Source organism: Bubalus kerabau, chromosome 21, assembly GCF_029407905.1.
Source record: "Bubalus kerabau isolate K-KA32 ecotype Philippines breed swamp buffalo chromosome 21, PCC_UOA_SB_1v2, whole genome shotgun sequence".
In the NCBI taxonomy this organism is placed as follows: domain Eukaryota; kingdom Metazoa; phylum Chordata; class Mammalia; order Artiodactyla; family Bovidae; genus Bubalus; species Bubalus kerabau.
This window is the reverse complement of record NC_073644.1, coordinates 5,889,066-5,961,154: the sequence shown is the minus strand read 5'-3', so window position 1 is coordinate 5,961,154 and position 72,089 is coordinate 5,889,066.

The window sequence follows — 72,089 nt, the reverse complement described above, 5'->3', positions numbered from 1 at the left end:
CGCGATCAAGGGCTTTGTCACGGAGAGCAAGGCAGCTCTGTGGTGGTGCGTGTTCTGTATTTAGCCCGGTGCACACCTGTTAGCATGTTGACACCACTTTCAGAAGGCTTTTTTCCCAATGCACCCCTCCCTAGGGGGAAGCCTCTCCCTGACATCCGTGGCAGCTCCGTGGGGCTCATTCTGTGAAACAGCCTTCCGCACGAGGCTCTTTCTGACCCCACCTCCCCCAACTGTCTGCATTTCCCGTGTCCCAGTTGCAGCGGGACCACAGCGGCACGTGAAGGCCCCCATGCACCCCAGGGGGACAGGTGATCTGCAAGCCTGGACTTTCACTCTCTTTGCCTCCAGGAATTAAATCCAAGATGTGTGTGTGTTTCTTGCTCAGTCACGTCCGACTATTTGCGACCCCATGGACTGTAACCTGCCAGGCTTCAGGCAAGAATATTGGAGTGGGTAGTCCTGCCCTTCTCCAGGGGATCTTCCTGATTCAGGGATGGAACTCAGGTCTCTCACCTTGCAGGCAGATTCTTTACTGTCTGAGCCACCAGGGAGGCCCAAGAACACTGGAGTGGGCAGCCTATCCCTCCTCCAGGGGATCTTCCTGATGCAGGGATGGAACCCAGGTGTTCTGCCTTGCAGGCAGATTCTTGACCGTCTGAGCCACCAGGGCATCCAACATGATGATGAGCAATTCCAAACCCACACATACCTCAGGTCCCAGTGGCCTCTGCAGCCAGCTCTTTACCTCCTTAATTTCCTGGTTATCATGTGTCATTCCTCTAGAAAAGTCCAAGAGGTGAAAAGTGGAAGTCGATGTCAGAGCTCTGGATGGTAAGGAGCCCAGGAGCAGAAAAGACCCTGAGCACGGAGGTCAAGGTCCTCCACAGAGAAGGCGATGCTCAACATCCCTCCCGGCTCCCACCTCCCCTCCAGCACCCGAAACAGACGGCCAGGTCCCCGCCTAGGCCGCGTGCCCCACCGGGCACGAGCTTCCTTCCCATCTGCCCACCGAGCAGCCGGTACTGCTCCTGAGGACTTTGAGCACAGGCCACCATTAGCATCGGTCACGCACCGGGAGAGGGTGCTTCTGCTCCAGGGCTGATGGAGTTGCCTCTACCTGCCAGCTCCGTGTCTTCTCTTGTCCTCTCTTTCCATCATTCCAATCAGGCTTGGGTCTCACCAGCCACCGAAACCACTGTGAGGACCACCAAAGCCCAAGGAAGCCGCGAACCCAGCCCTGCCCGCCTCTGTCCTGACCAGCAGCCGCCCTGGCCGCACCCCCCTCACCCCTGGCCTTCTCCCCTCCGAGTCCGGCCCTCCACGCCACTTGCTCCCCCTCTTCTTGTGGGTCGTCCTCTGCAGAACCCCCAGCCAACTCCCCCGCACCTCCTGGAATTCCCACTGTTGAAATTCCTGGGTCCCCGAGCTTGGTCTCCTCACATGCACGCTACACCCTGGGCCACCAGTCCCCATCTCTCAGCTCGAGATGCCATCAAATGGCCTTCGCTCATGAGTCCAGCTTGACCCCTCTGCTTCTCTCACTGTACTTGGTTATGGCGGCCGGAGCAAACTCACCCCTCAAAGACAACGGTATTAGCTCTCAGAGCACGAAGTTTCAACTTTAAACCATCGACGTTCAGAGTCTGGAGTCAGAGGGGCTGTCTTTCACCTTTCCAAGGAAATGGTTGTGAAGGAGACACATTTATGCCCCTGAAGGGCATCTGCTCATTCTTCACCCAAATCCAAACACCAGCTATTTCCATCCTACAGCTGATCATTGGCATCAATAATCAGTTCTACCATTAAAAGGTTCTATCATAAATGGAAATTTCTCATCATAATTAATTAATCACTAGACTACATTTTGCACTGAACTGACCAATGAAATTTGTTTATTCATTTCTTTTATTCTTTCCTTTACTACTTACTTTCCTAGAGAAGATGAGGACGGGTCTTGTGTTAAAACTCCTGACCTTTACATGACCCTTGCCAACTATTCAAACACAAAAAGCCATAAGAAAACTATTATGGGTCAATTTAGCAGAAATCCAAAAATTCTCTCTCTCTTTTTTCTTAGCTACTGAAGAAATATCAGAAATGACATATATAAATTGGAAATCATTTCCCGCTTGCCAGCATACCTTAAATTGATGTGGCCAAGAATATTCCTTGTAATTGTTAAATTAATTTAGATATTCTTGATGTATTGTTCTTCACGGGAAAATCACTCATCATTCTTCCTTGGCTATTTGCCTTTTTTTTTTTTTCTAAGAACAGAGAAAGTTGTGTAGAACACACCACAAAAGTGTCTTCTGCACACAGGGCATTGGCTGAGGACCACTTTCAACACAACCTCACAGAAACTCAGAGGTGCTTTTATTACAACAGGCATGCCACTCCCAAAGCCCTACATCAAGACCTGCTCCTAGAATCTTCAAGTACAGGGGGGAGGTTGAATTTTCCTTAAAGGAAAATAAAGATAAATAATTATGCCTTTTGGGGAAGAGTCTTCCTCCAAAATCTCCGTAAAAAATCACAACATCCACATCTTCCCCAACGAGCAGGTACACAGAAATGAGACACAATATGAATTAAATGTCAAGGCAACCTACAAACATTTCAAAAACCTAATAAATCCTCTCCTGATTAGTTTTACCTGAGAGTGTAGAATCATACTGGGCTTGCCTGACACATTATAAGAAAACTAGAACCATTCGAAAGAAATCCAGCGCTCCAGATTGTCCTGCATGTAAAAATTCCATTCTAAGTGATGCGGTTTTCCTCGTGTTCTGCACCTCCATGAATGCTGAGTGACTCCAGGTGATCCATTGTCCTGCTCTGTGTCGTGAGGATTTAAAATAGAGAAGGTAAAATTCTATGCTCTTTTAAGCTTATCTAAGGAGTATCTATTGTTTGTTCAAATGGCATATGTGTTTACATTTGCAAGTAATTAGATTCAGACATTTTTATATTTCAAACAAAATGCTCCATGCAAACCATAAGTAAAAGTGGTTTCCTCCTTTGTATTCTAAAAGCACCTTTGCAGGACTGCTGATATCCTGGTGGTGCCTCATAATGGAGCATAGTTAGACCTCAAGTCCCCTGGGCCCACAGCAGCGGTTCACAAGTCATCCACGACGCCCACCATCTGGTCTCTGCCCGGCCAACAGTCAGGTGTTCAGATTCTCACCCCATATGTGCATACGAGACCCCTAGAATACAAGTGCTCCCCTTTATAAGAAACTTACTTCATTACATGGCAACAGCAGTGTCTCTCTCAGCCAACATCTCTGTGTCTGCTGGGTCATGTCCTCAGAGAACCAGACTTCACCCTGCTGGTCTAGCAGCCAGCAGGCCATGTTGGGGGGCCAGCCATGCCTGACTTCCAGATCCAGGGTCTCAGGATTAGGGCAGAACCCTGGATATTCATTGGAAGGACTAATGATGAAGTTTAAGCCCCAATACTTTGGCCACCTGATGCAAAGAGACAACTCACTGGAAAAGACCCTGATGCTAGGAAACACTGAAGGCAGGAGAATGGGATGACAGATGATGAGATGGTTGGATGGTATTACTGGTTCACTGGACATGAGTTTGAGCAACCACTGGGAGATAGTGAAGGACAGGGAAGCCTGGCATGCTACAGTCCATGGGGTCACAAAGATTCAGACATGACTGAGCAACTGAACAACATATATATATATATATATATATATATACACACACTCATGGTCCAAGAATTATAAATACCTTTTTATTGCCAGGTGTGCTGGTGTCCAGGTGTGCTAGTGTCCAGGTGTGCTGGGTGTCCAAGTGTGCTGGTGTCTAGTTGTGCTGGGTGTCCAGGTGTGCTGGGTGTCCAGGTGTCCAGGTGTGCTGGTGTCTAGTTGTGCTGGTGTCCAGGTGTCCAGGTGCTGGTGTCCAGGTGTGCTGGTGTTTAGGTGTCCAGGTGTGCTGCTGTCCAGGTGTCCTGGGTCCGGGTGTGCTGCAGATGGATGTCAGTGAACTCCACATTCAAAGCTCCAGGACAGGACACCTCCAGCTCCGCCTTCGCCAGGCCCTCCCCTCGCCCTTGCTTCTTTCGCAACATGGGGTGGGGGTGGGGGTAGCCGGGTGACAGGAGCTGCATTTTCTATTTCTTTCCTTAGATTTATATGATGTTTCCACTTCAAAGAGCTCCCCTCATGGGCCCACATATTAAACAACCTTTAAAAACAGCACAGACACCTCTGAACAAGAGGTGGAACCCTAAGACGACGAGAGAAAATGGTTGAAATCTGCCCACAATTTGGCCTGAGACCATGTGCCCACTTCAAAGAAAGCATCAGCAGATGCAGGAGAGGAACCTCGGAGGATGGTTATTTAGTTTCCTCGGGGAGGGGAAGGAGGTCAGTTCTGAAGTCAGGGCAGGGAGGAAGCTTGGATCACGGGAGCTGATGGGCATCGGAGAGTGGCTTACACGCCAGCTCGCCCCGGGTGCTGCGGAGCTGCCTGGCGCTGCCCGGGCCTGCCGCGCTTCTCTCTGCCCTGACTTTGGCGACAAGCACACACAGTGGTTCACTCAGCACGGCTCAGGGGAGGCCCAGACATGGCTCAGGAGCAGGAACAAGGAAGGAGCAGCTGTAAAGCCCAGACGGAGAAGGTGCAGGCCCTGCTTCAAGGCGCTGCCCACTGCCAGTCGGAGAACCTGGAGGACAGCACAGCAGCTCAGAGTCCCCCCACCATACATCCCTCCATGTGATGCAGAGAGGGCCTCAGAGCAAACTCCCATTCAAAACAAGGGATCTAGTCCTGAGAACCCGTCATGGCACATCTTGAGTCTTGAAAACAGACACACATTCGGTAAAGAATCCACCTGCACTGTGGGAGACCTGGGTTCAATCCCTGGCTTGGAAAGATCCCCTGGAGAAGGGAAAGGCTACCCACTCCAGTATTCTGGCCTGGAGAATCCCGTGGACTGTATAGTCCATGGGGTCGCAAAGTCGCACATGACTGATCAACTTTCACTTCTACTATGGGGGGGCATGAAGATGCCTTCCCTGAAAAAAAGCAAAACATAAACAACAAACAAGCACCGACAGCCAAAAAGCAGCAACAACAAACCGTCCCTGCTTCAGTCCCGGGAAGGCAGAGCCATCGAGGCAGACGGGCCTGACTTCTGCACAGGTGCTGGGGTGTGTGGAAGCCAGCCCATCCTTACTGCAGGCAGGAGACTGCAGGTCAAGGCATGGGGTACGTAGAGGCCGGTTCATCAGAAGCTCAGACCACGGGGAGGCCTATGAAACAAGGGGTTTGTAGGAGGCTTAGAGCTTGTCCACTGTGCCAGTGGCTCTTGATGCAGCTTGACCCAGGACAGAGCCTGTAGGCTGAGCTCACACTGACTGAGAAAGCGGAGGAAAGGTGGGGGGCGCCCCTCGGGGCCGAGGAGCCGGGGGCCTGGCTGCTGCCCCAGGACCACGATGGGCCCACAGGTCACACGGGCAGCTGCCTCCTGTCCCCACTCCGAATACTGTGCAACCCAGCATCAAAGGGAACACTGGGACCATCACTCTCGCTCCACTGAAGGGACCAGCTCCGATCCACTGCACCTCACAGGAGGGCCCAAGATGCGTGGGCCCGTTCCCACCTCCTGCAGGGGCACTATCTGTGCACAGGTGGAGGAACCCCCCCCCAGTTCCACACACATGCCCCCGGGCCCAGCACTGCCCCGAGTGGGGAGCACAGGCCAGGACACCACCTCCCTGGGAGCCCAGGCAGAGAACACAGTCGCCAAGACCTTGTCCAGTGTTTCAAATGTACTCATGCATTTCATGGTTACCTGTGGTGTTTGCTGAGTCAATCAAGTGATTGAAGATGCTGAGGCTTGAAGTTCACAGCATCAGGTAAACCTGAATTCCAGCAAAGAAATGAACCAACACTACTTAATAGTTTTGCTGAGTGTCCAGAGGTGGAGAGACGAGGCTCTGATCTGCTGACTGCGTCGCCCCTCTCTCCCCACGTCCACCACAGAGCACCACACCTGGTCCACAGCCTGGTTTAGAGCATCGGTCAGCCATGGACCTCTGCCTCCTCTCCCACAGCCTGGGTTCCCTTCAGATGCGCAGGGACAGCACCTCTGTTTTCTAGCTCTGTGCTCTTCTGCAGGGCATTTCACAGGGCTCATTCTCCTATCTGTAAAATGGGACTAGTGGTCGTAGCTTCATCACAAAATTATAAGGATTACGAGGACAATCCATGTCAAATGCTGACACTCACACTAAAACAGCAGCTGAAAGTCGCCTTATCCTGCTCTCTCTGCATTTTGTGTCCCACCAACACATCCTTGAAGGTAGACACTCACTCACACATTCCCCCGTTTTTGGCATCTTCCCTGCCTCTCCCAAGGAGGCCCTCAATAAATCATTGCACAGAATTGGCACTGAATTTTTAAAGACATCTAGATTATTGTTTTAAATAATATATCATCTTTTCCCAAGAGACTCAAACACTATCCTTCAAAGAGCTTCATGAGGTGTCCTAATAGTTTTTATACACTTCAGTGTAAAACATGAATTAATGATACAGGACAAACGGGGTTACTTCACATCATCTCTGCAGTTTCATGGCCAGTTTGAACAGCCCGGTTTAGTAAATAGTGAGAATAATAAAGAAAGCCCGGATTCCAGGCATGTGTCTCTAAAGATGATGCAACTGTTGGCTTTTCAAAGTTCATAATTGGAAGAAAATGGAAAAGTTCCTGAAATCAAGATGTTAAGATAAAGTCAATGGGGAAGAGTAAGAGATAGAGGCTTCTGTTACTTATAGAAACAAACAATGCCTAAAAAATAAAGTTAAGCTGGTAGTCAACAGTCCCTTCTCCCCAGAGACAGATACATGTATAATAAAGACCTCCAGAGCATCCACCAATATGGTTTGGTAAGGATGTTCTGAACAGGTCACTTTAAATTCTACCAGGAAAAGACTAAAGTGATTTAAAGTTTACATTCCTGTTGTAAATGGGTATTTCATTTTCTATGTAAGGTCATATGATTTTCCTAGATTTACAGCTGTATCAAAAGACAACAGTTCATATTTATGACTGAGATTTCTGGGGTGAAGTTTAAAATGTTAGGAATGCTGAAAATGCTCAAGGGTCGGGTTTATGCCCTTGAATATGGTTTTTACTCTTAGACCACGAGCTGCGGTCACACAAGCTGGATATAATTGATCTGGTAATTAGAGAATGCAATTTGAATTATCACAGACCTGTATTGATTATGAAGGACCTCTATCTGTAGCCCAGCAGAGGATAAAGAGGCTGCAGTCCAGCCCAGAGCTCTGCTGGAGTGGCTGAGGCCTTGTGAAGTCATGAAGAGGAGCTATGAAAAGCCCTGGGTTAATGAGAGTGAGGAAAAGCCTTAGGTCTTGAGCTGAGAGTTAGAATGGGAGTTGGAGTAAGGGCTGAAAAGGCATTTGTTACTAAAAATTAGGAAAAATAACTACACTCATTCTGTGTGAAAATACTTAGAATCTATTCTAAATATTCAGTGATATTTATGTTTTGCAGCTTTACATGATGACAAAAAGTTCTTTTTCATTGAAACTCCTATAGAATAAGCCATTTTGACATCTGGGGCTTGAAATGCCAACAACTCCTTTTCCAATTAGAAATAAATGTAGGAATTTGTGTAGGGTTTTCTAAAGAAGGCAACTAACCAATGACAAAAGTAAAAATCTAAGCATAACTGACTTGGCTACATCTTACTGAAGTAAACAGATGTCCTCATCTGGTTCAATGGAGCAAACATTTCCCACAAAGAACACAGGTTCTTTCTGGGCGCAGTGCCTCTCTCCTCTCCTGGGCCTTGTGCCCATCAAAGTTTGTAATCTGCAGAGTTGCATGCCCACTACCCCCCCCCCAAAATGACTAGCCATTTTGTCTAATAATAAGCAACCCAAAGGCAGAATCATATGAGTTTGAATACCAAAATAAGTAAGACCCGGACACAGAGGATAGAACTGTGGTTGCCAAGGGGGTGGGGCAGAGGAGGACTCACCAGGACGCTGGGGGAGGAAGTGAGTGTGAGGTTGGGGTTGGCAAGTGTCAGCCGTTACATATAGGATGGATACACAGCAAGAGCCTACTGTGCATCACACAGAGCTGCATTCTGTATCCTCTGATAAACCACAATGGAAAAGAAAATTTAAAAAAAAGAATGTATATATATATATATATGTATAACTGAACTACTTTGCTGTCCGGCAGAAATGAACTCAATGCTGTAAATCAACTATACTTCTTTCAAAAAAAAGTTAAATAAATAGATAAATTGAGACCAAGAAGTGGTGCACCTCAGAGGGCCTGACTTTCACGGGTATCTCTAGGAGCTGGTCCCTTGTCCAGTCTACGTGTCAGAAAAGAATGAATAATTACAGGACAGGCCTCGGTGGAAAATAAGATCCACTGTGCAAAGGTGAGAAATAGCCGCTCGCTTCCTTGGCTTCACCTCCTAGAGAGGTCGCAATCCGTTCCCTGGTCTGTCACGTTGGAAACTGCACCCACCGTTTCCTCCCACCAGAGGCTCCTGTTCTCGGTGTCCCAACAGCACCCCTGCCGGTCCCCACAAACCCCAGCACTGCCTCTAAGACGTCAGGCCACCTCAACTCTGGAAGGCTTCTCACAGCCAAGTCCCCACAGAACTGCCTGGTTACATGAGCAGTGCGAAACCTCATCCTCCAGTTTTATTTCCAGGTAAGGAATGAATTCTAAAGAAATTTTAACCAAGAAAAAAGCAAAATGCATCTTGAGTTGCCCAGTGACCATAAATTCATACCAAACATCATATTTGGTAATCTTTCCTGGAAATGACACACCACCACCTCCTTGGCAAGTAGGAGAAGTAAATGCAATCCAGAGAAGTTAGAAACTCTCAGTCACATTGACCCCTGGTGCTGGAATTTGGTGACTTTCTGTAACTGGAAGAGGTAGGTGTAAACTATTTGAAATACAATGATCATCTTGGAGCTCACCGTGCATTTACCCAGGTTTTGTCTGAGCAACCGCACTGGCCATCACTTCCTCTAGGTTTCTGTTGTATAAACAAACGCAGACGAATGATTAAGAGCCCAGGCTGTAAGTCACCAGACCCTGGCCTGTTCCTTCATTTGTTTTTCTTTAAAAACCGTCACCGGATCATTGACGAAAGATCGAATGGCCTACCCATCCCCTTCTGCCACTGGTTCACTCTCTGATTTGAGGAAAGTCGTTTTGTGAACCTCACTTTCCTCGGCTGTAGATCATACTCTAGTACAACCTCTAGTACAACCAGCTTAGGGAAGAACGCCGTGAGGTCACTCGTGAGAATCTGGCCGAGAGCCGGGCTCAGTGAGCACAACCTGTCGTCTGAGCTAGTCCCAGTGAGGACCTTTAAGGGGCAGATGCGGTCCCCACGCTGGCCAGAGTGTGGCTTCCAGCCCACCGCTGCAAGTACTTCGCAGCCACTCTGCTTCCTGAGCCTACGTTCTAGCCACTCTGAATAAATCCCTCACACATCTAGACTGAGCTATCACACAGCCTTTACAGTCAAGCCAAAGAATTAAGAGCAGAATTCTATGATACTACTCCTCTGCGGTCTTGAGGTCAGTATTAGAAACCCTTGCAAATCTATGTCCTGGCCAAACAGACAGACCACTGAAGAGCCGTTGCAGCGCCCAAGTCATTATACAAGAATCGGCACAGCTGGGGGAGGGGGCGGGCCGTGGGAAACCCAGAGACAGGAGCACACTTTCATCCCATACATCAACGTATCAGATTACTGAGGGGGAAAGAAGTAAAAAAAAAAAATAAAGTGTGGGGGAAATAATTTAATATATTCCCTCTTCTCCTGTCATGCATATAGAAAGAGGCCATCTGAGCTAAATCAATTGGGCAAAGTGTTTCTGAAACTGCTGACATAAAACTGGACGTTTTTGAAGGCCAAGGACTGCGTTTCCTTCAGTCTGTGTTAATCCATGCAGAGTTACACTCGCAATCATAAACTTGCTGGTGGGTAAAATAGCACAGATGTAATAAAGCATTTCATGGTCTGGTACGTGTAAAGCTGAGAAGGGCTGTACCTGCCACCAGCCCGTTACATTCCCATTCCTTCGCACCGCAACTCTTCTACAGGACCTCCTTCATAATGGAGTAACAGTTGTTACTGCTGATAATAATTTTATTATTATCAGTGTTTACCAAACCCTACAGGATTTGTAGGGTTTGGTAAACACAAATAAAATTTGGGTTTGGTAAACACAAATAAAAATTGGTAAAAACAATGCAGAAATTGTTCTAAGTACTTATCAAGGATGAACTCATTTCTTCTTCTCCGACTCTTATAAGATAGCTGCTCTTATCCCCACTTTCAATTCAGTTTAGTCTCTCAGTTGTGTCCAACTCTTTGCGACCCCATGGACTCCAGCACACCAGGCCTCCCTGTCCATCACCAACTCCCAGAGTTTACTCAAACTCATGCCCATTGAGTCGGTGATGCCATCCAACCATCTCATCCTCTGTGGTCCCCTTCTTCTCCCGCCTTCCATCTTTCCCAGCATCAGGGTCTTTTCAAATGAGTCAGTTTTTCACATCAGATGGCCAAAGAATTGGAGTTTCAGCTTCAACATCAGTCCTTCCAATGAACACCCAGGACTGATCTCCTTTAGGATGGACTGGCTGGATCTCCTTGATGTCCAAGGGATTCTCAAGAGTCTTCTCCAACACCATGGTTCAAAAGCATCACTTCTTTGGCACTCAGCTTTCTTTATAGTCTAACTCTCACATTCACACATGACTACTGGAAAAACCATAGCCTTGACTAGACGGACCTTTGTTGACAAAGTAATGTCTCTGCTTTTGAATATGCTATCTAGGTTGGTCATAACTTTCCTTCCAAGGAGCAAGTGTCTTTTAATTTCACAGCTTCCCCACCCCCCTCACCCAACACCTTACAGGTGAATAAATGGAAACCAAAGAGTTTCATGTGCCCAGGGATGCAGGCTCTGCCTGGCAGCACGGGCCTGACCCAGGATGCCAGGCCCTGCAGCCTGCACTCAGCCACCACGTGATGCTCCATAAAGCAGTCCACAAGAGGGTTACTGGAGCACCTTCAAAACTCACAGCTCTTGCTAACTCAGAGGCTCCTCAGTGTCCAACCTCAGGAGGCAGACTGACCCTAGTCTTCTGGTCACTTCTCCAGGCCAAGGAGCTCTGGTTCCATCCTGCAGTCCTGCCATTCACCACCTCTTGGCTCCCCACTGCCCACGCTCATCCGTGAACTGATACATGGAAGTATCGGGCTCCTTATGTAAAGACCTGCTTTTACACATTGTTTTTTAATGTGGGCTGGAATAGGGTGGAATCAAGATGAGTCAGAGGCAGATGGCATTTCACTGTGGCCTGTCATCTCGGTGAGATACGTGAGGGTCCACAGGAAAGGATGAAGGTACTGAAGGCATTGAGACTGAGGAAGAAACCAAAATGAAAGCAGATCTTGAGAAGGACTCTGAAGTGAAAATTCAGATTGAAAATGTAAATTGTCTACAGATGATGTGCTAATAGGGCTGAGAGGAAAGGACTGTGATCTCACAGGAGGATGTACGTGTGTGCTGAGCAGGACCAAGCAGACGGTTCACACATGCTGGACGCCGGCTTCCGGTGGGTGTGATGGGACCGTAGGAGGAGGAATGTTCCTACTCAGCGCCCCTCGGTTTGGGAAGTTGCTCTGTGGGACGGAAAGCTGGGGCACTGAAATGCACAGACCCCGGGCCCTGTCACAGCTCTTCACTCCACGTGCTTTCCAGCAAGAGACCTCGCCTTCCTGAGCAGACAACTGGCCAACTGGAAGGGACCATCCTGAGGTGCCTAGACTCAGAGCTGGTGCCTGGAATCCCTGGGTCACTGAAGGGATCAAGTTCACAGAGAAGCAAGGCAGGGGTCTGTACCAAGGTGTCTAGCAGAACAGCTACTGGAAGAGACCTACAGTTCAGACACACACGACCCCAAACCAAGCTAAACTCCTCTCCTCCACGTGCAGACCTACTGTGCATCTGTGTCTTCTCTCTCACACTGTGTATTGTGGATATGTCTGTATGTGTGTGTATCTACATATTTATGTAAAAGTATGGGGATTCCCTGTGATTCAGACACTAAAGAATCTGCCTGCAAGGCAGGAGGCCCAGTTTTGATCCCTGGGTCAGGAAGCTCCCCTGGAGAAGGGAATGGGAACCCACTCCAGTATTCTTGCCTGGGAAATCCCATGGACAGAGGAGCCTGGAGGATTACAGTCCATGGGGTCACAGAGTCAGACACTATTGAGCAACTGACACTGTATATATAAGTATATACATAGATAAATGTGTATGGACATGTATGTATGTATGCATTTTTGTGCATATATGTGTATGTCTAGATGTATATGTGTGTGGTCATGTATATATTGTATTGCATGTATCTGTGTGTGTATGTATACTCATGCAATTTTGTGTGTTTATATCTTTGTGTGTCTGTGTTATATGTGTGATACATGTATATGTCTAGCTGTATACATATGTATATATGTATTGCATGTATCTGTGTATATGTGTCCATACTCATGTACGTGTATGCATATGTCTGTGTATTATATATGTGATATGCGAGTGTATGTGTTTGCATACACATATATGTCTGTGCTGTTATGTACGTATGTGTGTATGTGAGGTGTGTGTACTGAGTGTGTATATGTGTGCATGTATGCACACCTGTGTGTATATATACGCGTATCCTGATGCTGGTCCCGTGAGATCGGCAGTTTTCATCACTTTGTGACCTTGAGGAGTCAGGTGACTATCCCTCAGTTTTTAGTTTTATATATATATATATAAACAAGACCGTTTGCACCCAAGCCTGTGTGACAGCAAAGCCCGTGTGTTCTAATTCCAGAGAACAGCTGGGACTAATGTGCATCCAAATGGGGTCTGATGGAGAGTGCAGACCAGGGACCCACAGTTCAAGATAACAATGAAAACAGGGAGCTTCAGGAAGCCTTGAGAGTCACCTCTGGGTAAGAACCCCCAAAATCCCGGAGAGACAGGGGATCACCCCAGATCTGGAATGAGGCTTGGTGTCTCCAGCATCCATACTTGTAGTGGTTCATGACTCATACATAACAGGCTCTCTTCACAGACTCAGCTCTTTCAAACTAATGCTTCCCTTCTTTTAACAAGTCTAAAAATAAGGTAATCCCTTAAGGGAAAAACAGTACCTCTGTATGTGTGTGCACACTCACAGGCAACATGTGTGGCCAATCAAGACAGTGATCTTAATATTTAAGATTATTACAGGCAAATAACAAAAAGGAGCTTCGCAGGTGACTGAGTGGTAAAGAATCTGCCTGCAATGCAGGAGACATGGTTTTGATTCCTGGGTTGGGAGGGTCCCCTGGAGAAGGAAATGGTACCCACTCCAGTATTCTTGCCTGGGAAATCTCATGGACAGAGGAGCCTGGCGGGCTACAAGCCATGGGGTCTCAAAAGAGTCAGACACAATTTAGCAACCAAGCAACAATTACAAAAAGATGAATATAAAACACAATAGAGAACAATGCTCACAGTTCTCACACATACATACAAAAGAAACATCTAGTCAACTTATGAATAAATTGAGCCTCATTGTCAGAGAAGGAAACTATTGAAAATGAAATACCACCTTTCGTTTAACAAGCTAGAGTATAATGACTTTCATTTCTTGGTCGTGTATTCCTGTGCACTTCAAAGTTTCTACAGTAACTATGTTACTTTTACTACCATCAGAAAAAAGTGCTATTACTTGAGAAAAGTGTTGAGAAGAGATAGCACTTTGAGTTCTACATGACAGACTTAATAACACTGCATAGATGGACAGAGCTTTCTCCTTGACACTCTGTGTCCAGGTGAGAAAAGAACAGGTGAGCCCCATTCCTGTAGTCAGCCCCCTTGGTGCATCTGACAATCTCTGATACTGCCAGAGCTCAAATTAAAAGATGATGTCTAGGTTTGTCATAAACCTAGACAGCCTATTAAAAAGCAGAGACATCACTTTGCTGACAAAGGTCTGTCTAGTCAAAGCTATGGTGTTCCAGTAGTCATGTATAGATGTGAGAGTTGGACCATAAAGAAAGCTGAATGCCAAAGAATTTGAACTGTGGTGTTGGAGAATACCCTTGAGAGTCCTTTGGACTGCAAGGAGATCCAATCAATCAATCCTACAGGAAGTCAGTCCTGAATATTATTCATTGGAAGGACTGATGCTGAAGCTGAAGCTCTAATACTTTGGCCACCTGATGTGAAAAGCCAACTCACTGGAAAAGACCCTGATGCTGGGAAAGACTGAAGGCAGGAGAAGAAGGGGGTAACAGAGGATGAGATGGTTGGATGGCATCACTGACTCAATGGACATGAGTTTGAGCAAACTCAGGGAGACAGTAAAAGACAGGGAAGCCTGGTGTGCTGCAGTACATGGGGTTGCAGAGTCGGACATGACAGAGTGACTCAACAAGAACAAGTCAAAATACCTTCTGCGTCTGAATACAAAGTTCTACCCGTGACATCAGTGTGCTTAGCCTAACAATTTCCCACCATCTTGTCCCAAGGGGCTTAAATTGCAATTTCTTAAAACAACCAAGATTGGAGCCATGGTTACAAAGTCCAAGAAGGATTCTGACTGGCTCTCGGGGGTGACTATTCCTGGCCCTGCGCCCTGAACAGAAAACAAGTCTCATAGAGGATTTCCTGCCTTCCCCTGGGATTGCCAGGCTCTTTTGAGTTGAATCCCAATGTTGTAGCTTTTTAGTTAAAAAATAATTTGACACAACAGAATGGATTCAGTGGCCTACTTATTTTCAAGTAAAAAAATAAGACAGACAGATGGAGACAGTGCTCCTTCAGCCTCTGGGCTCACCCGGAATTCTTTATCCACCCCACACCCTGAATAGCATAACCACACTGCTGCCTTCTTCAGATGTGACTTCCCTGAGCCCATGTGAGCCTCGTGTGTTCTTACAGAACTCAACCTTCTGGATGACCACGGTGTTTTAAAGCAGATCACTTGGCGAGTCTGTGGGATCCTTCTCATCTAAGGAAAATTATAATAGCTTGCATGTTTGCCATGTGTGTGCTCACTAGACCTGGCACAACCTTCTTCCCTGAAACATTCAGGGAAGGAAGTCTAAGGGGCTTTTCGTGTTATCAAAGCAGTGGCTACACCAGGATTAAACAATCCTTAATTCAAATCCTGCCGAAGTGTAGAACTGTGCACAGTACTGTATTCAGAGCTCTTAAATTAGGGCTTCATTAATTTGTGACCACTGGCTCACATCTCAAGATCAAGACGTATTGTTAAATACTTCTTCTGCCCAGAGTTTAAAAGTAGGAAAGGAAAGGGGAGAGGATGAGAGGAAAAGAGGAAACGAGAAAGGAGGAGAAGCTGAGTGCTCCCCAGCTGAGTGCTCCCCCGTGTCAAGCGCTGCTCTTCCCACCACGTGCCTTGACCACCTGCTCTGCGGTCCTCCCACATCTCTGGTCCTCCCTATCTCTGGTCCTCCTGAGTTCGATAAGATCTCCAGAGAGACTCCGACATACACAAAAGGAGCAGATCGTCTCTACTGAACTCAAGATCCTCTCCACAGAAACCTATGGACAAAGTTTCCAATTTATCAAGTGCGTTACTGGTAATTTTTTCCTAAGATAATCTCTGAATTGTGCCTTAGAATAAGCACATATAAGTATTATTATGGGAACAAAGTGTGTGAAGATTTTAGGGCTATTATTTCATATTAATACATGCCTCTCCAGAAACATACTTATCTATAATCTTACCCTTATAAGTGGCTTCCCTTGTGGCTCAGCTGGTAAAGAATCCGCCTGCAATGCAGGAGACCTGGGTTTGATCCCTGGGTTGGGAAGATCCCCTGGAGAAGGGAAAGGCTACACACTCCAGTATTCTGGCCTGGAGAACTCCATGGACTGTATAGTCCACGGGGTCGCAAAGAGTCGGACACGACTGAGCAACTTTCACTTTCACTTTACCCTTGTAAGTCACCTTGCCTTTACTAATATTAACAGTATTTTCACTTTGAGGCCATTATCTCGCTATATTAAGGCAATGTTTGTGTTGTTTTTTTTTTAAGAAAGTCCTTTTTTTCAATATTTAAATTGTTTGTAACTTAACTCAAAGGAACTTCAGGGGAATTAATGTTAGAATTCCCAGTGTTATGATGGGAATTACTGTCAGAATTCACTAAAATGAGCTATGCTCTGGAAAGGATTGGCTGTAAGCTTACTTAGAGGAAGTCAAACCTAAAGGAGATTTGAGCAGCTTTGTGTATTCCATGTTCATGGTTAGAATGTGGATTGTTGAAGCTTTTATGAGAGACAATACATACCCTGGCATTGTTAAAAATTATCTACCATACATTTAATGACACAAAAAGTACATGTAATCCTGACCATATCTGAATATTTTACATAAAGTACGTAAGTACATGTAATCTTGAACAAGCATGAATTTTTTTTAATTTTCCTATATTCTAATGGTATTCACTCCCTTAACTTAGTAAGTCAACCATAATCAAAGGTACCTGTCGTGGATGATTCAAATCTGTTGTACAGCTCGTGTGTCTCTTCCTCTTTGTTTTACCCATCACGTGAATGGCTCCAAATTCACAGTCTTGAGTCCTCAACCTCTCTACTTCTGATGCTACATTTATACTGACACGGACCTTGTCCACCCAAACCTGTCACAACTTAGGATTCTTAATTTCAAGAAGTTCAAAAATATGTTCCAAAGATCATTAAATATGTCTGCTGCTGCTGCTAAGTCTCTTCAGTCATGTCCAACTCTGTGCGACCCCATAGATGGCAGCCCAACAGGCTCCGCCAGCCCTGGGATCCTCCAGGCAAGAACACTGGAGTAGGGTGCCGTTTCCTTCTCCAATGCATGAAAGTGAAAAGTGAAAGTGAAGTCGCTCAGTGGTGTCCGACTCTTAGCGACCCCATGGACTGCAGCCTACCAGGCTCCTCCGTCCATGGGATTTCCCAGGCAAGAGTACTGGAGTGAGGTGCCACTGCCTTCTCCTAAATATGTCTAGTCCTGGATTAACCCTTTATAGCTGACCATCCTAGTTACTGGGACACCGGCAGCTCACCTCACCCTCTCTCTTGGTCGCCTGGTTCTTGTTTATCCATCTGCATTCTCGCCTGTCTTCTCTAGAGTGACCGCACTGCCTCCGTTTCCTTCTCCCATTATTTTGTGGTGTGTTCTCATTCACCCCCAGGTCTAAACCCGCCCCAGGGAGGCACTGGGCGGCATGAGTGAGGGCATCGACCACGCGTGGGAAAGCTCTTTACTCCTGCGGGTCAGGGACTGTCCTCCCCCACCTGGACACACCAGCTGCCCGGCCCGGAGAACCTCCCGGCATCACCACAGGCAGCACAGGCAGGAGCCACTCTGAATCTCGGCAACACGAGATAAGCCAAACAGACCAAACGACCCAGGAAGGGTCTGAAAAATTAGACTGCTGTTCGAACCTATAAAAGTAGGCTATGACCTATGTGCAAAGCTTAAATAGAGTGACTGCCTTTTAAAATAAAATATTTACAAGGTCCCACAGACTCCTAACATAATACTCAAAGTGTCGAGGATACTATTTTTTAAAATCACCGATAATAACAAGAATCAGAAAATCACGAGCTGAATGAGACAGGTCCATCAACTGATGTTAACACTAAGATGAATCAGGTGTTAGAATTATCTGTTGAGCACTTTCAAGCATCCATTACAAAAATGCCTCAGTAAACAATTACAATATATCTTGAAACAAATGAAAAAGCAGAGAAATATCAGCAAAGAAATAGAGGTCATAAAAAAGAACCAAATGGAAATAATAGAATTGAAAAATACGATAACAGAGATTTTTTAAATAGCAGAATGTCCAATAGCAGAATGGAGAAGAAAGAAGACAGAACTGGGGAACAGAAGGATAGATCAATAAACCTTACCCAGTCTGAACAACAGAGAGCAGACAGACTACAAAAAACATCAACCAAGGCTCAGACACCTGGGGTCAATAACAAAAGACCAAACCTTCATATCAGACCCTCTCAGAAGGTGAGGAGAAAAACCGTGGTGATAAAAGAGTGTTTGAGTAAATAATGGATGAAAACTTATCAGATTTGGTGAACACCTTAAACAGATTCAGGAAACTGAATAAAACCCAAATACAATAACCTCAAAGTCATATCATAAACTGCTGAAAACTAAGGACAGAAAAACTCTTGACGACATCCAGAGAAAAACAATACACTACCTTTAGAGAAATAAAAATGATGCGCTGCCTACAGAGGAACAAAAATGATACATTACCTTTAGGAGAACATGAATTCCAGGGACAACAGATTTCTCAGTAGAAACCACAGAGGCCAAGAGGAAGTGACACAATGGTTTTCAAGGGCTAAAGGAAGAGAACTGTCAACCAGTAAAGCTATGCTTCAGGGATGATGGAGAAATAAAAACACTCTTAGATGAACGGAAAAAAAGAAAAGAACTTCTGACTAGCATGAAGTGAAGTGAAATGGCTCAGTCGTGTCCGACTCTTTGTGACCCCATGGACTGTAGCCTACCAGGCTCCATCCATGGGATTTTCCAGGCAAGAGTACTGGAGTGGGTTGCCATTTCCTTCTCCAGGGGATCTTCCCAACCCAGGAATCGAACTTGGGTCTCCCACATTGCAGGCAGACGCTTTACTGTCTGAGCCACCAGGGATTTAAAGCATGCTTAAAGTGAGTCCTTCAAACTTAAAGAAAATGAAAAAAAGAAGAAATTTTGGACTCTAATTAGAAAAGAAGAAAGGGTAATGGAAAGAGCAGAAGTGTGAGAATATATAATGAATTATCCTCTTCCTTGTGAATTTTCTAAACAATATATGATGGCTGAAAGAAAAATGACATCCTCGAGCTGCATTTAGACGTGGAGCAAGTGAAGAGGACCACGCGGCAGCGAGGTGTCACGTGTCACCCAGAGGGGTGAACGCCAGTCACAGCAGGCCACATCCGGCTGGTTGGCAGGAGACGCGAATCGGACCCCTGGTCCAGGAAGACCGCACGGGCTGCGGGGCAGCTAAGCCCACATGCCACAGCTACTGAAGCCGTGTGCCCCAGAGCCCGTGCTCTGCTGCAAGAGACGCCCACACATCACTAGCAGAAAGGGGCCTCATCTCTCCGCAACTAGAGTGAAGTTCACGCAGCAGGGAAGGCCCGGCTCAGCCAAAAATAAATAAATAAATAAAGTAGATTGGAAACGAGGAAAATCAAACTATCCTTGTTTGCAGATGACGTAATTTTTCACCTTATTTCTACAGAATCCCAAAGAATCTGTAAGATCACTCCTGAAACTCAAAGGTGAGTTCAGCAAGTTTGCAGAAACAAGATTAACACACAAAAGCCAATCCCATTTGGAAACAGTAACCATGAGCTATGGAAATCAAATTATAAACACAGTATCATTTGCCATCTAAAGAAAATGAAATACTTACTTATATACTCAACAAAACATGTTCAGGATTCATATATTGAAAATTTTAAAACATGGGTGAAAGAAGCCGGAGAAGACCTCGTATGTTAGGAGCCTCAGCTCAGCCCTTCCTCTGCACTGTAAGCTCTTCCCGTAACAGAGTTACCACCATCATAGCCTTAGTATTATAATTTCTTGCTTCCGTGTCTGAATCTATCTGCCCCCACCTGCGGGTAGGGACTGGATTTTTCACTATTGTTTTTCCAGGGCCTGGCCCAGCATCTGGTACAGGGGCATTCACTAAACACCAGGTAGACAAGTCAAGTCAAGTAAAGAAGCAGTAAGTTGGTCCAGGAGAGAATGTCACGTGGGCAACTTGGGGATGTCGTTCTGGCTTTCAGAAAAGCATTCGGGGCTGGTAGTTCAGATTTAGGAGCCTTAGGAGTCAGATGCTTACTAAGACTCTAAATGCAAAGAAATATCTGGAGAATAGAGAAAGAAAGATGGGGTGGGAACCAGAATGGCCATCATCAAAAAAATCCACACACAGCAAATACTAGCGAGGGTGTGGAGAGAGGAGAAGCCTACTACACTGTTGGTGGGAATGTAAATTTTACAGCCAGTATGGGGAACAGTATGGAGGTTCCTTAAAAAAAACAAACTAGAGCTACCCTGATCTATCTGATCCTGCAACCCCACTCCTGGGCATATATCCAGAGAAAAACATGATCTGAAAGGATACATGCACCCCAGTGTTCATCGCAACACTGTTTACAAAAGCCAAGACTTGGAAGCAACCCAAATGTCCATCAACAGAGGGATGGACAAAGAAGATGTGGTACATGTATACCAGGGAATACTACTCAGCCTGTGGAAAGAATGGAACAATGCCATTTGCAGCATCATGGATGGACCCAGACAGTGTCATACTGAGTGAATTAAGTCAGACAGAAGGAGAAACACCTTATGACATCCCTCATATGTGGGATCTAAAAAGAAATGATACAAATGAAGTGTCTTACAAAACAGAAAGAGATCACAGATTTAGAGAATTAACTTCTGGTTGCCAGGGGGAGGGGATAGTTAGGGACTTTGGAAAGGTCATGTACACACTGCTAGATTTAAAATGGGGAACCAACAAGGACCCACTGTATAGCACAGGGAACTCTGCTCAGTGTTACATGCCAGCCTGCAGGGGAGTGGAGACTGGGGAGAACGGATACATGGATATGTATGGCTGAGTGCCTGCACCATTTGCTGAAACTACCACAACCTTGTTAACCAGCTATACCCCAATACAAAATAGAAAGGTTTTTTTTTTTTTTTAATTAAAAAAAAAAGAGAGAGGGAAGGAAGGAAGGAAAAGAGCATACGAAGTACAGAGGAAGGGAAAGGGTCTGAGGGGTGAGAAGAGACAGGAAGTAGGGAGAATCCGGGGTAAAACTCAGCAAACCAAGCCGACCGAGAGCAGCAGCCCTCAGAGGCCTGAAGGGCAAAGACTACAGGGCTGGTCTCGGCGACGTCGGGCGTGGGGCAGGGCTGAACGGCAGCAAGCTGAGTGTCTCAGTGGCTAAAGGCGGGAAACGGGGCAGCGATGTGGCACTAAGGGAGTCTTCAACAGGAGAAAAAAGTTTGAGAAAAGTCAAACGCTGAGAGGAAGGATGAGAAATCAAATGCAATAGAAAGCAAAGTGGAAGAAGGTGTTACTGTGGAGTAAGAGCCCCCAGGAGAGGTGGAGGCGGGGGGAAGACCAGGGCACAGAGCAGAGGGCAGGGAGCTCCCGGGAGAGGTCAGGGGGACCTCAGACGCCCAAGGCGAGCAGGCCAGGGTGACACGTCAGGTGTCAGACTTCTCTCTGTAATCTGTTATTGACTCCAAGAGCTGGTCCAGCAAAGGCGAGAACTTCAACAGACTGACAAGGTTTTAATGTTGCAAAGCAAGTGAAGGAACTGGGGAGGGAAAAATGAAGTTTCCAGGAGCCACTGACAGTTGACCTGCAGTGACCACGTGTAGCTCCCAGACCACCCTTGACCTTCCCTCGGGTAGAGGTCAGGGGTCCAGCAGGGAAGGCAGAGGACGGGAGGGAGCTCCAGAGGGTACTCCGTCCATCTCCTCTCCTGTGCCTGTACTTCTGGGCTCTTGGATGTCAGCCAAAGTCTACCAAGACCATGTTTTGCTGTATTTCTGAGGCTACACAATCACTGTTTCCTCCAGTGTTCCTATAGTCTAGGAACAAAGCTTATTCATTGTCCTAGCAGCAGAAAAGATTCCAAAATTCATCTTCTCCATAATTCAGACCCAAGTCAGCAGGCTGGCAGGCTCAGGTAATTTGGCCAACTCGCTGGCCACGAGGACTCACGATGTCATCCATCATCATTACGAGCCGCATTCACCATGTTTCTTCCTTTGGCATAAAGTGTGAAATGCAAAGGATTGTTCGGACAGAGAGAGATGAACCAATGAGATCCTGGGACCCAAAGAGGTGCTTTGTTAGAAATGAAAACGGAAATATGATTCCAGGGGAAAAAGGACTTGGTGGCAACATGGTCACACACTCCTTTCAAAACATGAAAAATAAATTCACCCTCAAGAAAAAGAAGAAAAATGGATCTGACAGATTCATTCTCTCCTATCTGGAGGCTCCTCCTCTGAGCCTGTATATCAGGAATCAGTCTGAATGAGCAAAGCTGGGTCACCAAGACGAGGCCTAGCTTCCACTGTCACCCAGCCCCATCCTCTCCTCACTGGTCTCTGCTTTTTAACCCAAATATGATTAAGTGGCTTGTCCCAGAAATGGAAAAAAAAAAGCTTCCATTCCAGCCCAAACGCAAACAGATCACACACTTGCATCACTACCATCGCAACATCCACTTCTAATTTGAATGTTCAGAACTCTGATTGTATTTCTAACCCAGAAGGGAATAAAAAACATTCTTCAGTGGCTTATTAATCACAAATTCTTCCCTATAGTCTGTGAATGTACAGCAGAAAAATGCGTGTTGGACAGAACAGAATTACAAAACGTGGTCGGAGATTCCGAGGTTTATCAGTCCCACTCCCTGGTGCTACAGACAGGCTGCCTACAGACCAGGAAACAAAGGTCCCTGAGGTAGCTTTTCAGACCCGGACAGTTTTGACCACATTAGAACACCCATCAGCTGTAACAGCGAGATGCAGGCCTCTCGGCTGAACTGGCACACAGCAGGCTTTGCTTCTCTCAGCGGTATTTCCTGCACACCTAAACCCAGATGAGGCTGCACCACACCCAGGACACAGTGCATACCCAATAAGCATTTGTCCAATTGCTTCCTAAAGTCAATGCAAATGAGAACCCACTCTGATCTCCTGGAAAGTCCCAACCATAAATGATTCTCGAACATAAGGGGAATCTTGACAACTTCCTGCTGAGGATGACAGTTTGTCAATGTATTATAGAATCATCATGCCCATTTCCGAATCAAATCTCAGAATACTAACAATGGACTCTTTCTGAGTTACGCACTAATTTACATCAATATTCATCTTTTTACTGTATGGTTACTGAATCACTTTAATGGGTAAATTTTAAATTGCTTGAATTCAGAACTGTGTCAGAAAATCCAGAATAACTCTCAGGCAAGATCTGAGGATCTCATCACAAATCAAATGTAAACGACTTGAACACTGTGATGTTCGTTTTGAGAAGTTCTCATCTGCAAATGGACCTGATTTGATAAATTGCTCAGAATGTGAAATTATGAAACTCCTCATACATGGGCCAGTTTGGTGAGAGATCAGTAATGTAAAGTTATGATGGTAAGCCTAGTAAAGACTACAATGAATACCATCTTTCTCTTACAGGTGAGGGGAAATAAGCTTATTACCAACATAGTAACATTGCTTCATCTCTTCTTAATAGCTTGTACTCTGTGGATCCAGTGTTGAGTGTTTATGTTGCCATCGATCTAACTGAAAAAAGACAGGGAGGTTTTTCTGATGGACATCTCTGCCACCTTCTTAACTACTAAAATCAAATGTCATGTTCAGCTATTAATACTGAGACGAAACAGACAATGGCCAGATAACACCTTAATTTTAGACAGATTCCCAAGTCAAGACCATATAAAGGTGATATTAAAAGGTTCGTGAAAAAAAAAAAAAAAAGGTTCGTGATGTCTAAAGACATAAGGAAATCACAACATTCTCCTTACCGTGGAAGTACACAAATCAGGCACGTATTACGTTGTTAAACTAGCTGCACAGAAAGGGTATACATCAAAATTAAAAAAAGAAAAAACAGTTACCATTGTGTGAAAGAGAAAAAAAAAATGACTAATTGGGAAGAGGAATGAGTCTACTTTCTAAGAGAAATCAAGCAGGAAGCATTTAAAAGGATTTAGTTTCATCGTGCTTTGCTCGTTAATAACATGGTTTCTCATGAAGTAGGATGATAAACCCAGAGGCAAAGTGAAATTATTCAAACTTCCTAGGTTCGGTGGTCTCTGGCTACATTTTGAATGTGATGTGCAACATGAAAACACTTTTATTTTTTTCTCTTTCCAAATCTCTGAGCCTCCTGGCACATGAAGTAAAAACACGCAACACCCACTCCTGAGTGCAAAGAAAACCGTCCTCACCACACTAAGCATGGATCTAAATCTTAACTTTTAAAAGGAGATTTTGGCAACCAAGCAGTGAGTGGCAAGATCAGCACCCGTTACACTTAAGGAAGGCCGAGAGGAACTCTGACGGGGGCCCCGCGGATGAGTGTATACAGCAGTCCATGGCTGCAGCAGCCTCCTCCTTTCCTGTTCCGAGGCCGCTGTGTTTTTTTATCTGGGCTAAACTGACATGACATACTTGAGCAGTGACATATGTTTTCAATCTTTATTAACAACGTATTAGCCTAAAAGTTTCTCTTCCTCCTTTCTGCCCCCACTTCCCCTTCGTTAAAAATTTAACTAAAGAAAGAGACATGTTAATTTCAGCTCTGCCTCCGCCGGGTCACCCTGGGGTCAGCAGATCAGAAGCATCAGCGGAAAAAGGAAGACAGCGTGCTCCGACTGCGGGCAGGGTGACCCAGTCATCAATCAGGACGCTGCGCATCTGAACAATGACAGCCATGTGTCAGGAAGCGGGAGGTGGGGCCTCATTAACACACGGCTCACCTGCCCCGAGCTACGCCTGGCTTGTAACAGTTACCATTGCTCACCTCCAAGGTGTTGCTTGTCTCTGCTCCATGAAATAACAGGTCCTTTATTTCCAGCTTGGTCTCCCCTCTGAGTTCACACGGCCAAGTCTCCTGGAGACAAGAGGAGGAAGAGAGGGCTGGGATGGGGCCAGACCTGGGAGGGAAATGGTGCTGTCAGAAGCCGAAAGAAGGCACCTGGGTTCACCAACCATGAGAGGTCAGCGGATGGGATCACTGAGAACTGAGCCATCCACACGCCAGCCAGGGATGCGAGAGTGTGATCAAGGGTCCCAGACACCCTCCTCCTCCGACTCCGTTATCCTCAATGAAGGCATCTCCTGGACAGGAATGGTCTAAGATCTCAAATTCATTTTCCACTTTGTTTCTTGTAAATACAGGTAACTTGAAAATAAAGTAACCACAAAGCTCTCATTTTCTGAGCATCGGAATATACCGCTGGGAATCTCTTCTATATATTGCACCTTTCCTTCCTGCGTCTGCCTCTAACATACAACATTTAATTAATTTAGCCTAAAGAAACCTTGAAATGCTGCCCACAAAGAGAATTCTCCTAGAGAATATTTTGTTGTGAAATGATATTTAATTGTGTTCCCCAAAGGAGGCCGTCACATATTTGTTGCGAGGCAGCCTTCCTGGACTGTACAAACCCAGGTTCTGGGTGGAGTGTGGTTTCTTTGAAGGGCCACAGATTCTGCTAAGAAGTTTTAATGGGAAGCCCAATTTAAACCTGGGCCACCATCCAGAATGGTTCGTAAGTTACAAAAACTTTGTTATTCTGCCACTGTGGGGGAATTAAACACACAAAGACACACAGAGCTGGCCTTTCTTAACTCTGGGACAATAATAACGTACCTTTTATCCCTAGGTTGGAAAAGTAACCAAAGACTGTTAAACTCATAGGGGGCTCATGGGCCGTAAGACCAAGCCTGGGAGGATGTGGTGACCTCTCTGAGGCCCTGCAGACCGGAGGCAACACCAACCGGGGCTCAAGGGCCCGCCTCAGTCACGGAGGAACCTGAGACCTCCCGGGAGGAGCAGGAGGTGTAACAGAACAAGCCGATAGCCGGTGCCACACGCACTCTGGGGCCTCGAGCGGGGGTCACTTACACGCGGGAGGCCAGAGAGGCCTTGGGGACCAGGAGTGAGAGGAGCCCAGACATGATGTGGAGGGCACGTTTCTCCTGGGGCAGCTGGGGGCCTTTAACTTGACGGCAACAGGAGAAGCAGCCGATGGGCCACGCATGCGGAGCCATGCCACACGGCCCTTACGGGGTCGAAGCTTGCAGCCAGGCTCCACCTCCGCCAGGCTCCACCTCCGCCTGGGGTCCATGCCGCTGATGGAAGGGTCACGTGGCTGCACGCGTGCGGCTGGGGCACTGGCGCCCGCCAGCCTCCGAAGGGCCTGGCCCAGCGCAGCACTTCCGTGAGGGAACACACGTCCTCAGTGACGGCAGGGCCAGCGTCTGTGTTAAACACAGATGTTCGGTCCCTTGTCTGCATCTGCAAAATCCCCAAAGATTGCAAAAACCACAAATATTTTCGTAGCTCCTTCCACAACAAAATCTGATCTACCCTTAACTGACATGAGACTCCTCTATGCTGCTGCTGCTGCTGCTAAGTTGCTTCAGTCGTGTCCGAGACTCCTCTATAGTTCCTGTTTAACCCTCAGAGCGTGAGCATGCCTGGTTTGGCAGCATCTAGACTCATGTGTTTGACTCTGAAGCAGCCTCCGACTCCGACGTGCTGTTCGGGACATAACGTGCACTGTTCCGCCCTGCACAACCTCAGATTCAGAATTCCAAACTCATCCGGCTGGGTGACCCCAGATCAGGCGTCATGAGGCCTCAAATAGGAGGAGGGTTTTGTGAGTCTCCATCCTGACACCTGCTGACATTCCTGAGGCTGACAAAACAATTACAAAATAGTGCACAGTTCACTTTGTTGTTTCTGGGAACCCCCATGTTGAAATTGCCCATCAATTATAGTTTTCTCTTCTTTTCTGGATAACAAGCGAAGGTCATGGTTAATAACAGTTCTGCCAGGAACGCTGTGTTCATATCAACTCAGAGGGATAAAAGCTCCCTGGGCCCAGGACGCAGCTCTGAGAGATGCAGCCACGGGTGGCTTGCTTTCCTGGAAGCTGCAGATCCACTTGCAGACCCTTTGGGGTCGGCACCCTCAGAGGAAAGGCCAGAAATCGGTGCACACCCAGGTCCCCAAACCCTCATGCCCCCTCTCTGATTTGCCAAAGTCATGCCACAGCTGCTCTAAGGAGGGAAATAAAATATAGGCCTACCCAGTTCTAACTCCCAAGAGCTTAATCTGTACCACACAGATTAAAATATTGATTTTCCAGGAGGCCACCGGAAGATAAAAGGTGGGTTTTGATGCAAGAGTCTTACATGTAACAGAAACCAAATTTCACTTCTGGTGATGCTTGTCTCATTTACCGGGACAGCACTTGTCCCTGACACTTGCCCGATCTCCTTTTGTTTCACAGAAATGACTTCTGAAGCTTCATATTTTTCAATCCACCACCTGGCTGGCTAAGATATTTTTCCCAATCACAGGGCAAATGATCTTTTCTAAAACAAAATCCAGATTCATTATGCAGCTCTTTAGGTTTCCTTTATTTATTATAGATTTCAAAAAGGCACATACAGGACACATCTGATTTTTTAAAAATAAATCTCCCCTTCTCTCTGTCTCTCTCTGTCTGTCTCTCCCTGTCTGTCTGTCTCTCCCTCTATCAGTCTGTCTCTCTCTCTGTCTCTCCCTCTCTCTGACTCTCTCCCTCTCTCTGCCTGTTTGTCTCTCCCTCTCTCTGTCTGTCTCTCCCTCTCTCTGCCTCTCTGTCTCTCTCACTGTCCTCCTCCTCTCCCCTTGTCTATCCCCCCGCCACCCTCCCTAACTGTCCAGCCTCTACAAACCCAGGGCTGTGAAAGAAACACCCGTCTATTGCTCTGTCAAATGTGCCTGCCTAGGATAGCGATTGGGTTTATAGAAGAGACAAACATTTCAGGCATGCCATTCTGGGGTAATGAAGCATGGCAACAAAATATACCTGTGCAACATTTGATAAAGATGAGCTGACACGCCAGTCCAAATAGGTTCCTTTGTGTGTCTGCACGTGTCTACCATCATGGCCCTCACCTGAACACACGAAGGCAGAGGCAGCAGCGGCAGCTGGCAGGGCCCAGGAGGGGAGCTGCTCGCGCAGCGAGACAGCGTGCGCCTCTGGCCTTGCCTTCACTCCCACTGCCCCTAATTTATGGTAGGTGTCCTCCCTTTCTATGAAAAAAAGAGTGGCTCGATTTTTCTTTCTTTCTCCTGCTATCTAGTTCCTGTCACAGGGCATGGGAGAAAGACAATGAGCCAGGTCCCTCGGTGTTTAGCATGGGGTCTTAAGTTAGAATGCTTCTTAGTAGGATTTTTATGGCTTTTATTGTGGTTTGATTGATGCAAAGCAAAATTAAATCCTACAGTTACACACGGGTACATCAAGCCAGGAGCAGGCCCACTGTACTTCCTGCTTTGGTTTACAGAGAGCATCTTTTGTTGCTTAATCTTCACTTAGAGAAGGTGGGATGGCAGCGGGCTGGGGGAGAGAGACTGTAGACCAGCTGAGAAGAGATCTGGAAGATGTAGGAGATCCAGTGACCCACACGGGAGCTCGGCAGTCATTCCGATCACTCATCCACATTGGGGTTTTCGAGTTTCCGTCCACTTCCTGGCTTGGGGACAGCCACGGCCAGCCCAGGCGAGCCTCTGCAGGTGCCTGGCGCAGGGTGACACCCAGACAGCAGGGAGGGTGCCTTCCTGCCCCTGCCGCTCTCTCTGAGCCTCACTTCAAAAGGCCTGAATGGTGTGTGGCCTTGATGCTATTTATAGAGAAGCACATTCTATTTATAAGGCAACGCAGTGAAACCGAAAGGGGCATAATAGCCACTCTGTATTATAAAGCCCTTCTGCTGAGCGCGCTGGACAAAGTGCCGTGGGAGATCTGATTTCCTTCTTCTCCTGGTGGCAGTCATAGTGTCTGGCGCTCCGCACAATGACAACAATGAACACTTTGTGGTGTGACGACCTCTCCAGGAACCAGACACACACAGGTTCTACTTTTGTTCACTCATTTCATTACCAATCTGTCATCACACCCGCACCCAGACCTAGAAACCCCAGCTAACCCTTACATTCACATGGGTTGGACCTTCACTTTGCCTACATCAGATGAAGATGTAGAACTGTAATTTCCATGCAAAGTCATCTTGGGGAAGGATCCTTCTTTATCCCCCTCAGAGCCTGTACAATAACAATACAAATCTTGACTAGAGAAAATACGGAGCAAGCATGTGGAGCTTTCCTGGTGGCTCAGACAGTAAAGAACCGCCTGCAACGCAGGAGACCTGGTTCAGTCCCTCAGCTGGGAAGATCCCCTGGAGGAGGGCATGGCAACCTGCTCCAGGATTCTTGACTGGAGAATCCCATGGACAGAAGAGCCTGGGGGCAAGAGTCCACGGGGTAGCAGACCTGTTCTCTAGTTGTGATAGGCGGCTATTCTCTAGCTGTGACAGACGGGGCTGTTCTCTGACTGTCACACGTACCCAGCTGAGCAACTTAGCATGGGCATGAGCATGTGGGGTTTGATATGGGAAGGCCGATTCGAGCATCTCCCTGGCCTCTCCTTAACTTGGGGAAATCTTAACTGATGCTTCCTCTTCTGTAATATCAGAAAAGAAAGGGACCTCCCTGGTGGTCCAGTGGTTGAGAATTCTCCTGTGCAGGGGACACAGATTCGACCCTTGGTCCAGGAAGCTCCCACATGTCTCGGAGCCACAGAGCCTGTGTGCCACAGCTAGTGAGCCTGTGCCCTAGAGCCCGGGAGCCACATCTGCTGAGACCATGCGCAAGTACTGATGCCCTCCCCTCTAGATCCCACACTCCACAATAAGAGAAGCACCGCCACTAGAAGCCTGAGCACCGCAACTGGAGAAAAGCCCACACGCGGCAGTGAAGACCCTGCACAGTCAAAAAGTAACTAATTAGTAATAAGGAAAAGCATGTTGGTGTTATTTACTCACTATGTTGACTCTTTTGAGACCCCATGGACTGTAGCCCACCAGGCTCCTCTGTCCATGGGATTCCCCAGGCAAGAACACTGGAGTGGGTTGCCATTTTCTCCTCCAGGGGATCTTCCCAGCTCAGGGATCAAACCCACGTCTCCTGCGTTGGCAGGCGGATTCTGAGCCATCAGGGAAGCCCAAAGAAAAGCATACAGGTTTTTAAAAATATTAGAATAGGAAGATGCCGGGCCAACTATAAGAGGATTTGGAGAAAATCCAACAGACAATGTATATAAAGCACTCTGTAAACGGAAAAACGCTATACTAAGGTTCATTTCTTTTATAAAAAATTTAAGTAGTTTACCTGCTGCTGCTGCTGCTAAGTCGCTTCAGTGTCCGACTCTGTGCGACCCCATAGACAGCAGCCCACCAGGCTCCCCTGTCCCTGGGATTCTCCAGGCAAGAACACTGGAGTGGGTTGCCATTTCCTTCTCCGATGCATGAAAGTGAAAAGTGAAAGTGAAGTTGCTCAGTCGTAGAAAAGCAAATTCTAGAAGTAATCACCAGAGAAGGGAATGGCAACCCACTCCAGTACTCTTGCCTGGAGAATCCCATGGACGGAGGAGCCTGGTGGGCTGCAGTTCATGGGGTCGCTAAGAGTCGGACACGACTGAGTGACTTCACTTTCACTTTTCGCTTTCATGCATTGGAAAAGGAAATGGCAACCCACCCCAGTGTTCTTGCCTGGAGAGTCCCAGGGACAGGGGAGCCTGATGGGCTGCCGTCTATGGGGTCTCACAGAGTCAGACACGACTAAAGCGATTTAGCAGCAGCAGCAGAAGTAATCACAGAATAAAGTTGTGTTAAATCTCAAAAACTTAGTGATAAAAAAGTGGAAGAAAAAAAACAATCAACTCCCAAATTGCATTGCTTCTGGCCTTACAGAATCTGAGTTTTATAAAATCCCCAGTTACTTAAGGCTTCTGTATTGTCCAAGCCATTTCATTGACATCATTCTTTTAAACTGCAAAGGAATGGTGAAAGTATCCCCTGAGATTTGCAGCAGGGAGAGCTGTCTAATAGAAGTCATTTGGTGAGTTGACTATTGTTTGTTGGTAATGAGAGCCATGCTCCTGAGAGGAGATGTATTTGGGGGGAAACTTCATAAACTTATCACAAAATCAGCCCATTTCTTTTTTTAATTGGAATATAGTTGATTTACAATGTTGTGTTAATTTCTGAGCAAAGTGACTCAGTCATACATATACATGCATTCTTTTTTATATTCTTCCATTATGGTTTATAACAGGATATTGAGTATAATTCCCTGTGCAATACATCAGGATCTTATTGTTTATCCATTCTACATATACTAGTTTGCATCTGCTAATCCCGAATTCCCAATCCATCTCTCCCCGCCCCACCTCCCTTGGCAAACACAAGTCTGTTCTCTATGTCTGTGAGTCTGTTTCTATTTTGTAGCCATAGGTAAGTTCATTTGTGTCATGTTTTAGATTCCACATATAAATGGTATCATATGGTATTTGTCTTTCCGTCTGATTTACTTCATTTAATATTATAATCTGTAAGTTCAATGCATGTTGCCACAAATGTCATTATTCCATTTTTATGGCTGAGTGATATTCCACTGGGTATGCATACCATATCTTCTTTTTTATCCTTTCATCTGCTGATGGACATTTCGGTTGTTTCCATGTCTTGGCTAGTGTGAATAGTGCTGTTATGAGGACAGGGGCGCATGATTCTTATTCGAGTTCTATCTGGAAATTCAGCCCACTTTCTTAAACACACAAAAGTAGTGGAGCAAACAAAATTTCTAAGATAAATTAAAAGGTTCCATTGTTTCCTTTTGTATCTTGTTCTAAGTCAGATTTATTGAGATATATTTCACAATTATCAAGCTTGATAAACACATGCACTCATGTACCCATCACCAGAATCAAGATATAGAACATTTCCAATGCCCTTCATCCCTCTTGTAGCCAGTCATGTCCCCGACATCATGGACAACTCCTGTCCCAGTCCGTAGTCACCACTGACCCCTTTCCTGTCTCCATGCTTCTGCCTTTTCCAAACATTCAGATAAAATGGAATCAGAGCATGTACCCTTTAAGTTTGGCTTCTTCCACTCTGAATAACCCACACATGAGAGTCCTCCATATGCACTGTGAATCAGTAGTTCAATTTTTTTTTTTTTTTTTTGCTTTTGGGTAGTATTGCTTGAGTGTCCCATGGCCTATTTATTTACAAGGTGATGGATATTTAGATTGTCTCTGCTGCTAAGTCGCTTCAGTCGTGTCCAACTCTGTGTGACCCCATAGGCTGCAGCCCATCAGGCTCCACCGTTCCTGGGATTCTCCAGGCAAGAGTACTGGAGTGGGTTGCCATTTCCTTCTCCAGTGCATGAAAGTGAAAAGTGAAAGTGAAGTCGTGTCCGACTCTTGAGGACCCCACGGACTGCAGCCTACCAGGCTCCTCCATCCATGGGACTTTCCAGGCAAGAGCACTGGAGTGGGTTGCCATTGAATAAAGTAGCACACCTTTGCCTAAATCCTGCACACCTGCAGTTCCGGAGTACGCTGTCCTCTCAGAGTCAACACAGGCAGGCTTTTCTATGAAAGTATGTTTTCGTTTCTCTTAGTTAAAAACCTGGAAATGAGTTAGATGGTGGGTAATACATAGTGGATATCTCCTTTCAGAAGAACCTGGTCAATTGTTTTCCAAAGTAGCTGCACCACGTTGCAGCCCCGCTGGTAACTTCCGAGACCTGGAGTTGCTCTGTATCCTCGCCAGCGCTGGATGTGGTTTGCAGCCTTTGTAGTGGGCGTGCACAACTCGCTCATCACGGTTCTGATTTGTGTTTCTCTGGTGACTGAAGATGCTGAACATCTTTTCACGTGCTAATTTGCCATCTGTATATCTTGTTTGACTCAGGCTCTTTCCAATCTTCTGCCCAGGCTTTTTACTGGGATGTTTCTCATTATTGAGCCTCATCTAGATCCCAGCACTTTATCAGATATGTGTGTTGAGCAAATTCTCTTCTAGTATGTGGCTTGTGTTAACAGTGTCTTCTGAAGAGCAGACGTTTTCAATTTTGATAAGGTTCACTTTACCAAGGTTGATATTATGAGTTACGGTTGTTGGGAGGTTCTTAGTATGTAAATTAATTAGAAAGATTCATTCACCAATTAGAGGATCCTAATTGATCACAAGAACACCTCAGTGTAACGTTTTCCCTTCTTTTTAACAAACTTGTGAAATTCAAAGACCCACATGAGGAACATGGCCTGGTGGAATGCCAATGGCATAACTGGTGATGAGACTAATCCTAACCTGATTATTATTCCAAGTGTTTGGAATTTGGTGAAACAGTAAAGTGACCATAGATGACTTAGTTTTTCTGCTTTTTCAGTTCCTGAATTAATGAAGTTTGAAAAGGAAGAAACTGGATATAAAGAATTTTTTAAAACTCTAAATGACTAATAAGCATATTTAATGAACAAATTAATATTTTAACTATTATTTAACAATTGATTAATTAATTAATAATTAAGATCCCTTGGACTGCAAGGAGATCCAACCAGTCAATCCTAAAGGAAATCAGTCCTGAATATTCATTAGAAGGACTGATGCTGAAGCTGAAACTCTGATACTTTGGCCACCTGATGTGAAGAATGGACTCATTGGAAAAGACTCTGATGCTGGGAAAGATTGAAGGCAGGAGGAGAAGGGAACGACAGAGGATGAGATGGCTGAATGGCATCACCGACTCAATGGACATGAGTTTGAGTAAACTCCGGAAGTTGCTGATGGACAGGGAGCCCTGCCATGCTGCAGTCCATGGGGTTGCAAAGATTCAGACATGACTGAACGACTGAACTGAACTGAACCGAATGAGCAATTAAGTTATGTGCATATACAACTCAATGCATAGAATAAGTACTTCTTTTTGCTTGTTTAATCGCTCTTTTCTTTTCACTTTGGAGGGCGCAGATTATAAGATTCTTCTTAATGTGTGGAAGTCATTTCTGAAACACAGGCAGATCACCATCTCAGGGTGAGATGTTTTCTTTGGAGTCTTCTATTTACTGGGCTTCCCCTGCCTTCACTGCCTTGACCACTGCCTTCATTACTGGAATTTTCTAGAAACTGTTGGCTGAAAGCTTTTGGTCCTTTGGCATCAGATCTCTGCCTCCATTCCTGCAGTTGCTCCTGCAATGCTGCTCTTCGTGTTTCCTTTCCGTATCTTTATGTTTCTCATGACACCTGTAAGTAGACGCTTTCCTCTGACGACTCAGAAAGTAAATGGAGCTTTTCTTTTACTCCATTAGCAATTCTGCTTTTTCAGCACCTGCACGAATCCTAGCTCAGCTCCGGTTCCTGCAGCCACAGCGGCCGCTGGGCCCCAGGCCTCTGGCTATTTTCTGGAGCTTCCCCTGTTCGCCGTCTCACCAAGGACTGGGCCACGTGCTTTGCTGTGTGTTCTCCAGGCCTGGTCATAATGGCATCTCTGGTCTCTCCTCTGCCCTGGGACTCGAGATCTTCTCTGCTCTTTGCATTCCAGTAGGATGCCACAGAAAAGCAACCCCAAGACACTCCTGGTGTCTCTGGCCTGGAGCCCCTATGTCCTTTCATCCCAACACTGAAGGCTGTTCAGCAAGAGACCCCCCAACCCGTTTCCTTGAACAGGTGTGCCCTTCTCAGTGGACACCTGTGGTTCCAGAGAAAAGCCCGCTAGACTCCCTGATTCACTGTAGGTGGCATGAAACTAGCTCCTCAGGGATTCAGGGCTTGGGCACAGGAAAGGGCTGCCCCAAGGCCAATAGGCACACGTGAGGGCCAGCCCGGGCCAGCCGTGTGGCTGTGGAGGATTCGTCAGATGGACTCAGTCATCTCACGCTCAGTGAGACGTGGCCCCAGCTCCCACCGTGGAAGGGGGTCGGGGAGGACTGGGATTGTTCAGAATGATTGACCAAGATGGTTTTGCAATCTCTCTACCAAGGGCCATTAATCTGAAAATGGTTCTGAGTCTATTTGATTTCCATAGGAAGAAAAGACTCTTTTTGAAATGGATAGTGACAGCCAAGTTCAGAGATAACAGACTGGCAATGACAAGGCTGTACTTCTTAGAGCAAACTACAGAAAACCTTCCCCAGTTGGGTGTGGAAAGGCTTGCTCAGGTGGTGTATACTGCCATCATGCGAGGGGCTGTTGTCCCCGCCCCCAACTGGCTCCCTTGCCTTCTGAATCCGTGCTCCTGGAGAGGCTGATGCAACAGGGCAGAGGGCATGGGGTCTGGAGGCCAGGGAGACGGGGGTCAGCACACAGGGCAGACAGGTGCCCCTGCCACAGCATTCTCCCACCACACCCTCCATGTGCAAAGGAAAGAAAGCATCGTGTGAAAAAGAAGGATGCAGCACAAAGTGAGGAAGAATGGTGAAAGATGATAACACACTGACCCTAAGGAGAAGTGCGTGCGTCTGTGTGTGTGTGCGTGCACACGTATATGTGTATTTTAGAACCAATGCTTGGACTATCACTGGAAGGACAGTGGGACAAGGTCATGAGAAAATATTCCTTTGAATCTCACTTCAGCAAGCCAAGGAATTAGGACTGATTTATGAATGTATTCCCACAATTTACTTGAAAATTTGTAACGTCTGTGCAGCCTGGCTGGGAAAGAAAGGGGCGGCTACTGTGAAGGAATGCTTCTGTTCCACTTTATTGTAAAATTATCCCATGCTACCTGCTCTAATCCCCTGAAAACAAATTAAATCCTCACTAAGCTGACTTTAAATCAATAGTTTCATTTAAGAATAGTGTGACTTAATAAAAATAAAAAACTAACTGGTCCAGCCAATTTAAGAGGGAAATAAATCATTGCCCGAGGAAAAATAGCAGATTTGACTTGTATATGGGCCCTAGCTCTGTTAAGTGGGGGTTAGCCTGTGTAGAAATTAACTCTGGCCTCAGATGAAATGCATGGACCCCATTTAGAAGCCTGCTTTACCATGGGCACCCCAAGAGCCAGGATGTCCACCACCCCTGAAAGGAGAAGGAGCATAGTGATCTGTATCCTGAAAAAAACTAATCACTAAAAAATACAAGACAACCCTCCTTGGAATCCCGGTTCAGAAACCCTAGGCTGACAGTCCAGGGACCCCATGTGTGGACTAAGAAATACATTTCTGATTATAGCAGAGACGGAAAGGTTGCTGGTAAAGGTGTGTTGATTAAGGTGCCACTTGCCTCAAGCAGCCAGGACAGATGTAGAGTTAGATGTGGACAATTAACATCAGCAATTATAACAGATGCACAATCTACGTGCAAATCTTTTTTAAAAATCTAAGAGCTGAGTCGATTTCTTTTGGCAATATACAAGCAGTGTGTTGCCATTTTATGAAAAACGAAAGTCATCCAGAGATAAAGACTGGAAATTTACTCAAGAGGTCTTTGCAAGTGGTTGCAGAGAAAACTCTGCAATACCATAATTCTGAACTAGTACTTTATCCACATAATGGACAACTGGTTTACTAATCATATAAATGAGAAAAATGCCTAGGACGTGATGCCTGCCCACTTAATTTATTATTATGTACGGGGGACACGTAAGCATTAAAGTGAGTGCCCGCAGAGCAGGACACATCGATATTATCAGTGCTGCCATTATCAGCCGAACATTTTAAAATTTTCATAATTATAAAACGTCAATGCCAGTTACTTACTGATGTTCGTTGCCAGTAGGGCGCTTTTATTTATCATGTTTACACTGACAAATAAGAAAGTGTAGTCTTTCTAATGTAAGATTTAAACCCCAAACGCCAGGTGAGACCACTTGTTCTTCCCTGTGGTCCCTCTCCTGGGGACTAAGTTTAATTTAATTTGTTGACCAGAAAAACACTTGGCCAAATACCTAGAGAAATCAATGTTTTAAGGCAGCATAATCTAGGGAAAAACGGCGCTTGGGCTCAGATTCAGGCTTAGCTTGTACTCCTGTATCTATAATCCTGGGTCATCTATCTAGTTACTTGACATCCTGGCCTCAGTTCTGCCATCCATAAAATGGGGGTGATGATACCTGCATAGTTTATAGTTCAGAGGCCCTCACTAGGCAGTAATACTTAAAGGTAAGCAATGATCGGACCTCTTCTCTGTCCAGAGATGAGTACAGTGATTCATTCCAACCCAGAAGACGCCGGCTTCACTATGACGCTTAAGTACAAGTATCCAACGTGTGGAATAACCCCATAATCATCCACGGGAAGAGGGCTTTAGGACGGAAAGGCAATAACGAAAGAGCTGGTGACCCAGGGTTAGTTACGGGCTCCTGGCAGCTCTGCCCGTTCTAATCCAAGTCCACAGTTCAGAATGCAGGACGCCAGCCTGAGAGGTCTGGGAGGGGTTCCTCCAAGCTTGTTCAAACCTGAACACCAGACGAGATGAATTAGCAGCTGTTTCACAGCATCGGGATGAAACCCTCCGCGAGCGAGTGACCTGACAGCCACAAACGAACAACATATTTGTTTCTATTTGTCGTGAATTAGGACTGTTTTCCTTTTCGGGAAGGTCAATCCTTTGTTTTCAATACCCACTCAAGTGAAAACTTTCACTATTATGAAGCAATTCCACAGCAGGCTCTCCTGGAAAAGCGCTTTAAAATCATTTCGTGAATGACTCCTCTCGATTACCACAGAGGTAGGTGGGCGTTTTACAAATGGACAGATGGAGACTGAGGGAAGCCCCCCCGGAGAGCAGGCAAGCGACACGCACGGCCCAAAGAAGGGGTCTTTCTCCGTTTCTGCGGTTCCTGAACATGCAGCCTCTGGCCGCACGGCTCTGCAGGGCACACCACGAGCACCCGCGAGCCAGGGCAGGCCCGAAGCAGCGCCACCGCGGGAGCGTCACCTGGCCCTCAGCTACATTTCTGTTAGGCCTCCCCTGGTGGGGTGAATGGGGGCTCCAGGACAGCCCAATCTCATGGTCCCCATTGTCCTTTAAGAAGCTCTCGCCTGTCCTGAGCCTACAACGGTGGCCAAGTCACTCAGAAGACGCCTGCGTGCTAAGCTGCTTCAGTCATGTCCCGACTCTTTGTGACCTCATGGACTGTAGCCTGCCAGGCTCCTCTGTCCATGGGATTTCCCAGGCAAGAATACTGAAGTGGGTTGCTATACCCTTCTCTAGGGGATCTTCCCAGCCCAGGGATTGAACCTGTGTCTCTTACATCCCCTGCATTGGCAGGCAGGTTCTTTACCACTAGCACCACCTGGGAAGCCCCAGAAGATGCACAGTGAGACAGAAAGTCACCCAATTTTCCTGCTAGTCGAGCTGAGCCAACACCTGTGTCTGCACCAGATCTGGAGGACCACGGCCTCACATCCTAAGAGGAGCTTCGTGAGTTCTAGGCCCTCAGCAAGAATGTCTGAACCCCAGCTCAGCCACCTCCAAGGCAGAGATCCCTAGAGAGGGTCCGCGGTCTCCCCTTTCCACCCGGGAATCCGGGGACGCAGGTCCTGAAGGACTCAGGCCTCTTGGAAGCTGGCCCCAGGCTTCCCCAAACTTCCCAGCGACGGGGATTCTGGGGCTGCTTGTGGACACCCCGATCCTCAGGTGGCTGCCCTTGGAGATCCTGCTCATCCTTCTGGGATGGAGCGCAGGCCTTGGGGGGGCTCACACACACCCAGGCCATGCTTTTCATCAGAAATGGTGGGGCAATAATAGCCAATAGGCCTGACTGGAGGCCGGTGTTACAAACTGGGCAGGAAGCGGGCACGTGTCAGGCCTCTGGCAGCAAGGGGGCAAGAGCAGGGAGGGACTTCACAGAAGGGCTTGAGGATTCAGGAGCTCGTAATTCCATTCTCTCCTTTGTACTTTCCCTACTCGAGTCCCTCTGCGCTTCTGTGTCTGTTGCCTCAGGAGAAGAATTCCACAAAGGAAGAAGGAAAGAATTTGTGAGTCTCTTCTGGCTCGTGTGCTCCAAAAATGTAGCCCCCCAAGAGGAAGAAATAAGCAAGCCAAGACCAGAGATGATGTGGAAAAGAGGTGGGCGTCTCTCCCCCATTGCTCACGACAACACCTTTAGACTAGATGAAAAGTTGTCAGCCTGTGGGGAAAGAAAGGAAAGGTGGACGAGGAAAGCTGATTTCAGGTGGGTTCTGGGAGGCTGGAGAACCTGGAGGACATTTGTAATATCCGGAGTTTCAGGATGCCTGGGTAGGTCGTCAGGAAGAGCAGTCTGGGTTGGTGGTCCCCAGAGCGACACAGAGATTCCCGACTTCTAGTTCATGGCAGAAGCAGCAAAGGAAGATGCCAGTGCCCAAAAGAGCTGAGGAAGTCACAGCAGGGATACGGGGAGGCGGAGAGCATCAAGGTGAGCCCCGGATGGGACCACGGCCAGCACAGCTGCTCCTGGACGGGCAGGTGGCTCCACACAGAGATCAGGGAGGACCACAGGCTTTCCTCCAGGTCTGGGTGATGCTGGGGAGTCTGGGGGGTGGTATTCAAGGGGCCAGGTTACTCTTACTAAGTTTCTGCCTCTCTCAGAGAAAGGGCGCCTGACTTGGAAACTTAATCAGTTACTAAAAACTAAAGGCTATTCTATTTCTTGCCCAAGAGATTGGGAACCCAGAGTTGTCCCCCGTACAAATCACAGTCAACAGCATCAAAGCTGCTGGAGGCAACCCGCCTCCCCAGTGAGTTTCCCCTTTTTGTTTCTTGGCAGAACAACCCACAGATCCAAGTGTTCCTTGGCTGACGAGGCCGACGCTCTCAGACCGGAGCGCCCTGTTCCACACACTTGACCCTACAGACCCACGTCCACTCACCAGCCTTCTGGGTACACTGTGGTCTGGTGACTAGAACAGGAGGTGCAGACGCGGAGGGCAGGGGTCACACCTGCGTCCAAGCAGCAGCTCCCCCTCAGAGTCCTGATTTAATCCTCTTCAGCGTTCATTTTTCCCTTCACAAATGGTTTTATTAACAGTTGCCTCTAGGACTTCACTGCAGAATTAAACATTGTCACGGAGAGCTCTCTGGGGCAGGAGGGCTTCCCAAAGGTCTCCTGTCTAAGCCAAGAATTCTTGGAGCCAGAAAAGGCAGCACGTTCTCTCTTCTAAGCTCCCCCCGCCATCCCATTCCAGCTGAGAAAAAGCACCTTCCTCGGCTGTGCCTCTTGGGTGATGGATGGTGAGGCCACCTCCAAGGTAGAGATTGAGAGTTCTAAGCAAGCCTGATCTCTTAATCCACACGCTGACAACCTCCCGCTTCCCCTTTGGAAATGGTGCCTGAGAAATCCCAAGAGCACTGGGGAGACGGCAGAGATGATGGAAATTTCCAGTAGAACAAGGACTGAAAACCAGCTTGGAGCTGCTAGTCCTCAGTTCAGTTCAGTTCAGTTCAGTTGCTCAGTTGTGCCCGACTCATTGCAACCCCATGAACCACAGCACGCCAGGCCTCCCTGTCCATCACCAACTTCCGGAGTCCACCCAAACCCATATCCATCAAGTTGGTGATGCCATTCAACCATCTCATCCTCTGTCGTCCCCTTCTCCTCCTGCCCTCAATCTTTCCCGGCATCAGGGTCTTTTCAAATGAGTCAGCTCTTCACATCAGGTAGCCAAAGTATTGGAGTTTCACCCTCAGCATCAGTCCTTCCAATGAACACCCAGGACTGATCTCCTTTAGAATGGACTGGTTGGATCTCCTTGCAGTCCAAGGGACTCTCAAGAGTCTTCTCCAACACCACAGTTCAAAAGCATCAATTCTTCAGCACTCAGCTTTCTTTATAGTCCAACTCTCACATCCATACATGACTACTGGAAAAACCATAGCCTTGACTAGACAGATCTTTGTTGGTAAAGTAATGTCTCTGCTTTTTAATATGCTATCTAGGTTGGTCATACCTTTTGTTCCAAGGAGTAAGCATCTTTTAATTTCATGGATGCAATCACCATCTGCAGTGATTTTGGAGCCCAGAAAAACAAAGTCAGCCACTGTTTCCACTGTTTCTCCATCTATTTGCCATGAAGTGATGGGACCAGATGCCATGATCTTAGTTTTCTGAATGTTGAGCTTTAAGCCAACATTTAAGCACTGGTCCTCACCAGTGCTTTATTCAGAACATTATTTGGGTAGATTCACAAAGCCAGACCTGCGGGTGGACTCCATTGGCTGTTGTAGTTTTCTTTTCGTGCTCATTGTTGTCCTTCGGGTCACTGCTGCCTGTCCATTTTCTCTTACGCTACTCATGGTCCAGGCTGAGCTGGCAGGAAGAGAAGACTCCTCTCCCTCTGGTCACCCCAACAGTCAGCTGTCATTCCGGTCTTCTTGCCAGTTTCATGTATCTCCTCTGCCTCTGCTCCCAGTGCCGACTGACTGATCGTCTCAAACCTGGATCCAGTAACAGCTCAACTGCCCTCCCCAACCCACTCTGTGATCTGCTCTGCTTTCAGCTCCTAGGTCGCTCTCCTCTCTTCGCTTCCTGATCTCATCATACGTGATTGCCTGCTCTATGTAAATAAGGATTTTAGCACAAGAGACCTCCTAGGTCTCTTTATAAATGCTCTGCTCCAACCAGGCTGGTCCACGTGCTGTCTCTCTCCCGCAGGTCACAGAGCAGACACGGAGAAAGCTAACAAGAGTCTCGAGTGGCTCTCCAGGACAGCCCGTGGCTTGAGGCAAGTGGTGGCTCCTCCATGCACCTGAAGATCATCAAGATTGGATACTGTCTAAGACCCCCCCATCCATTCCAAAGCTGAAGGTCTCCCTGCCACGACTCAGCTCGTGAAAATTCCCATCTGGATGTTCTCCTGCCTCAGTTTCCTCATCTGCAAAATGGGCATCATAATAATACCACCTTGAAATTGACAAGACTTAAAAAAATATTCATAGAAAGCATTTAGTATAGTGTCTGGGTCATAGTAAGATCTCAGCAAAGGATAGCTTTATCATTGCTGTTATTATTATTATCTCAATGGCACCCCACTCCAGTACTCTCGCCTGGAAAAGTCCATGGACGGAGGAGCCTGGTAGGCTGCAATTCATGGGATCGCTAAGAGTCGGACACGACTGAGCGACTTCACTTTCACTTTTCACTTTCATGCATTGGAGAAGGAAATGGCAACCCACCACAGTGTTCTTGCCTGGAGAATCCCAGGGACGGGGGAGCCTGGTGGGCTGCCGTCTATCGTGTCGCACAGAGTCAGACACGACTGACGCGACTTAGCAGCAGCAGCATTATTACTTCCTTCAAACACCAGCCCACCTCCACCACTTGCGGGAAGCCTCCCTATATCTATGGTGATCTCTCCTTCTCAGGACCAGCAATATCAGCTGCCTCTTCATTTCCCTTGAGACACAACCATGGACCCTCCTAGAGTACTTCACAGACACACTGATGTCACCAGCTGGTGATCCAACTGGATCCTGGGACCACCCCAGGCTGGGCTCCTTGGTCAGCACCCAAGCACCTTCCACGATGCTCTGTCTGTGGCTGCACGGTTGGAGTTAGAAATACTGGAACCCTCAGGGAAATGTCAAGAGTGCGGATGTGTCCAGCAATGAGCTCTCAGGTGAGCTGTGAGCTGGAAACCAAGAAGTTGACTTCAGAGAAGGTGAAGTGGTCACTGACGCATCTGCTTCGTGGGGGACATTCTGTGAGCAGAGGATCCACTGGGCAGCTTAATCCACTTATGGGGTGAATCACGCCTGGAGACTTGGCGAAACTTCAGGTTTGGGGGCCTCCTTTAAATTCTTCACACTATTCGTATTTTACCTTCTCTAGTGACGTCTGTTGAAGGCAATGGCACTCCACTCCAGTACTCTTGCCTGGAAAATCCCATGGATGGAGGAGCCTGGTAGGCTGCAGTCCATGGGATCGCGAAGAGTCGGACACGACTGAGCGACTTCACTTTCACTTTTCACTTTCATGCATTGGAGAAGGAAATGGCAACCCACTCCAGTGTTCTTGCCTGGAGAATCCCAGGGACGGGGGAGCCTGGTGGGCTGCCGTCTATGGGGTCGCACAGAGTCGGACACGACTGAAGCGACCTAGCAGCTGCAGCAGCAGCAGCAGTGACGTCTGTATCATTTGTCAATAGCAACCCACATCAACACGTCATGTACTTGAAAGAAAAAAGGAGGGAGAGAGAGACCAGTGTGCAAGGGTGGTGGCTGTTCCTTGAGTTTAAAGTGACTCAAACAGGCAGTGTTCAATGTGTCCTCGTGGAAATATCAATCTTAAAAGAATTACATTAGTCTCAGAAGACACCATGCCGGGAAGTTCCACAGCACCACAGCCAGTCAGCTGGGCTGGTTCTACTTATCTGGGAAGATCAAATGCACAGCAATCCATGAATCATCCACCCAGACCTTCCACTGAGCAGAGTCTCATGTGCAGATTGACAAGCCTGAAGCTCAGCGCTCTTTGTCCATAAAAGCTGAGTAAGAACAGGCAACATCTGCCTCTCTTGACCTCAATCCTGCTTTAGCAGAAACAGCTTAAAGAGAAACGCCCAACACTAACATTTCTCAGAAGTAGTCAGAAGTAAGTCTTTTCTAAAAGCTGCTGCAAAAAGGGAAGGAGCCATCTGCCTCCTGGGATGTCTGTGGGGTAAACACCCTTCAGACAAGGCACATCGGAGCCTGAAGGTAAGCGCAAGTTATCCCAGAGAAGGACCCCTTTCTTGAGGGTCTTCATTTTGGTGTATTTTCTGGCAGTTCTTTATAGATGACGGTGTCTTTATAGTGATCCTAAGAAAGTTGGAAGCCTTAGTTCTTTAAAATGGAACAAAATCACCCTCCCAGCAATGACGTACTGTCACAAGAGATGGTCCATTTACCCACTGTATGCACGCATGCTCCGTCACTCAGTCATGTCCCAACTCTTTGAGACTCCATGGACTGCAGCCTCCCAGGCTCCTCTGTCCATGGGATTCTCCAGGCAAGAATACTGGAGTGGGTTGTCATGCCCTCCTCCAGGGGATCTTCCCGACCTAAGGATCGAAACTGTGTCTCCTGAATCTCCTGCATTGCAGGTGGATTCTTTACCACTGAAACACCTGCAAAACCCTCCTTAGCCATTGCGCTTGAGATAAAAAGAGGACTCCGCTTTGCCACAATGGCAATGGATTTCCTGAAGCCCTGCCAGGAAAAGCAGTATAAAGTTTTGATGCCGCTTTCTGGGTGAAAAGCCTTTGGCCATAGAATGGAAGTAATTGTATGTTAAAACAACTCATATGTAATCTCCTTACCCAGTAGTGCGAACCAAGGGCCTTTCAGAAGAGCCAGCATAGATATTCTGAAGACAGAATGTTCTCAGTGGTCCTGCAAGATTAAGTCTTTGACAGTAAGATCAATGGCTCACCAAGGAGCCCCTCAGTCAGGATTCCTCGAGCTTGGCACAGCTGACATTTCGCGCTGGATGATTCCTCATGGGAGGGCTGTCTTGTGCGTTGTAGGTTTGTCCGCATCGCAGGCACCTGCCCACCGATAGCGTAGCGCCTCCCAGCGGTGGCAATCCAAAGTGTCCACGTGGCCACCCTGTGCCTAATGAGTCGTGTCTGACTCTTTGCAACCCCATGGACTGCAGCCCGCCAGGCTCCTCTGTCCATGGGATTCTCCAGGCAAGAAGACTGGAGTGGGTTGCCATGCCCTCCTCCAGGGGATCTTCCTGGCCCAGGGATCAAACTCACGTGTCCTGTATCGGCAGGCAGATGCTTTACCCGCTGAGCCATCAGGGACGCCTAAAGTGTCCACAGCACTTGCCGAATGTCCTCCAAGGGGGCAAAGTGGGCCACCTGTTGGGAACCACTCCCTAAATTAACAGGAAGCTCTCCTTCCTTCGAGACGACAGATTTCAGCCAACGCCTGTCACCTGACTAAATGAACCAGCGCTTTTTACCACTATTACCCTTTGGCTTCGGGTAAGGGAAATGGAAAAACTATCCGCTTCTATTTTTCCAAGAGAGTTTCCGAATAAACCCAGTGATCCCGAGGGCTCCTCACATTTCATGAGTGGGACGAGGACCTATGGCTCTCGACCCCGCCTTGTGAATAACTGCTTCATCCTCCCCGGGGAGCAGATCCTCTGGCTTTTGAAGGACACCCAGACAGGTTGCTTAATGATCATTGGGACATTGTGGCCCAGATTTTTTAAATGAAACACACATAAATATCCTGAACCTGGAAGTTGTTTCTCTCTAGTCCTGATGGCCTCTCTCATCATAAAATAATTTACAGGAATTCTGCAAGGATAGTGGAGCTGGGGTTGTTTTTCCTCACATCACTTTACAGAGATACTTATCAAAAGCCCAAACAAGGCGCCGTAAATCGCTGGCTTCCTGCTCCGCGCACAGCGTGCTGAGTCCCATGTGGTCCATCAGAGGGTCACTTGGTGAGAGGCCAGGCCGCCAGGCCTCCTTCCTCATTGCTTTTTTAATTTCCTCTCTTCCTTCTTTTATTCTCTGAGATGCTCCATCTTTAAATAAAAGCCCATGCATGACTTTACCAGGAATTTCATTTTAAATAAAATGTTCTTGAATTTAAAGAGGAAAATTGAGGGGGTATGAGGAGAAGCCGCAAAGCGTTTTCTTGAGACTTTGCCTGGATTTGCAGCTCGGGCGTTGGCCGGGTTCCCACTCCGTGAGTCTGCATCATCGGTGACTTTCAGACACCTCGTCAACGGCATCGACATCAAACAGAAGGGGGCGGTGTCACCGTCTGTCCTCCCAAGGCCCTGCTAGTTCCAGGATGTGCGCTGTCTCTGCCTTCCCTGGACTCTCCTTTCCTGAGGGCTGGCGTCCAGGAGGACCACTCCCCTGCGGAGCCGGCTCTGCGTCCCTGAGGTATCCCCCTGCCTCTGCAGAAGCTCCCTGCCCACCCCCAACCCCTCCCCCACCCGCCACTCCTGCTGCTTCATGTCCATTGTCTTCCCGTCTGGGGGCCCAGACCCCTGAACACAGCTCCACACCGTGAACTCCTGAAACCCCACCGATAGGAACCGAAGCCTTCTGCCTGACTGTTAACCAGATCTAAATTTCTTCTCCTTTTCTAGATTTATGAAAAATCAGGCATCTCATGTCTTGCTATGAAAGCAACCTGAAACCGAGATGCTTTCCTTTCTTTAGACAAACGTTGTTTTCAGCCGCTAAGTCGTGTCCAGCTCTCTGCGATCCCATGGACTGCAGCATGCCAAGCTGCCCTGTCCTTCACTGTCTCCCAGAATTGTTCAAATTCATGTCCATTGAATCAGTGATGCCCTCCGACCATCTCATCCTCTGTCTCCCCTCTGTCCTCTTGCCCTGAATCTTTTCCAGCATCAGTCTTATCCAGTGAGTCAGTTCTTCACATCAGGTGGCCAAAGTACTGGAGCTTCTACTTCAGCACCAGTCCTTCCAATGAATATTCAGGATTTCCTTTAGGGCTGACCAGTTTGATCTCCTTGCAGTCCAAGAGACTCTCAAGAGTCTTCTCCAGCACAACGATTTGGAAGCATCAGTTCTTCATTAGCCTTCTTTATGGTCCAGCTCTCACATCTGTGCATGACTACTAGAAAACAAACATTACTGGGCCAGAAATTCTTGGTCCTCTCCCTTCTGTGATCTGTGATGCTCAGACCTGGTGGGTGGCTGGATCTCTGAATGATTGCTGTGAAAATTCTGAGAGACAACATTTTAACACAAAAAATAATCCCGCATGTGTGCTTGGGTTCTGTTCTCAGCAGAGTGCAGTTTCCTTGAGGACAAGCTCTTGCATGAAGCTCTTTATCCTTTTTTACTGTATGATTGGAGCACTATCTCTATATTTTTCCCCTTAAATTGGGACGCAGGTGATAACTGGTTCCACTCCTAGTCTGGATCAGGTTCACAATGTACAACAGTCCCTATGGGATTGTCCTTCAGTCCAGGGCTTTAGCAGTGTCTGCAGGACGGCCTCGCACACGAGCAGAGGACAGTTTGTCTCCGGTTCATGGCTACGAGGTGATGTGACTGCGGTGAGGAAGGAATTTAAGTCCAAAACGAATACAGACGTGCCCCACCTGTTAGGTAAAACACCACCAATGGTGTACGGAATCTGGCAGAGAGAGTATACTGAGGCCAGCTTGAAGTAAAACCCAAGAAAGTAATCAGAAAGCGACTGGGAAAGTCAAAGAATGGACAGATGGGCCATAAAGCTGGGTGAAAGGAGAGAAACCCAAGGGCCCCTCATCAAAATCCGACTTGTCTAACCTCACCTGTTACCAGGGACAAACTCAGTGCCACAGAATCTTCGTATCGCACTCAGCTCATCTCATCCCTGGGATGAAGCAAGTCGGAGTTCTATGTCTCCAAGTTGCTCAGTTACTCGCAGGAAGGAAAACAAGAGACGGGGGTAGGGGTCGAGTGTCTGCTTTAGTGAAGGGTGATGTGAGCGGGGAGATGACAAAAGGAAACGCTGAACACGAAACCCGCTACGATCGTCAACACAGAAATAGAGTCCATGGCGATCAACCATCCTCCAACAGCGAAAGACTTCTTGATTTACAAGGTGATCATTTCCTCAGACCTTGCCTCTCTTGTACTGAAGGCTCTGCAGAGGTAGATCCAGATTCTTCCAAGCAGATGAAATCCCTGGGGATATGAACTTTTCACAGGATATAGGAAAACACGGTCTAACTTCCAAGAAACATTTTAAACAACTTCATTAGTATCTGCTGTTATTATTAAATTCTCTTTGGAAAAACAAAAAGCAGGAGGAATTAAGGAAGTTGAAAGACAAGGAAGAAGTAATGAAGAGAAGGAGGGCAGAAGGAAACAAGGGAGAAGGGAAGGGAGGGAGGAGACAGAGGCAGGGAGGAAGACAGGTGGGAAATCGCCTCCGTGCTGCGTGCGGGGACGGCGTTGAGCTGGTCTGGACGCCCTGGCAAAGGAAGAGGTCACGGAATAGTGTGCTCTATTCTTAAAAAAATTAGACACTTAGACTCCCAGAAAAAATAGAGCAGACCTCATATTGACTGCCCCTCCTGCTAAGGACACCTGAAATCCCTGCTCATTATTGCTAAACCAAGCACAAGGGGACCCTAAATGTTAGAAGAAAGCAGGCCAGAGGGACCTGGGAGCCCAGAGAAACACACAGTGGCAGCATCTTTAAAACCCGTGTGTATGTCTGTCTCGTAGTTACTAAGCTGCAGACGAGACGAGAGAGCCAGGGACCCCGAAATGCCCATCATCTCAGATGACAAAGGGGCCGAAAGGCCTGCTCTCACCAGACCAAGGGGAGTTTAAGCATGCCTCCCTCACTCGTGCCAGGAACAGGACACTTTTTTAATATTTATTTATTTTTAATTTGTTTGACTGCCTCGGGTCTTGGTTGCAGCATGTGGGATCTAGTTCCCTGACCAGACACCGAACCCTAGCCCTCTGCACTGGAAGTGTGAAGGCTTAGCCACTGGACCACCGGGGAAGTCCCAGACAAAAGGGCAGCTTGGTAAAAATGAACGCTTCTGGCAAAACTCATTCTACTCCAGCCAAACACCACAGAAAATAGCTGTGTCCACCTGCCCCTGCCAGCTTATGGGGAGTCCAGACCCCATCCTTGCTGGGTTATCACAGGGCACCCCAGCCTCCCCTGCAGTGTCCTCAAAGCTCCCATGGTGGGAGTGGGATTCAGCCACCCTTCCCCACCAGAGGGTACCAGATTGCAGAGAGTGTACCAGAGTGTACCAGAGTGCAGAGAGTGTAACAGGGCATACCACAGTACAGAGAGTGTACCAGGGCGTATCAGAGTACAGAGAGTGTACCAGGGTGTACCAGAGTGCAGAAAGTGTACCAGAGTATACCAGAGTGCAGAGAGTGTACCAGGGTGTAACAGAGTGCAGAAAGAATACCAGGGTGTAGCAGAGTGCAGAGAGTGTACCAGAGTGCAGAGTGTACCAGGGCATACCAGAGTGCAGAGAGTGTACCAGGGTGTACCAGAGATGAACAGCAGCAACAAGGTCACCAAGTGAAGGCCATGCAGAGAGTGGTGACCAGTCACCCTGCCACTCCCAGCCAGGTGGCACCAGCAAGGGACCTCACCTGGCTCCTGTGAGATCCCTGCTTAGCTTGATGACATCTGCAAAGACCCTCCTTCAAGATGAAGGTCACGTTCATAGGGACCAGTGGTTAGGACTTGAATGTGACTTTTGAGGGGCCACCTCTATCCACTGCACAAGTCTCCCCAGCTTCTCCATACAGCCCTTTCCTCCTCACTGAGGCCTTGCCCTAAAAGTCCCCAGCTCTGTCCATGGCCAGCTCTTTGGGCATCCCCCTGTAATGTCTCCCCATCTCCCAGTCTCCCCATGGCCAGCTCTTTCTCCTCTTTGGGTTCTCAGCTTACACACCATCTCCTTCCCACTCTGAGTAAGTCAGCCCCTCTGATGTGTTCTGTCTCAGCCCCTTGTTAGATTCTGTCATGGAACTTACTATATCGTTAAGTTCATAATTCTTTTGCTGCTCACTTAAGTTTCTCTGTCTTGAGCAGCTCTGACCAGGAGAACAGTCTGTGGGAAAAGAATATTCTAGAACTGAGCTATCCAACATGGTAGCCGACAGCCACCTGTGAACATGGTGCATTTTCTATTGGGGCTAGTGCCACCGAGGGACTAAATGTTGCGCTTTCTTTCATTTATATTTGTTGCTGTTGTTATTGTTCAGTCACTCAGTCATGTACAACTCTTTGTAATCCCATGAACTGCAGCACGCCAGGCTTCCCTGTCTATCACTATCTCCTGGAGCTTGCTCAAACTCATGTCCATTAAGTCGGTGATGCCATCCAGCCATCTCATCCTCTGTCATCCCCTTCTCCTCCTGCCTTCAATCTTTCCCAGCATCAGGGTCTTTTTCAATGAGTCTGCTCTTTGTATCAGGTGGCCAAAGTATTGGAGCTTCAGCTTCAGCCCTTCCAATGAATATTCAGAGTTGATTTCCTTTAGGATTGACTGGTTAGATCTCCTTGCAGTCCAAGGGACTCTCAAGAGTCTTCTCCAACACCACAGTTCAAAAGCATCAATTCTTCGGCACTCAGACATCTTTACTTTTCAACTCTCACATCCATATATGACTACCAAAAAAAACTATATCTTTGACTATAAGGACCTTTGTCAACAAAGTGATGTCTCTGCTTTTTAATATGCTGTCTAGATTTGCCACAGCTTTCCTTCCAAGGAACAAGCATCTTTTAATTTTGTGGCTGCAGTCACTGTCTGAAGTGATTTTGGAGTCCAAGAAAATAAAGTCTATCATTGCTTCCAAATTTTCCCCTTCTATTTGCCATGAAGTGATGGGACAAGATGCTATGATCCTAGTTATTTTAATGTTGGTTTGGAGAAGGAAATGGCAACCCACTCCAATATTCCTGCCTAGAGAATCCCAGGGACAAAGGAGCCTGGGGGAGCTACAGTCCCTGGGGTCACAAAGAGTCGGGCATGACTGAAGCGACTTAGCATGCATGCTAGGTAATAAGAAAGGGAAATACCCTTTGAGAAACCCCATACCAGTACAGGTGCTCAGGGCTGCAGCCCAAGGTAGACGCAGTTGGACAGATGTCCAATGTGGACATTGTGAGAGCCTGAAACAGCACATTTCAGAGTTGAAATAGAAGCCACGCATGGAGCCTGCCCTGGGCTCAGTCCTACATCCTGGTTTCTTTCTTCCTGAAAAGGAGATTCTCACAATGACCATAACCACGTGGTCATAAAGCCCAGGAGGAAACCCCATGCTCAGCACTGGATGGGGGGCCAGCCCTGAGATCCCTGTGCCTGGACCCCGCCCAGGGCATGCCAGCAGCGGGAGCAGAGCTCTGCGGCGGTGGGTGTTCTTCCCACTGCACACCCGATGCCTTCCCCATCTTACCCACCGAGCTCCAAATGATTGTATTTCTCCTTGGAGTTTAATAAGTTTTCCTACCGTTGTGACACCTGACAGGCACCGCCTGTGTTGATGGAGGATCCACATGTGAGCAACTCATTGTTGACGGTAAAAAATCCCTGTCAATTTCAGACTGACAATTTCTACTTATGTTAAATTGCGGAAAAAGACACAACACCCTCCACTATGATATTATGAAAAGGAAATATTTGATATGTGCTTTTACAGTTTTGAACAAAACCTCAAGCTTTAGCTTTCATACATTCTGAAAACAGAAAAAGAAGCACGACTTCAACAGAACTGACATTACATGATGGCTGCCTCTTAGTTCCTCTTCACACAGTGTACACAGGTCCACGTGTTACATATGAACTGAGACTCCATCACAAAGAAAAAAAAAAAATACTAGACGTTGTTACCAATAAAGTGAATTAGGAAAATGTTTCTGGCTCCAAAAGTCTCTGCTTCTTAAAATGAGCACAATTATAAGAGCTATAAACTTTTAAATCATTTCCTTGAACGTGTACAAGTGCGTACCTGGTGAATCTCTTCCATAGGAAACACTAGCCCTCTTCCTAACGGTACATTTTCCTAATGGCTTTGCTGTTCCTGAGTTCATTTCATTGCATTGTTACTTGTTATATCTGACATGAGTTAATATTGCACTTAAAAAGATGGGAAGGCATTTCTCCACCACATCACCTATTCCCCACCTGCAGGGGAAGAGACACAGAACAAGACCAACAGGAAACAAAGCCACTGGACCCAAATTTCCAGGGAGCACATTTAATACTCAAATCTGAGGAAAGGGATGAGGTACTCAGGCTGATAGAATAGATACCTCTCAATATGTGAATGAAAAATATATCTTTCCCCCCAAAAAATCGCTGTAAGGGTAAACTGGGAAATTAGATACCTAAAGCAGTGGACAGAAAGATTCACGCTGGGGGTCCTACATGTGCAGCCCCTGCGACCCCTCCCACAGAGCCTGAGAAGAGGCAGCCTGAAGCTGACTTTGTATCCATCACCCCCGAGGCAGAAGCCCAACACCGAGAGGTGGGTTTTGCAAATATCCTAAAGACCACAAACCAAGTCCGTGCTTTTTTTTTGCATTAACAAACTTTATTTGTATTAATAATCTGGCTCTGCTGTCTATGACAAATTCACTAATTACACACCCACTATTTGACTGCTACCAAGTGTGTGTCCGACCTTATAAACGGGGCCACAAAGCAGAGAAACCCCGTGGGAGGTGCCTCGGGGGTCATCTAGACCAACACCGCAGTCCGCCCCAGGTCTAGAGATGAGAAGGCCAAGGTCGGAGCAGTGCTGTTTCCAGGTCACACCGCCAGTCCCTGTGAAACCCCAGAACAGTTCTTAAACCTTCGACCTCCTCACCCAGTGGGATCACTGTCCCACGGCAGCATATGGTCATGCTCTTAGACAGGGAGCAGAAATACCTAGGAGGTCCTGGGAGGGAGGGCCTTATTTCTTGACTGGGGAGTGAAGACTTGACGCTCTCTAAGACTGCAGCTCGACTCCGGACTAGCCGTATGAAATGATGAAGTGGGAAAAATCTACTAGTAGGAAAAAAAAAAAAAAAAAACACTTTTTAAAAGAACAAATTGTGTAGATTTCAAAGCACTTAGAATCGTTCTTTTCCTTTCATATCCTTGGCTCCTTCTTGGATTCTGGGTCCTGTTCAAATGTTAGTTTTACTGGAGTGTTTTATTGAGGCTAAATTAACATCCCACCTGGAATTAATGCTCACCTCCGTTCTGCGACTCAGACTCCAGATGTCACTTGGGTGTTGAGCACATTCTAACACCTGAGAACATTTCACACCAGAAAAATACATCGATTTACAAGAGGTAGGAACGTCGGACTTCTAAACGCTAATCTATATTGACTGCTCGGCGGGGATCCCCAGCTCCCAGGATCCTCCCTGCTCGGGTGTTTCCTGTGCTCTGTATTATCCTGAGCACAAGGGACGCTTCCCAGGTGGCTCAGTGGTAAAGAATCCACCTGCCAATGCAGGAGCGTCAAGAGACAGGGGTACGACCCCTGGGTCAGGCCCCTGGAAGAGGAAATGGCAACTCCATTGTTCTTGCCTGGAGAACCCCATGCACAGAGGAGCCTGGTGGGCTGCAGTCCATGGGGTCGCAGAGTCAGACACCACTGGGCAACTGAGCACAAGCGGCGGGAGGAGGACCAGGGTCTGTCCTGCAACACTCCAGTCCCCCCAGCGCTGTCACCTTCTCTGTGCTCAGCCCCCGGGCAGGAGGAGCGAGACGAATCCTGTTCCCTGTGGAACGTCACATGGCCTGGCGAGCTGGGCTCTCTACTGGGGGTGTCTGGGCGCCAGGCTCACTGGGCTGACTGAGTACAGGGTGCTCTTTTGTCTTGGCAGAGGCTGGGACTTCCCACAGACAAAGTAACGTCATCACATCTCATTCTGATACCATAATGTCGTCTCACTGCACCTACTCTGACATTCTCATGAAATCATTGCATCCCAGTCAACTGTGCAGGGAATTGGCTTTGTGACACCAAACACTCCGAAAAGTGTGGGCTGTTTTTCATATCTAAATATATCATCCTCATGTGCCTCTTTGGAGAGAGAAATTCAAGATAGAACAGCCTGCAAATTTAAGTCTCATATATACCTATTTTGGAGGAGGAAATGGCAACCCACTCCAGTATTCTTGCCTGGAGAATCCCAGGGACAGAGGAGCCTGGCGGGCTGCAGTCCTTGGGGTCGCACAGAGTCAGACACAACTGAAGTGACTTAGCAGCAGCAGCACATCTATTTTGGGGAAGGAAGCGGCAACTCATTCCAGAATTCTTGCCTGGAAAATCCCATGGGCAGAGGAGCCTGGGGGGCTACAGTCCTTGGAGTCGCAAAGAGTCGAACATGACTTAGCAACGCACATACACCTACGTGGTTTTACGATCTGTTTACAACATGTACCATGCATAGCTGGCTCCAGACTTGGGCAAACAGCTAACTTTTATAAAATAAATCAAATTGAGGACTTTCATAGAACAGAAATGTTTCCATGTTTCAGCATTTTAAAAGTAAATATTTCTCGATTGACATCCCTGATCACATTAGAATAATTATTACTGTTATTAATGTTATAAATCATTAATGTTATTAATGATTAAACATTATTAATGGTTAACATTAAATCAAAATGTTATTAATCATTAATGTTAATAATGATATTTTTTTATGAAATGCTTTCACATTCCTCATACCATGTATAGCACAAAAACTCCAGCATGATTTGTTTATTATTGGCTTAAATTTACAGGCTGAAAACTGAGGTTAACAGGTGGTGTGTGTGGTGTTGAAAGCACCAAACCTAATTAATGGTGGCGGGTGAGGAAGGATAAAATTTCAGTCTTTTGACTTCCAAACCATCATAGCACAAAGAACATTGTGGAAATACCACTCTTAGTGACTCTGCACGTGCTATTTTCTAATTGTTTCTGAAACAAGTTTCTAAATCCTAGAGTCTGCGCTTTACTTTTTTAAGCCAGTGTCATTTTGTGATCCAAGAAATAGCTACACTAAATCATTCGTATGTTTACCACGTGTAGTTAACTGAATGTTTAGAAAGGCCCACCCTGGATCGTGTTTTTTTGGTCAAATAATGTTGCTGCAGAACTGGATGGTGTGGAAAGACTTTTTAAGTGAAGTCTTAAACTGTAATGCCAGCTGTGTGTGGTGGCCAGGAAAGTCTATGGTTAACTGATAAAGAAAAATGCAAAGCAAACATAATGAAGAGTGTTTTCATCAGGGTCAAATGGTAGAGGTAATTTTTTAGTTTTCAGTGCAAAAATGCAGTTGTAACTTACTTGAAATTGTGTTTCTCTGTCTAAAATGCCTTGTTACTTTCCATGTTCTTCCCATCCACCTTGAATACTTGTATTTATCCTATAAGATCTTAGCCAAATGCCCTTTTTTTCTATTAAGTTTCCCAGATGAAACTGATCATTATTAACCTTTTATGCATCCATTTTCACCCAAAACATTAACTATTATACTTAATTCCATTTATTGATGTCTGTATAAACTTTCCACTCTCAAATTTAGCCTGTAAAATCCTCCATGGCAGGAACCACGTGTTATGATTTTTCATATCTCCCATGATTAGCACATAGAAAGCCTTGTTAAATTTCACAGCAGCTTTCCAAAACAAAACATTTCCTTCCCCCTTTCAAAATGACCTCCCTAGCTATGTACAATGCAGGTAAAAAAATTAGTAAATCAATAAGTATCTGAATCAATTCAACAAATATTGATTTCTGCATCCCCTTTGCCACGCAAGGTGATGCACAGAGCTTCATTTACCACCGCCCTCTGCCAGTAGTGATCGTGTTTATGCAGTGGAGAAGATATTTATAATTTATAAGGATATGCTGAGATATTTTCTATTTTGGAAACAAGTTCATATGGGTGCATGCATCTGCAGTTGAAGTATAAGAAAGTCCATGTAGAATCTAGGAGCAGGAGGTGAATTCATTCGCCAAAGATCATTCTTTAGTGTCTTCTCCAAACCCAATTAGAGGCTTTTTCTGGAGTTTAAGGTATGAACATTCACTAGGAGAATCCACCTGGGGAATTCTAACTCATTTTGCTTCTAACCCCTTTCAGGGCTATTTGTTCTACTGAGCTGCTAATTCCTCACACCTTTGGTAGTTCTAACGGGTATAAACTTGACAGGATTAATGATATTTTTGTTGCGATTGTACATGAATTTAGCCTTCTCTCAAAGTTTGCCATAAAGAGCAAAGGACTGAAGGAAGAATAACTGTTTTCTCTTTAGGTGCTAGACTTTCCTGACATGTTGGACATTAAAAACAGTTTTTAAGCCACTGAGTACCCTGGTGGCTCAAACAGTAAAGAATCTGCCTGCAATTCAGGAGACCAGGGTTCAATCCCTGGGTCAGGAAGATCCCCTGAAGGAGGGAATGGCAACCCACTCCAGTATTTTTGCCCAGAAAATCCCATGGACAGAAGAGCCTGGCAGGCTACAGTCTCTGGGGTCACAAAGAGTTGGACATGACTGAGTGACTAACACTTTCACTTTCACCTCACCCTGGGCCATTCTACCTAACTCCAGTGAGATTGTTCAAGTGGGTCGTGGGTTTGGGGTGTCGGGAAGCACCCACAGACCCCTCTAACCTGCACTGTGCTAGACATGCAGCGGGAAGGTTGATCCACAACTGATCTCATGTCCACCCAGGTGACGCCTGGAGCCACTTGGTCCATAAACGTCCCTGTCTGGCCCAGTCCACCAGGGTCCCTAGGGTGGGCAGGACTCCCTGAGTCTCGGGCCTTGCCTGCACAAGAGGGAAGACAGGGTCACTGATGAGCACCCAGCAAAGTGCAAGGGCCTCACTGCAAGCTCCTTAAGGCTGCAGTCATCAGTCAGCCCTCTTCTCATGCTCTATCTCCTTTTGTTAAAAGTCAGAGCAAAGTGTGGTGCTGGAGAAGACCCCTGAGAGTCACATGGACAGCAGAGGGGTCAAACCAGACAATCCTAAAGGGAATCAACCCTGAATATTCATTGGAAGGACCGATGCTGAAGCTGAATCTCTGATATTTTGGCCACCTGATGCGAAGAGCCAACTCATTGGCAAAGACCCTGATGCTGGGAAAGATGGAGGGCAGGAGGAGAAGGGGGCAACAGAGGACAAGATGATTGGATGGCATCACTGACTCGATGGACAGGAGTTTGAGCAAGCTCCGGGAGATGATGAAGGACGGGGAAGCCTGCAGTCCATGAACAAGTGTGCTGCAGTCCATGGGGTCGCAAACAGTCAGACACGACTGACCAACTGAACAACAGAGGGTGTTTCCCAGAAGTAAGCCCACCAGAGAGTCAAAGATCCAACCTCTTCCCCCACCCCTCGGCCACAGGCTTTGAGTTGGCCATGACACCTTGGCAGGATCCCAACCCCAACAGAAGCAACGGAGCCAGCTTCCGAGGCAGGCAAGCAGCAGTAGACGAACAACAGGCCACAGAAGCAGCTGAAACCTCACCCGAGTTCCAATCCCCTGCAGGGCAATGGCCGTTAGGCTTCTCGCCTGGACTGGGGTTTCCATTTTCATGTGTCTGAACAATAATCTAGGCTTTTAAATCCAAAGAGTTGGCAGGGGATGACGTTTGGCTTTTCAGCGACGTGAGCTTCTCCGCGTGCATGCTCATAAAACATCAGATGAGAAAAGTGCGTGTCGAGAGAGATGCAGCAAGAAGCTGGAAATGGAGCCACCAGGGCGGGTGCTTCTGGACTTTCCTAAGTGCTTCATTCAGGAGGCTCAGTTCCTCCACTGCACAGCCCTCCCCAGCCCAGCAGGAACCCCCTAGCTACGTGCACACCCTCCACCCAGGGCAAGGGCTGGCTGCGTGAACAAAACAGTAAAAGTGAGATGAACTGTGGCTGGTCCTCACCCTGCTATTCCACCTGGATGTCGCTGGACGCATGTCCCCATCTGGCCCGGCAGTGGACCACTTCCTTCCTGGCACTCTGCAGAGAGCACACGTTCATCTTCTCTGGCTGCTGTTTATCCCAAACTCATCAATCTGTTCAGCGGAACTTCCAAGCGTCAGGTCAACTCAGTGACAGATAATGCCGGCCCCGTGTCAACTCATCTGGGCTGAGTTCTTTAGAAATGGAGGTGTCCTCTATTTCTTAGATCCTCCCGGGGCACAGCCTCCTCATGGGGTCTGATGATGAGACTGGAAACGTGCACAGCAGCCACCCCTCTCTGTTCCTGCCGCCTCGAGAGCCAGAAGTCGGGGGGTGCTCGGGGCCTCCCCAAGACCGTGAAGGAGGAAGCGGAATGATTCTGTCCGCAGCTACGGCCCTGGCATCTTGAGGACTGACCAGGAAAGGTCACCACCCTGGGATAGGTCCTTGGATAACTGGCATTTGTTCGTTACTGAGATCCTTCCTGGGTCGTTTGTTAGCCAAGAGCCCAGCTGTGTAGCAAACATGAGAGAGAGAGGCAGAGAGAGGCCGGATTTGGAAACCAGCTCACACCCTGCGCTGGACAGGTTTGCACGGAGATATCCTGGAACCGTAGGAGGTAAACAAGGTCGAAATTCCCTGGTTTGAAAAGATAAGTGCTCGGGGTTCTGTAAGCTAAATGCGCTTTGCTGAGATTTGATTGAAAACTTCGTGATGTGAAGACGGAAAATCACAAGAAGGCGTCAGGCAGCATTTAATCTTCTGTTGGATGACAATTCCAGATAGACTAATGGAGATCCCTCCCTCCCGATACACCCGTCAATATTGTAAATGCGAGGCATTCGAGGAAGCAGACGCCGAGGAGAGGGCCGCAGGGGGACCAGGGCTTTCCTAGGTTGTCATGCCGCTCTCGGCTTCGAGCTGTGTCACGTGAGACCTGCAGTTTACTGTGCTGTGCCACCGTATTCCAGACCCCAGAACCTCCAGATCCTTCCAACTGGAACGTTCTTTCCTAATTTCTGTTTTGTGTTGGAGTACAGTTGACTTACAACGTTGTGTTATAGCAAAGTGATGCAGTGTTGCATATACCTACATTCATTCTAGAACATTCTTGTACATATATGCTCTCCAGCCAGGACATCTGTCCATTATGGGTGGTACATGTTTATATACCCTAAGTGGAGCAGAGAGTAGTCTTTGAAAGAAATCTATCTCAAGGAAAACCAAATTTTCAGGCAGAACATTTTCTAATTAGTGCTTAAAATTCTTTTTTTTTAACTACTTAGGCAGGAACATACACCCAAACACTCACAGAAAAACCAGAGGAATCGCTGTTGCAGCCAAAGGACAAGACTACACACACACCTGCAGTGAATAAAACCAAATACTGGGGTGTCTAGAGTTTTCTACTACGTGTGCATGAGTGGGCACGCGTGTGCCTGGACACTCACACACCCACCCCAGCTGCTAGTGGCGCCTGTATCACTGCACTTACCTGGAGGAAATGTGAGAAGATCTCGTCAACATGGTCTTCTTAATGGATTTTATTTATTAAATATTTCACCGGGCTCCTCTTCTGGAAAAATGTCCCAACGGGAACAGAAAGCAAAGAACGAAGAATGTTTCTAGCAAGAAATGGCTCCGAGATAGCTTTCCTCCAGATTCTTTATTCAGTAAACCTATGTTGCACCGCCATACCTATTGAAAACTATTCATTTAATTTCCCTCTTTTGCAGATATTTTGCTTCCTCCTAAATGTCAGTGCTTGCTGAGAGAAAAAATATATATATGTTGGGGTTGTTTCTTTAGAGCTTCTTGCTGTCTGCCTCCACCTGCTGGAAAGAATCAGGCATTTTTGTTCAGTGCAGCTACAGAGCTGAATATCTGGGATATTCAGATATTCAGGAATGTCTGTTTTCATGCAGACATTATAAACACAGATAACAGATGTTTATCTATAAACATTGCATGTAAATTAAATATTATGCATCAACCTACTGGAAAATTGCATAAGCAAGGTATTTTATTTTTTATTAAAGTCTTTATGGAGTGTGTTACAGTATCACTTCTGTTTTAGGTTTTGGTTTTTTTGGCCACGTGGGATCTTATCTCCCCAACCAGGGATTGAACCCACACCTCCTGCACTGGGAGGCGAAATCTCAACCTCTGGACCAGCAGGGATGTTTGAAGGTATTTTATTAAATGTAGCTTGAATTGGAAGTAATTTCATTTCAGGTTAAAAATTAGCTTACATTGATGCAAGTAATCTAGAGTATTTATCGAAATTTTGCCAATAAGATGAAAGGTGAAAGGTGGCATTACACTTCTGAATGTGAACAAATATCTGCATTTTCCAAGTGGGAGTGTATCATTTTTAGCAGCAACTTTAAAAAAGCTGCAGGGGGTCCCTGTTTTACACAACGGTACGTTCCAACACGTCCCCCTGTGCCATAGCATGAGCATAAATTCAAAGAGCTCTACAATGTACCTGGTAGATCAGAAGCCATTACAGTTCAGCTGTATAAATTCATATTTTGGCACTCTTTGGAAAGTGGATTATTATTGACCCAATAGACCATAACAGTTCCAAAGAAGCCATTACTGTCTGTTGTGTAAATCCTTCAGGGAGTGTGTTTTATTGACCCTTCAGAGCCATCAGGGCCTGGCCTGTCAGTCCAGTCGCCACGCACGTGTACCAAACGCATGTGTAAGAAACGCCTTGGAAATAGAAGCCGTTCTCAGATTGCCCTTGTTCTTATGCAAAAAGCCACAGTACAAAATTGGACGTTTCTACTGCCGTTTCTTTCTCAGCCTCTGGAATTCCATCTCCCTGCATTTATAAAGAGGTTGGAATTTTTTAAAGTGAATGAAGAAATGGTCTTTTGATTTCAACGGTTAAAAAAGAAAAGGAAAGAAAGCATGGAAAACAACTTTTGCTTTGCGTGAGAAAGCACCGCAAAGACCACGTGAGTTTGCCAGCTTTGTCAGGAGGCGGGCTACGATGCCATGAGATTTCTCTACTTAGAGCTTTCTGGATCCCAAAGGAGATCTTTATTTTATTGTCTGTGTGCTTATTTTGTGTTTCTCCACCTGCCTGTCCTTTTCTTACATTAAGAAAAAATGCACATGGGAATATTTTGCCAGGAAAAACCTTTAGCTACTTGTACGTTCAGTAAAACTACAAGGAAACACTGTAGCACAGGAGCAGGGGCGGCAGAAGATGAAGCGGTTGGATGGCATCGCCGACTCAATGGACATGAGTTTGAGCAAACTCTGGGAGACGGTGAAGAACAGCAAAGCCTGGTGTGCTGCACTCCATGGGGTCGCAAAGAGTTGGACATGACTTAGCGACTGAACAACAACAAAAAATCCATCCTCACACCCCACAGCGCAAATCAGCACCTTTAAGGTGATGAGTAAGTTCTGTGTTATTCAACTTCCTTGATTTTGCCAGGATGCAAATCAGTGTGGACTCCCCATCTTCAGAGACAGGAAGTATTCTAGAATCAAGCTACAAACAAATGCACAGGTTGGTATTACCCCCACGAGGTTCAGGTCTGATATACATCCTTCCCTTCTGGCCTGGAGCAAATGGTTGGTACATTTTTGAAGGTAGAGAGACCATGCTTATGGAATCATGGTTTCAAAACATAGAGTCAGCAAAGAGACCTGCTAAAGAGAGCACTCTTCCTTCCCATGATAGAGGAAAAAAGCAGAACAGAAAGGTGAGATTAAATGCTGTGAAGTTTCTTCTCTGGCCTAGGAAAGAGTGAACACTCATGTTCACACTGTGTTGTTTCTACCTGTCACTGTTATCATTGATGCTTAATATCCTGAGTTTCAAGGGGAGATGACAGAAGAACAGAGAGGCATGGTGTGTGTGTACGGGCTGGGGGCGGATCTCGAGTCCTCTGAAGTCAGAGGGATGGACGGAGCATCAAGGCCGGCAGATGCATAAGGAATCTCTGGGGTGATGCTGTGAGGAAATTCTGTTTATTTTCATGTTGCAGATATGTGCTAAGCACTGTGCTGCCTCGAGTATGTGCTCAAGAGGAGAGCACGAAACCCCCTCCCTGAGGCCCAGGGAAAGCATGGGAAGCGCCTCCTGGAGCCAAGGCGCAGCCCCCCACCCCCCAGCCCGCCGTCCTCGGGGAGAGTGGTCCCTTGAATGCGTCCAGAGCTGGCCCTGTCCCCAGGACCTCTCCGCAGGCTATGGTAAGGAGCGGCCCTGCCTCAGTGGCAGCCCCCTCAATGTGCTGATGGCACACAACTGCGGCCTTGTGGGGGAGCCCCACCCCTTTGTGGTGTCCACTGGGGGCCCGTGCAGCCGGTAGCCAGGGCAGGAGAGGGTTAATGTGGGGCTGCTGCCCAGCAGGGACCAGCCAAGATGGACCAGCAGCTGCGAGAACGCATTAACTCTCCCAAACCATCCCCAGACGGGGACGGGGGACGGCCAGCCGACCGCATCTCCCATTGACTTATTCAGGGCACACACACACAGCACACACACACACACACATATATACCCACAGCTCATTCTGCCCAGTGGTCCCTTTGCCTCTTGCCCTGATTTGAACAGGAAGTTCTGCTTCCAAATGCAGTGTTTTCTTTCTAACAAAGCTATTTTTGTAAGACAGCAGGCCAAGTTGCTGCCTTAAAAAAAAAAAAAAAACATTTGCACACACACACACACCAGCGTGGTGACCTCACAGGCTGGTGATCCTACCTCTTGCCAAGGGAATCCCTGGGTAAATACCTCCCTGGGAGAGAAAATACCCTCTGGTTTTACAGGTCTGGTCGGCCAGGCTGCAGGCCTGGCCGAGGTCACAGCTGACCCTGCGGGATGAAGGTCTCAGCTCCAGTGCCTGCAGAGCACCGCCCCCCCCCCCAACCCCTCCTGTGGAACACGGCTCTCCAAGCTCCTGGGACGAGATATTTATTCACCTGTTTACCAACAGAGGCAAAATTTCACCACTCCATCACTTCGAAGTAAGAGGGTAGAAACGAGAAATTAATTATGTGAAATAAAATGGAGCTCCAGCAGCATTAACATGTTTTTCAGATCCCGTTTCTTTCCCTGCTTCTTATTTAAATTCGGGTCTGGCTCGCACACAAGGAAACTGACACCCTCTGTCACCAACAAGCACTGGGGTGTTTGGCAAAGTTAGGATTTGGGTTCCTTTCCCGACAGCTGAATAAAAGAGTTACAGACCCAGAAGTAAAGGAGACCCTGGAGGCAGACGCATGGCACACATTTCCAGGGAAGTCTGTACCCCGGGGGTTCCCTGCCGTGCATACCCGCCGCCCTCAGCACACGCGTGTTTTTGCACCATCAATAAATCATATTTCTAACACCACACTAATTTCAGGAGCAACGACGCATGTAATAAAAAGTAGATGTCCATCGCTGCTCGGGGCACAACGGACTCCATCCTGGTCTCCAGCCCAAAACACACCCGCAGTTTAATGTCAGACACAGAGCGCGTCTTTAGAAACCAGAGAGGCCTGCACTCTTTCAGAGCGGTTCCGGTCAGATCCAGCTTTTTTCTCTCGATCGGTAGTCGTTGTATCCCAGGCCTAAAGGCTGAGAGGGCTGGAGGCTGAAACCTGGTGGAGAAGAGCCACAGGGAAGCCCCGCCCCGAGGGAAAGGAAAGGGCCCCTGGTGAGGTTTCTCACGAAGCACTCGGGCTCAAGGCTACACAGAAAGGGGCCAACTCGCCTGGCAGTGCCAGCAACCCCCCACGCAGGAGGGGCGCCCTTAGCACCGCAGACGAGGGGCGTCCCGGGACCCCCGCTCCACACCTGTGCGCAGGAAGCCGAGGCGAGCCCCGCCCAGCTCTCAGGCCTGCGCTTTGGGGTTCACGTTCCGAAGTCCTTTCGCTAACGATGGGTGCAGTCAGCGGGGACTTCTTGTTTAAAAATTTTTTTTAAAGAGGGAGACGTTCGGGATCTTAGGATAAGAATCTTGACTGTTCTCTTGTATGACGGCTGTCCAGGCACGCCTGGGTCAGCCTCGTCCAGAGCGGAGAGAGACAAGTGTCTCCTGCGCCGGTTCCTCCTGTTTGGGACTAGGCTGGTCTCTCCTCAGAGGGGGCAGAGGAGGAGGGGTTGAGACCACCTCGAGGCTCAGACAGCCTCTCAGGGCACCAGGAGCGCACACCGCTGGTCAGAAAGAAAGGAGACCGGCCCTGGTTCTTGAATTCTCCGTGCATCTCATAGGGGCCAGCTGGAGCAAGGCGGGCAGAGCCTACCACGTATCGCACAGCACTCACATCCACACCTGCTGCTGAGGGGACCCAGGCAACCCAAGAGTTCCGTCAGCCTTGCCCCCTCCACAGCAATGGAGGGAGGGGTCCCCCAGGGCTGGGCCCTACGCTAACAAGTGGGCACGAACGTGGGAACCTGCTCACTGACCAGGCGCCACAAGGGGATGGCCCCGTCACAGGCATGTATTGCCTTGCTGGGATTAAAAGGGGGCTTGCGGAGGGGTGGGGGGGGGACACTTAAAACAGCCTGCCCTGCTCAAGACAAAAAGTCTGGACCCTTTCTGAAGCCGATGGGACGTTTAAGGACCCCCAAGAGTGGAGACACTCAGCCCCAGGGCTCTGTGAAGGTGGGAATCTCGGATACAGCCCCACACCCAGGTGCCCAGGAAGTTGCCTATAAGCAAGCATCCGTGGGAGGATGACTTCCTGTTTCTCTGAAACAGGCAGATGACTTCCTGTTTCGCCGGGAAAGGCAGGATCACTCCTGACCCAGTGGCTCAGCGGTGAAGAATGCACCTGCCAGTGCAGGAGACGCGGGTGCCACCCGTGGGTCAGGAAGATCCCCTGGAGGAGGAAATGGCCACCCGGTCCAGAATCCTCGCGTGGAAAATCCCATGAGCAGAGGAGCCTGGCGGGCTACAGTCCATGGAATCGCGAAGACTCGGACTCGACTGAGCGACTGAGCGTGCGCACGCGTACACATACGTAGTGACGCAAGCCTTATAAACTGAAACAGTGTCCTCCAAGATGTTGTCTTTGAACGTTTCTGGAGAACAAACAGGGGTCCAGGAATCGCCGGTGGTGGGGAGGGTACCCAGGGGAGGGTCTGAGTCCCTCTTTTCTCTCGAGGTGTTAACAACAGGCCTGGATTCTAAGAGAGGAGGGTAGAAAAGGCAGAAGGGGCAAGGGAAGGTTCGGTGGGGGAGCAGGCAGACACCCCCACCCCAAGCCCTGTGGCCAGAGCAGAAGTCACCGAATCACAGGCAGCACCCCCGCCCCCACCACTGTTCTGTCCCAAACAGGCTCATCACCTGCCTCGTGGCTTCCTTAAACGAAGATGCCAAATCTCTCCTCCTCCTATCTTGAGCTCCTAAAGGAAGCCGGCAGCCAAAGGGTACAATTGATAACGTCTCCACTCACGAATTCCCTGTGACTTCTCTCTCCACTTTTAACCTGAATCTCTAACCTATTTTAAACATGCCCCCTCTCCCCTCATTCAGGAGCAGGGATCTTTTCTTCTCTCTGTCTCGGTGCCTCGACAGATGAACTTTCCTGCAATCCCGCGCTCATCCGGACTGACCCCCCGCCGGGAGTCATTGTCTCCAGCAGAATAGGGGATCCGAGAGCCTTTGTGCCAGGGAGCGGGGAAGACAGACATTATTATGATTTTGAATTCGAAGCTCTCGTCTTTTCTTTCTTTCCTTTTATTCCCCCTTCCCTCCCCCTCCCCCCCCCCCGGATCTAACAGCTGTTTCCCATCACAAGTGGTGTTTGAAAGACGTGGCCAAAAAAACGAGTGTATCAGTATTACAATTAGTTTCGCAGGCGGCTGATAACTTCCTTGCCCATCCATGCCTGATGTCGTCAGGAAAGCCTGATTCACGGCTGTCTGTCCCCACCAGTCCTACGGGAAGGGTCCCGTGGGCCGGCGCCCCCACCCTGGGGTTTGGGGGTGGGCCCCTCCAGTGGCAGGACTCCAGAGATAGCGTGGCCAGCGTTGGTCCCCTCCTCCCGCCCGCCTCCTCCTCACACCTTAAGGTCAAAGAAGCTTCCAGGCTTCACATTAGTTCAGACATGAAAGCCCCACGCTTTGGAGGGGAGGCTGCTGTCAGTGCTGCCAAATTATGCGTGTCTCGTCTTTGTGATGTGATCTACCACCGTTCATTAAGGACTGAGCCCAGACCAGCAGCTCATTTTTCTTGGGGACCCCAGGAGGGTTTGCAGGGAGTCCCAGCACCAAGAGGCCACCGCCCCAACCTTCTTTGCTCACTCAGCAACTTGGCTCTTGTGATTTTTTTTTTTTTTTTAATGAAAATTTTTCATGCAAAGCCACGGAACCAGGCCTTTAACATAGAGTGAAAGGATCCCAGCCTACACAGATGGAGGGCACGTTCTGGGGTTGTGGAATTCACACGGACTTGTACAGAGCCCCTCAAGAAGGCCACGAAGACCCCACGAAGGACTCAGGGCCTCCCTCTCTTCAGTCAACACGTGGGAGATTTGAGCCAAGAGCTAGGAAAGTCACAAAGAAAAGAAAGAAAGTGAAGTCGCTCAGTCGTGTCCAACTCTTTGCGACCCCATGGACTGTAGCCCACCAGGGTCCTCCGTCCAAGGGATTTTCCAGGCACGAGTACTGGAGTGGGCTGCCATTGCCTTTTCCATTGCCAGGAAAGTCACAAGCACCAGGCTAAAAGTAAGCCTGCCTGCATCTCAGTGACCAAGACTGGACCAAGCAGCCCAAGGAAACCAGTGGACAACGCTGATGGTGAAACTAGGGACAGGGAAGCCAGGCCTCCAGTCCAGGCTTCCAGCTGCCACATCCCCCCTGCAACTTCAGGGGGCAGAGAAGTGACGGTGTCAGGGCGGGGGTGCAGTGCGCGGGGAGCCTGGAGGAGGCCACCTGGGCCCCCTCCAGAAGCCCCTACCGCCCCTCCCCTCCCCACAGGGAGCCCCCTCCTGAGCCTTTCAGTTCTGGGAGGAATGTCCCAGCCCAAGACCCAGACTGTGAGGTCCCCGCCTGCCAGCCAGGCCAGAACCAGGACACACAGGGCTTCCAGGGGCTCTGGGGGATGGGTTCCCCCACCACCTTCCAGAAACCCTGCTGATTCCGGGACCACCACCCCAGCTCCAGGTGAGGGCCCCCTGGAGCAAAGGTGGAAACCAGCAAGGGCTCTCGGGCCCCATACAAGCCCCAAACACCCAAGGAGGGTGCCCGCTATTTTACAGACTAAAGGAAAATAACCAAAGCCCCAAAACTCTGCCCCTGGGTGGTGACCTAAAACAGCTGCTGCTCCACCAACAGGCACGCAGTGATCCTCGTGTTCTGAGCGAGTTTGGCACAACATGAGGAAGTAAAACCTGAGTCACCAGCATAATCAAAATCTGTTTGCAATTACTAAAAAAAGGGGGGAGAAAGAAGATCAGTCCCCATGGTTTTCAACGATGCCCCTTGGTGTTAAATCTGTGCTGCTGATTATCCCAGATTTGTGGAGAAAACAAAACAGAAATCGGCAAAGACTTGAATTCCCATTTGTTTTGTGTTTTTGTTTGCTACGTATTGCTTTTGCAGAAAGACTCCGGTGACTAGGAGGTTGGTTGTTGCCTTGTTTGTTAGGAAGGGCACTGAGCAGTTTTCACAAATAACTTAGAGAAAAAACAAATTGCCATCAAATGCCAAGGGAGGTAGAAGTTCGAGGTGTCCCCGTGGGGCGATTCGGCAGTTTTGGGCGTATTTTTTTTCCTGTGTGTGCAAAAGAGAGGCCAAGTTTGGCCGAGTCACGGAAGCTCTGAGATGCTATGTCCTTGGTTACTGAAGTCAAAGAGGAGAAGATGAGAGGGAAAAAGTGACAGTCCATCCATCTCACTCGGCACGTTTACATGTTCTTTTAACCAAAAAAAAGAAGAAGAAAAAAACTGTTTACAAAATGGAGTGTCAGGAACATTGTGTAAAAGAGCACTTATCTGGGAGACTTTGATCTCTGTCTGAAGTCCCATTAGGACCCTGAAAGGATGATGGCTGGGTCGTGGGGAGGAGAGGAAGCAATTTTTCCAGAAAAAAAGGAGCTTGTTGTACTGCCTCCGGGTTGTATTTAACTCACAAATCCTGTGAAATCCAGGGGACCAGCCAGAGGTGGGCCAAGGGTGCTGCCAAGGCACACAGCACCTGGGGAACCGGAAGGCACGGCCTGCCCACGGGTGTCTCTGCAGCAGAGGGAGACCGGCGGGAGAGGAGGCTTAGAGCCGTGTCTCCAGGCCTCTGTCCCAGCTGGGAGGACACCCCACTGCAGGCTCCTTATAGCAGGGCGGCCGTTAGAGCTTTGTGGAGGGGGGCAAGAGAGGAGGAAGAAGGAAGAGAGGGAGGAGGGGGAGAGAGGGAGGAGGGGGAGGGGGAGAGAGAGAGGCAGGAGGGGGCAGAGAGGAGGGGAGGGGGAAGAGAGAGGGGGAGGGGGCAAGGGGAGGAGGGGGGAGAGAGAGAGGAGGGGGAGAGAGGAGGGGGCGAGAGGTAGGGAGAAGAGGGTGGAGGGAGGAGGGGGAGAGAAGGATGGAGGGGGGATGGGGAGAGAGGGAGGAGGGGGAGAGAGGGAAGAGGAGGGGGCAAGGGGAGGAGGGGGAAGAGACGGAGAGTGGGAAGAGGGGGAGGGAGGAGAGGGAGAGAGGGAGGAGGGGTGGAGGGTGGAAGAGAGAGAGGGGGAGGAAGGGGAGGGGGAGGGAACACTATTATGAGATTTCCATACCCACTTTTTTCTTTCTTTTTTTTAGGAAGTGTAGTTGATTTACAGTGTTGTGGTGTTAAGTTTCAGGTATAAAACACATGACTCATTTATATGTATGCATGGTTTCAGATTTATTTTCTGCTAGTATGTCACAGGGCATTTGGTACAGTTCCCCGTGCTCTGCAGTAGGACCTCGCCATTGTCTGTGTTCTATGTAGCATTTTGTGTCTGCCAGCCCCTAATTCATCCCCACATCCCCCTTGGGCAACCACAAGTCTGTTCTCTACGTCTGTGAGTGTTTCTGTTCCATAGACTCGTTCACTGGTATCAGCTAAATAATAAGACTCTTAGGCTTGAGCAAGACTTCAAGCAACTAGAGTTCTAAGATGTTACTACGGAACACCAGCCAGAGCCTCTAACAGATTTTTTTTTAAATTAATTAATTTATTTTAACTGGAGGCTCTAACAGATTTGACCCCTTTTCATCCTGGCCGCAAGGGGGCAGTGCTAACGGCTCTTACAAAGGAGGAAGTGAAGGCGCAGAAGCGTCAGCAAATCTCCGCAAACCGCACATCCAGCTCAAAGGCAGGTCTGCCGGCCCCCAGAGCCCTACCCTCGTCCCGCTGTCCCCACCCTGAGGACGTGGGGCTCTGCCCGCGGGGAACAGGCAACCACAGCGGCAGGAGCCGCCTGGCCGTGGGCGAGCTACTCAGGACCCCCAGTTCCCCATCTATGAAATGGGGGCATGGATACCACCTACCGAAAGCTGCGGGTGAATTCAGTTAAAATTTAACTTTTTAATAAAAATTAAAGCTTAATTTTTGACTGGTTTCCTGGTGGCTCAGAGGGTAAAGCGTCGGCCTACAACGCAGGAGACCTGGGTTTGATCCTAGGTCGGGAAAGATCCCCTGGAGAAGGAAATGGCACCCCACTCCAGTATTCTTGCTGGAGAATCCCATGGACGGAGGAGCCTGGTGGGCTACAGTTCATGGGGTCGCAAAGAGTCGGACATGACTGAGCAACTTCACTTTCTTTTTCGCTTTCAAAGCTTAATTTAATTCAGTTAATTAAATTGATTTAGATTGATTAGATCACATTAAAATCACACTAGCTGATATTTAGAACACAAGTGAACTAAAGCTACACGTGAACTAAAGGAAATGAAATACATACAAGTCTTAGAACATTTAAGCAGTTCAAGGCCCATTCAAGTCATTCATGACGCTTGAAGGCATCCGTGTCAACACCATTAGCATCGTTTTCTTTATAATTTTGCTCGTGGCCTGGAGAGCTCACTCAAGTTCACCCTGTAGGTCTGAGGAGTCCGCAGTAGTCAAGAAGAACAGGATTTTGAAATCATTTCTTAAAGCATCCTATGAAGCTGACGTACGTTTTCTGTGTATTTGGCAAAATGATTCAAGTTTATCATCTGCCCTCAGGATCTGCCATCTGTCCATGGGGATTTCCCAGGCAAGGATACTGGAGTGGGTTGCCATTTCCTTCTCCAAAGGATCTTCCGGACCCAGGGATCGAGCCATCCTCTCCTGCTTGGCAGGTGGACTTTTTGCCCCTGAGCCCCTGAGAAGCCCCACTTTCTGATGCCTGTTTTAATAGCTCCTCTTCCGGCTGCTCCCTCGCCTGCTCCTCTAGAAGGCCGTCTCTGGGCCTGACCTTCTGCGTGGCTTCCCGCCCACCTGCCGCCTGACTGTGGCCTCTCCCAGGGAGACAGATAAGCCATGGCCATGTTTTTCAGAAGTTTATCTGGCCTGTCAAGGTGGCCCGTCTAAAAGATAGACTGGGGCTGTAAGTGCGAAAGAAGGTCCTCCCCTTCAGGGAGCAGGGTCTCAGTGCAGACAAGGAGGTTAGGAGGAGACGGGGATCTGGCGGCCAAGGCCCCACTGGGAGGCGCCTCACCCGCGCTGAGATGGGGCAACTGGCCGGCTCTGACCATGAGTATCACACTAGGGCCCCACAAGCCACACAGCTCTGAGGCCGCAAAATTGCCCTTCTGTGCTTTTCAGGAAAACTGGGCTGGAACAGCTGTCCTCCTGGAGCGAGAGGACAATTGAATCCCATGTCTGTCATTCCTGGGGCCAGACACGCAGACGAGTGGGGCGGGGCAGAGGTCAGAGCAAGGGTCCAGGAAGACAGGCCAGGCACATGCGGCCAGCTGGGCGGCATCCCGAGAGGAGGAAGGCTCTGGCGCTCAGAACCCTCACACCGAGTCTTGTCATGTTTGCACTGAGATCCAGTTCACGTGCAATGATGAGACCCAATTTGCCACCCTCTGATGGGACGAAACATCCAGCCCTTGTTGACCCTCTTGCCACCCACCCAGCCCTGATGTTTGAAGGTCACCAGGGAAGACACTGGGACAGAAAAGCCTGCTGGGCTACAGTCCATGGGGCTGCAAAGAGTCGGACACAACTGAAGTGACTTAGCATGCATGCATACACTTGCATAGATCTTATTCCCCAAAACGTGATGGAAGGTGATGAATCCTACTTGTGGGACCAAAGCCTCCCCACACACGTGACAACTGCCCCTTGAATAACACAGAGGCCGGGGCTGCAGACCTCCCTCCTGCCCTGCCTGGTCCTGCCATCTCGGCCTCTAAAACAAAGGAATTGATGATGAATGACTCAGCCAGGGGCAGGGAGCTGAAAGAGACTGGACGGAAGCAGGACGCACACCTCAGTTCTTCCGAGCCCATGTGTCATGATCTCTAATCAATCACAGATTCTCCACACACTTACTTAATTTAAAAATCCATAGAATGAAAATATAGGCTCTGCACTTATTGAAAACACACCCTCCTGTAACCGGACGAGCCAGTGTGGTTCAGGGTCAGCATGTGTATTTGCTCCGTCTTGGTGCAGGTCACACTGACTGACCGCTGACTCCTGTTCACACTCCATCTGTACAGCACCTGCTGCGTTTCCAGGGTATTGGGAGTCCCTGAATGATGCTGTGATCTACATGGATGCAGACAGGAGGAGAGGCCCCCGCCTCTGCCTGCACCCTGCACCTCACCTCCAGTAACGATGCAGCGGAGCTGTGTACATAGGAATTAAAGGCACTGAAGATCCTGTGAGCAGGACACACGCGCTGACGCCGGTGGACACAGAGCAGTGTAGCGACACCGTGTGGCCAGAGCTGGCCACAACCCTCCCCTCGCCTCCTCTGTGTCATCTCTCAGGAGCGAGGGGGACAGCTGGGCTTGGTAACAGCTGCCAGGACCCCGGTTTTGTACCCACCCAAACTTTCCCTCTTCCTCTGGCTGAGTTTCGTCATCCCTGGATCTGCCAGATCCACTCCCGAAAAGCCCTAGAACTGGGGGAATGATTTGTTTGCTGTCCAGTCAATAGTTGTACATTTTGGTTAAATTCATTACTCACATTTTACGTCAATGATTTTCAGATTTTTCCGTAAGGCAGTGAGTCTGGCTCTGGATAGTTTTTGAGCTACTGATGCTCAGAAAAACAGAGCATTATTTAATTAAAGCAAATCATACAATGTGTTTCTTTGAAAGAAACCACACTTCATGTTCCAAACCCACCAAGATAGTGAATACAAATAAATTCACTTCACTTCCGGCACATACTATCTTTCACATCTGATCCACTAAGCACGCTGCGTTGGCGTTCATTATTTCCAAAGAGAAGTATTGCAGCGCGTCATCTTGAGTGCCCCGATTTCGCCATTCTGGGCATTGTTGTAACTGTTGTTTAATTTACCATTCAGTTTCCGCAGCTGCCATCCTGTGGTCTTGACAGACATGCAATCCAGAATGGATTTGCTGCTTCTTTTCTCCCAGGAACTCAGAGACCTGGGCATTTGGGAGGAGCATGAGGAGGGTGGTCAGACCAGTTTTACAGCTTTGACCTGAGTGGGTTTGCATATTTACAATAGATCCTGACGTTGGGGCTTTTCCGATGGCTCAGCTGGTAAGAATCTTCCTGCAACGCAGGAGACGAGGGATGCATGTTCGATTCCTGGGTTGGGAAGATCTCCTAGAGGAGGAAATGGCAACCCTCTCCAGGATTCTTGCCTGAAAAATCCCATGTACAGAGGAGGCTGGCAGGCTACAGCTCAGAGAGTCACAAAGAGTTGGACACAGCTCAGCACAGCACAGCACTGAAAGTTGGTGGTTTAATTTCTTCAGCTCCCTGAATATGAATTTGCTGATAAGCTCAAACCACGTGCTTGGAT